The 72,089-nt window shown below is 39.4% G+C and overlaps 1 long non-coding RNA gene across 1 annotated transcript; it reads right to left on the reverse strand.

The window, feature by feature from the left end:
• Positions 1-8,943: 8,943 nt before the first annotated feature.
• Positions 8,944-54,488, reverse strand: LOC120887290 (uncharacterized). The gene is made up of 3 exons (XR_013426542.1): positions 54,337-54,488; positions 15,954-16,023; positions 8,944-9,152 (listed from the first exon to the last, which is right to left on the reverse strand). It is a non-coding gene; the product is annotated as an uncharacterized LOC120887290 (long non-coding RNA).
• Positions 54,489-72,089: the final 17,601 nt, after the last annotated feature.

The following is a 72,089-nucleotide window of genomic DNA, read 5'->3' on the forward strand; positions in this document are numbered from 1 at the left end:
CACCCAGCATGAGTGAGATTCTGCTAGGTCCACTGTGATGAGCATCACCATACTGTATTGCGGCCTGCCAGGAATGATGCCAAGGGTGGTAGTGGTCGAGTCCACTCCACATATGGAACCAGGCAGCAGTGTGAATGGCATTGCATCTGCTTTTGAGGGTTCTTCTAATCCTTCTCTCTTTCTGGGGGTGGCCAGCTCTCAGGTGTGCCCAGTGCTAAACCTGGGTCCCATGGGTGAGTCTCAGGGGACTAAGAACCACCTGGTACTGTTTGGAACACTCCAGGTGTACATATGCATTTTTCTAGTTCATAACTTATATCAGGTTCTCAGAAGGGTTGCTACTCCACAAACTTCTGATTAGACATAACAACTCTAGAGGCTCTCCTGCCCTTCCAGGATGTGAGCTTCTACCATGGTTTGAGTCGAGAAGTAAAGTTATATTAGGATTAGATTCAAGTGGGAGTCAAAAGGATCTGGAGAAAGAGCCTGATGATTTCTCCTGACAGGGAAGGGAATAAGCTTCATGAAGTGATAATCTATGAACTCCATCTTTGCTGCTCAGTGACTTACTTTTGCAAATTGGCTGGCCTTTACTTGTTTGCAAATGTGGTTGTCTAGATAAGTGACAATCACTGAAGTGAGCTATTCTTCACCTTGTCCATGCTATGGGCATTTTAAGTATTTATCTGGCAGTCTACATGCCCTGAACATACTCCATCCTAACCTCTGGGTGTGGGTACATCAAAGACATTCCTCTTGCTGCCCCCAGGATCAGGTGGGAAGGGTTGGGCTTGCTTGGTGAGTCGCAGGGACATCTCTCTATTTCTTGAAGGTGTTTCACATACTGATTCTTCTCATATAGCCACGTTCCTGACCAAAAGCACTATATTTTAAGGCATGGACATGGTGTTGTATGATTTTTAAGAGGAAAAAACAAAACTAAAAAACAATCCCAGCAGAATTGCAACATCCAAGCTAAATCTTGTTCCCCCTGAAGTTTAATTCCTTATCATCTTCCACTATGACTTAAAGGCAAAAGGTAGCTCACCGAAACTCTTTGAAATATTTGCTGGGTGACCCGCCGTGGGGAAGAATAGTACAATTCCATTGGAGATCACTGGAGCCTGACTCAGGCATCCTGGGAATTTGGAGGCAAGCAGGAAGAAAATTCTGGATTACATTGTGCCCCAGTGTGAGGTCTAAGCAAATCCACCACAGGGGCCATTTTCTACCCTACTGGAAATTGCTTCTCTTTAACTTCTTACATCCCTGTTCCTGCCTACTGTTGATTCTAGTCAGCACTGATCCCCCGGTGGGGACATAGGGAGGTAGCCAGATTCAGGACAGCAGGAGGCCAGGATTCCCCAGTTAGCCTGGCTGTGCAGGAGGCCCTTCCCCGTGACCCTCACCACAGGGATTATTTGGTGACTCACTTGAATGAGGCATCATAAATTTCTTTCTAATAGCACACTTGTCATTGAACCATTCCAACAATTTGGCATGGCAAGCAATCTGGCTCAAGGCAGCAGAGGTAATCCTCGGCTTATAAAGTATCTCCTGGTGCGTGCTGGAGAGGGGAGAGGACCACCATGTCCGTGTCGATATATTTGTCTGGAGCTCTTTATAGATGAGTGAATGGAATTCTGGCCTATCATTATGTTAAGTGAAATAAGACAGACTCAGAAAGTCATGAGCCATATATTTTCTCTCGTTTGTAAAAGCTGGGAAAAAAAATTGAGGCATCTCATGAAAATAGAAGGGGGACCAGTAGAGGAAGGGAGCCAAGGAGAGAAAGGAGAGAACGGAAAGGGGAAGAACTAGGAAATGAAATTGACCAAATTATGTTATGTGCAGGTAGGAAAGTAATGGTATGAATCCCATTATTATGTATAGTTATATTCTGCCAATAAAAAAGAAAAAAATTAAAAATAGGGATAAAAAATCCTAGTTCCACTATTTTCAACCTGGGGGATCTTAGGCAGTTTCCTTAATCTTTTTAGGCTCTCTGTTCCCCACCTGTGAAATGGGGATGATGTTTACAATTCCGGAGGTACATGGCTCTCAGCAGTGCCAACACACAGCAAGCACCCACGAGTGTGGTCATGCTATTACCAACTCCAGTCAGTGTTACCTGCTTCCTTTGGTGGCTGACCACCTCTCCTGGGCGCCTGTGTCCTCTGCTATGGCACTCTACCCTCTCCCTTCTTTAAAATAAAGCATGATGGACACTCCATCTATGCTGTATTATTTAATAATTTCCACTAGTATTTGAGGGAGGTTATAATTATCCCTAGTCGACACAGGTAGAAACAGAGGCTGAGCAAGTTTAGATGACTTCCCAAAGTCCACCACTAGGGGCGCGATAGTGCCAGGTCTTGAACCTGAGTCAGACTCTAAATTTATTTTCCAACCCAACAGCTCCCAGGGGAAGCCTATGATCATGGATCAACTGCTATTAGAGAAGTTTCAAGTATTTTTGTCATTGCATTCTTCTCAGGCAGTTCACTTCCTAGCTTCTGGACAGTTGCCAAGGAGGTGTGCATGAGAGGGCAGAAGGACTTCTTTGGAGGATCAGGCAAGGCCATAAGGCAATAGAGCTGACACTGACTGCTCCCTTGTTCCATGGCAGGCTCCTTGCTGATCTGTACGTCTTAGTTAATGCGCACAACACTGAAGTGAAAGAGTCCTCTTCTTCTTCACAGAGGAAACTGAGGCACAGAGATCATGTCACTCACCCCAGCCTGCACCTAGGCTTCTTAACAGTGTCAACACTCTCTTCACCTACTGCTTCCCATCAGTATGGATAAAGTTAGACCAGAGCAGTCATTTGGAAATTATACCCAGGCCAGATGTCCTCAACCCACCACACTGAGCAAATTCCTGGACCTTCTCTTCCTTCCAGAGCCTCCCAGTCCTCCCACTAGGCCCTTGAGCATTTAAGGTTCTGTGTACTGTATTTTACCACATGATCATCACAGATTTTTATGCCAAATGTTTTTACAAAATAGTGGGGTGTGATTATTACATGAAGCTTTTTCTTTTTTTAAATTGTGCCGGTAATTACTTAGTAAATCATTCATTACTAAAATGTCCTTGGTGCAAGATTAAGATGCACAGAATGCTTGTGAATATAGGTTAAAATTGAATAGCCCAAGTGGATACAAATCATTTCTTTATGACAGTTTAACATTTTTCCAGTCTAAAAAAAATTAACATGTTAGTTGTTACCGATTTGTGCATTATGACCAAAATATTACACTTAAGAAAATTTACTACAGTGTCGTGAAGTATGGACTTACAAAATTTAACCTTCAGTGTCCAGAGGTTCTATGCCACTATCATTGGTTTTGTTGTCTGACTTACCGTCCTCGGCACTGGCTGTGTTTGCTGTCATTGGTACTGCAGCGTTCTAAACAAACCATGCAAGCTGGCTCTCGGAAATATAGTGACACTGCGCATGACCTGAGAATTCCAGCCTGCATGCTTGCTGTGTGCAGGAAGACAGATGCACATCCATATGCCACCGATGAATACATTGCCGCTCTGTTTATCTTTTAAGTGGTGTGACCAACAGAACTATACCAGGCAATGATTACATGATGAAAAGTTATGAACCAACGTTTAGCCTGAAAAAACAGGGTGTGATAATTTTTCAGTGGCAATTACGCAGTGACATATGGTATGTGTGTGGTGGTGGGGGGTGGTCAGTGAGGGGTATCTCTGCTACTTCCAAGTCTCCTAGGGACACAGAGAAAGTATCAGCCCAGGCAGCATCTTTGGGATTCCCCACCTCCAAGCTACAGGTGTGTGCCCCCACAGAGCTGAGACATTGTTCAAGGATAAAGCAGGTCTGGGTGCTGCAGGGCACTCTCCTGTGCACTAGGTTTGGCACTAACCCTGCCTCCATTTCACCCATGCAGGCTTCCTGAGTTGGGGAGCTCTGCCTCATTGTCCTTTAAGTCTCCATCAGCCGGAGAATATAAGATCAGGTGGCCTCTCAAATAAGACCAGTTGACTGATAAGTGATTGAGAAACATCCACGTGAGAAGATAAACAGCCCTAGGGAGCAACATGGCCCCAAATGTGCTGGGCAGTAGAAGCATGAGGGAGATCAGAACTCTCCTAGACAGTCTCCCTGTGGAGAGCAGAGGTGGGCTGCAGATGCCAGGAGGGAAGGGAGGTGTGCAGAACTCCAAAAAGCACAGGTTCATCTCAGTGAAGGGCTACTGCCAACCAGAATAGCCAAAAAGGCCTGGCAGGGTGCCATGGTCAGGGCAGTCCAAGGCTTCCCTCTGGCATCCTGAGTCTATGTCATATGCTTTCAGAGTGGCTTAAGGGCTTTTCTGCTCTCCAAACTACACCCTCTGCCATCTCTGCTGCTCCAGACTGCACCATGAGCAGGAGCTGGAGGGGGATGAAACTACCTGGCCTGTGGGGGCTGTAAGATCTAAGTTGGAAAGGCCCTTCCCGTCTGCCACACACACTTGTGGTGCTCTCCCTCTGAGTGGGTGACCTTGGGAATGCCCCTCCATCTGTGGTTGTTCCTTCACAGCTTCATAGTCTATAAAATGAAGATGATGTCTCCCCCACAGGATGGTTACGTGTGAAACAGCCTAAAACTTGCATAGGTCCTCCACAGGCACACATTTAAAAGCAGCAACTCTGCCAGGATGCAGCACCTTAGATCTCAACAATGTGGACACTCTGAGTGCAGAGTCTCTCCCTGAGTGGTCTCCCTCCAAATCCAGCACCTCGTCCCTGCCCACCCTCCCAGCCTGAAGCCCCTGTGGAGTAGTCTCTGACACAGAAAAGGAAAGCATTAACATAATCACCAATTACAGTCTCCTCACTCATTTCCTTGTGAAAGTAATTTGCCCCCAATGCCCAGAGGCAGGGCTCCTCTCTCTCAACAGCCACCAGGCAGGGAACTATGGAATCCTCAAGCTAATTAAGTGGGAATGATGCTCTTGGGGACAGGCTCTGCGTTCCTGTTGCTCTGAGCACATCACACTAAACATGAAGGCAGCCTAGGGAAAATGTGGATGAGTCAGCCACGAGGAAGATGATTAAAGGGTTGGAAAGTGAGATGGATGGATGTAGGGTTAAAGGTTAAGGCAACTGAAGTATTTAGCCCAGGGAAAGGAATGAGGACAGGCAACTTAATCATCTTTTCCTGAGTTGTAAAAGAAGTCCCCCTCTCTGCTCTTCCCCTCCTCTAAGCCTGCATGCTCATCCTCACTCACTTTTGTTCGACTTACTTTTCTTTTCTTGGTGGGGGGTGGGGGGGAGGTACTAGGGATTGAACTCAGGGGCAATCGACCACTGAGCCACGTCCCCAGGGTTTTATTTAGAGACAGGGTCTCACTGAGTTACTTAGCACCTTGCCTTTGCTGAGGCTGGCTTTGAACTCGCAATCCTCCTGTTTCAGCCTCCCCAGCTACTGGGATTCCAGGAGCCCGGCTTTTTATTTCATTTTCATTTTCACTGAGTACCTTCTCTGAGCCAGACATTTTGCCAGGTATAATAATGATGAAAAGACAGGGTTTCTGCCTTGAAGGTCAAGTAGGAGAAGTGATATACCTTATCAAAGGCAGGAGGGGCTGAGGTGTCAATTTTTGCTATGGGCACTCAGGAGCAGACTGGGCCGCTCAGCCCTGTCTGGGCTTCAGTGGAGTTTCCCCATGAAGTGATGCCCAAGTGGAATCTTAAAGAATAAATCAGTGAGCCGGGTGAGGACTGGTGGTGGGAAGGGCATTCCAGGCAGCACCAGCTGCCCAAGCAAAGGCCCAAGATGAAGCGTGCAGAGTGCATTAGGCAATGACAAATAGCCGGACTTTACAGGAGCAAACAGCAGAGCCTTGTGCAATGCAGTGTTGGCAGAGGGCCAGGCAGGGCCCAGATCTGAAGGTAGGAAATGTGGGCTTTATCTGGAAGCCAGCAGTTCCCAGTGTGCAGAATAACACAGGTGACATGCAGTGCTGGTCAAGGATTAAAAAATACAATAATCAGTTGAGTGATGGTGAGTTAAACTAGTAGTTCTCAGTTGAAAGGCAATTGTGTTCCATGGACCTTTGGCTTTGTCTGGACATATTTTTGATTGTCCTAATTTGGGGAAGGGAGAGCTGTTGGCATCTTGTGTGTAGAGGTCAGGGATGCTGTTCCACAGTGCACAGGCTGAAACCCCATAAAAAATCGCTTCCCCCCCCCCCCATTGACAGCCCCTGTACAGCCTCTGTTGGATAATTTACCTCTTTGTTATTCTGTTTGCTAGTTGGCCTTCCCACTGGAATGATGCAGATCTTGAGTGTCTGGGTTCAGGTAGCCAGTATTTAGGTGAGGAAGGAGGTTAAAATGTGAAAGAGAGATCATTCTGGGCAGGATTGAATGGAAGGGATTGCATGGGGTGGAATCTAGCTCATTAGGATACTCCTGCCATTACTGTTGATGGGTGATGAGTCTTTTCATCCTAGCAGCCCCTACCAGCAATGGCTAGGGGTGTGGGAATTGAACCTGGCCCTGGAGAATTGGAAAGATAAGTTAGTCAGGGATCTATTTTGTTCTGGTCAATGTTTGAGGGCAGGGAAGAGTATTTCTATGGCCAGGCTCTTCTTCCCTGTTTTATTTTTCTTCATAGCATCTTTAAACATTTTTTAAAGTTTTTTTTGCCTATTTTAGTTTATTTGTTCATAATTATAGCCCAGTATCTAGAATAGTGCCTGGAACATAGTATGTGCTCAATTAAAATGCATTGAATGAATATCTAAATCCCTGATATCTAATCCAGAGCTACCTAGTGGTTCTTCCTCCTCTGCACCATCAGGAACAGGGAAGTCATAGGAAGTTTCCCTTCCTGCTAAAACATGTAGCATTTTTTTTTTTTGCATTATTTAGAGTGATCATTCTGAAAGCACAGTGGGGGGATGATTTGTCGGGGCATTATTCTTACACCCTGCTTTTCCCTTAAAAATCTGGGATGATGAACTAACCATTAGCTGAGGAAGGTGGGTATCAGGGGGACAGAGCAGGTGATCCAAAAGGCCAAACAATTGGCAGCCAAATGAAATCATAGCGACTTGATAGGACAATGGCACAAACAAAGGCCTAGCTGCCTCCCGGAACTGCTGCCAAGCGCTGTGACCCGCGGGTCTAATCACATCTGTGTGTGGTGCTGCTGCAGAGGAGCAGCCCACACAGCTGGCAGGGCTTCAGTCACTGCCTGCTCGCCTCAGAAAGGCCATTCATCACAGCGTGAGGCCACCAGGGTGCTCCCCAATTACACACCGGGAGCGAGGACCAAAGCAGGAGAGCAAGTGCCTACCAGTCCCCTTGGAAACAAACACAAGAAAATAAACATTTGTGGTCAGAAGCAGGTGTCTAGGCCTAGCCAGGGTTGCCAGGGAATTCAGTGTTAATGTTGGGGGGAGGGTCTGTTTACCAAGGCAGCAGTCTACCGGGCTTTTGTCAAGCTTGGTCCAGTTTCAAATATCAATGGACCCTTCAAGCTGGGGGTTCCAGTTTGCAGAGGTGAAAGGCCCCACACTGTCCCTTTGAGCTATATGGCCTCAGGCAAGTCATCTATAAAAACTACATGGGTGAGGGAGGGTGTGTTATCTGGTTTTGCTAACCTGCAGGTTTATTGGGAAGATCAAAGACATAGGGCAAGTGGAGGGGCCTTGAGAAGAGTAGTGTAGAGTGCAGGTAGGTGTGAGGGGTGCAGCTGTGCCTCACCTCAGGGGGACGTACACTTGAAACAAAGGCAAACTACAGAGGGCGGTTACCTGCCTTCTGAGTTACCTGAGAACCAAGGGCCCCCTTCTCTTCTTTTTTAGGGTCTTTGTCCACTTTTGTTGCCTGTGTTGTTTTTTTTGCTGGAAAAAAACTAAGCAGAACTGTCTTTCTGCAGAGGACAGCCTGGAATGCAGAATTCCCTGAAGGAAAAGCTGATGTTCCCAGAACTGAGCCTGGGAAACTTGCCACAGCTGGGGCTGTTCTCTGCCATACCTGGAATGGCAGTCGTTGCCTGGAGGATCTGCAATCCCCGGAAAGGCAAACGGGAGCATTCTGACCTTTAAAAGCTGCCTGAGAAGGTGACTGTAATAAATCTCCTAGATATTCCATGATGGATACTCTGACTCCCTAAAAATAAGTACAGTTCACTTGCCGGCCTGTGGAGACATGCATGTAGGTTTTGAACTCTGGGAATAAGACCAGAGTTCAAAATCTATAATATTGATTAAAATACTGTGCTTTTAAATGACATTATATGTATTACCAGTTAATTTCACATTCATGACTCTATTTAATCTTTATTATAACCCATGAGTTGTTATTGTCCCAATTTTAAAGGGTGGAGAAATTTGGTTTACAAGTACATAAATGACTGGCCCAAGGTCACAGGCTGGCATACAGTAGAGTAGAACAAAGACTTGGTTCTTCTATCTATGAGTCTAAGGCTTCATAAATGGCAAGTCTGTTTCTTTATTGTTGTGTTTTTTTTTTTTAATTTTCCATGGGTAGGAAGCTGATTAACAGTAAATTCAAAGGTTGATTAGAGTTAGGGACTTCTAATGGGAATCCCTCTAAATTCCTGTAATATTATTACTCATCTTTTCTTCAAGAAAACAGAAAATCAGGCTAATGGCATCTGAATGACACCACAAACCTAGGATTTGGTACCATAGCAGGTGTATGAAGATTTGTGAAGAGACTCACCAGCCACTGCTTGCTGTCAGGTCCATGGGCACTGTCCAGGACTTCAAGAGATTCCAGGCTAGCGTTGCCTCAATGAGTATTTATAGAGCAACATTTGCCAAGATGCCCAGAGGAATTTGAAAGTATAAATCATAGTCTCAGTCTTCAAGGAGTTTATAATTTGGTAGGAAAGGAAGATTTGTTTTAAAATCTTTGGTAACATACAACACAGAATGGAACCAAATGCCCAAATGTTTTTGTGTCTTAATTTTTTCATTTGCAGATGGACACAATGCCTTTATTTTATTTATTTTTATGTGGTGCTGAGGATTGACCCAGTGCCTTGCACATGCTAGGCGAGCACTCTACCACTGAGCCAGAGCCCCAGCCCCTGCACACTTGTTTGGTACATAGTCTTCAAAGGCTTCAGGAAGGAAGCAAGTCTTGAGAATGGGTGGCACCTGGAAGGGGAGAAAGGATACAGGGTTTCTAATCTGGTGGAGGATGAATTACCAAGCAGCAGGTAGGGTGATGGGACGTATGGTTTCCAATACTGCCCCACCCATCCTCCCAGGACTCTGGTCATTCTGCATATATTACCTGGTCCTTGTATAAGCCAGGTTTTTAACACATGTCTGACCTTTATACCTGCTATTTCTTCTTTTGGAAAGAACCACCCTCCCTTCTTACCTGGTTCTTACACGTCTCATGCCCAGTGTACCTATTAAGCATTGACTCCTCTCTCAGTTTTACTTCATTTCTACTGTAAAACTATCTCTGATCCCCTCTCAAAGCTTTGTCTTCCTCTTCGTGGAACTAACCAAGTATCAGAATGATTGATTAGACCAGATCCTGACCTTTGAGAACAGGGACTCTCTCATGTTAACTTTTTTATGGTCCTTTGTTGTGTAAATATAAATGAAAGATGGAAATAATGAATGCACAAATCTGCAAAAAAAAACATAGTCCAACTATAGGTTCACCATTAGATAAATAAATCTGCCCAATAAACTGAGCAGAATTAATAGTTCTTCAATAACTATTTTAGGTTGACAGAGTTCTATATAATTCATAACGAAGGCACAAATACCCAGCCTTTTTTATATTTTTTTAGAGATACAGTATTGCTGAGTTGCTTAGGGCCTCACTAAGTTACTGAGGCTGGCTTTGAGCCTTCTGAGCCACTGGGACTTCAGATCTACATCACCATGCTGGCATGAACATTATCTTTAATGCAGGATAGTCTGTAAATAGATACACAAATTGCCAGAGAAAATGAAAGTCAAATATGTTATCGAAAAGGGTTTCCCGAGCTATATACATCTAAGATCAGGTGAAGGAAATCCATATTTAACAAAATGAAATTGGACCCCTATCTCTCACCCTGCACAAAACTCAATTCAAAGTAGATCAAGGACCTAGGCATTAGACCAGAGACCCTGTGCCTACTAGAAAAAAGAAACATCCCAAATCTCCATCATGCTGACTTAGGAACCAAATTTCTCAACAAGACTCCTAAAGCACAGAAGTAAAATCAAGAATCAATAAATAGAATGGTATCAAACTAAAAAGCTTCTTCACAGCAAAGAAAACAATCAAGAATGTGAAGAGAGAGAGAGAGTCAGGCATGGTGGCACACACCTGTAATTCCAGTGGCTCCAGAGCCTGAAACAGAAAGATTGAGAGTTCAAAGCAGCCTCAGCAATGGCAAGGTGCTAAGCAACTCAGTGAGACCCTGTCTCTAGGTAAAATATAAAAATAGGACTGGGGATGTGGCTCAGTGGTTAAGTGCCTCTGAGTTCAATCCCCATTACCCAAAAAAGAAAAAGAAAAAAAAAAGAAAAGAAAAAAGTGAAGAGAGGGTCTATAGATTGAGAGAAAATCTTTGCCACCAGCACTTCAGATAGAGCATTAATCTCCAGGATATATAAAGGACTCAAAAAACTTAACATTAAAAAAAAATAGCTCAATAAATAAATGGGCAAAGGAACTGAACAGACACTTCACAGAAGAAGAAATACAATCAGTCAACAAATATATTAAAATTGTTTAATATCTTTAGCAATTAAATAAATGTAAATAAAGCTACATTGAGATTTTATCTCACTCCAGTCAGAATAGCAATTAACTGTTGGTGAGGATGTGGGGAAAAAGCTACACTCAACACATTGCTGGTGGGACAGCAAATTGGTGCAACCACTATGGAAAGCAGTATGGAGATTCCTCAAAAATTTGGAATGCATCTACCATTTGACCCAGTTATCTCACCCCTTGGCATATACCCAGAGAACTTAAAATCAACATACTAACGTGACACAGGCACATTAATGTTTATAGAAGCTCAATTCATAATAGCTAAGCTATGGAACCAACCTAGGTGCCTTTCAACAGACGAATGGATAAAGAAAATGTGGTAGATGTACAAAATGGAAAATTACTCAGCCTTAAAGAATGAGATTATGGCATTTGCAGGTAAATGGATGGAACTGGAGACTATCATGCTAAGTGAAATAAGCCAATCCTAAAAGACCAAAGGCCTAATGTTCTCTCTAATATGTGGATGGCAACTACAATAGGCAGGGTGGAGGGGGAGACGAGGAGAGGTTCACCAGATTGGACAGGGCAGAGTGGCGGGGAGTGAAGAGGGATGGAAATGGGGAAGACAGTAGAATGAATGAGACATAACTTTCCTATGTTCACTTATGATACACAATCAGTGTAAATCCACATCATGTACATCCACAGGAATGAGAAGTTATATTCCATGTATGTACGATGTGTCAGAATACATTCTACTGTCATGTATAGCTAAAAAAAATTAGCAGGTTAGGCAATCGTCTGGAGCACTCATAACATCTTCTGGGAAAGGGCTGTGTTCTGTGTGGTGACTAATACAAAGACCACATAATATATAGAAGAAGGCTAGGGACATGGCTCAGAGGTTAAGTGCCCCTGGGTTCAATTTCAACAAAACAAAACCTTGATTGTACCCAGGAAGCCCAGGAGACCCACAGCCCCAGCTAGGGTGTGCTCAGAGAGAGACAGTCTACCAAAGGAGCAAGGGACCCAGAGGGACATCCTGACCTTGGGATTGAGAGGAGTGGGTTTGGGGGAAGACCTGTGATGATTAAGGGGTATAAAGAAAACTTTCCCAACTGGCTGGAAAGAGAAAATGAGACTGTCTTTGAAAGTCTTTTGTAATTTCAAAAACTGAATGCAAAGTTAAAGGACTCTCATTATTGTCCACATAATGTCAAATTTAAAACTGTCAACTTAAGACTGATGGCAGTTTTCCTAATCTTCATCTATAAGCAACAGGTTGAAAGAAGACTTCATTACTTTATCTTGCGCTTTTTGAACCATTCAACAATTTTTAAAAATTTCATGAAACTGCAAAACTATTCTCTCATTCCTCTGTGAACAGCAGTGATAGGGAAAAAAGTCAGGTCTCTAGGAACTTGTGGAAGCCTAAAAAGAAATCACAGAAATAAAGGCAGTGACCGTACCTCACTTTATCCAATGGAAAGGCATAGTGCCCTCCTGAGTAAATCACCACAGGTTGAATTAACAGAAAATGAGTCAGAGTAGCTTTGGGGAGAAAAGGACGTGGCATAGAATGTGGGACTTAGGTTACAGTTGGGAATCCTGGTTCCTTCATTTTTTTTCACATGTAAAATGGGTATAATGAACTAGGCTATGGTTTGGACATGGTTTAAGTGTGTCCTATAAAGGTCCTTATGCTGGAAGCTTGGTCCTGGGTGTAATGATATGAGAAATGGTGGATATTTAAGAGGTGGAGCACAGTGGAAGATGATTGGGTCTTTGGGGTAACAATCCTGAAAATGATAAACGTAGTCCTTTCAAGGCTAGTTTAGTTTTTATGAGAATGGGTTGTTACAAAAAAAAAGGCCACCCCAAAGCTTGGTCTCTTCTGTGCAAGACCATTTTCCTCCCCATTTCACCATGTTAAGGCAGCTAGAAGGGCCCTCACCAGACTCAGGCACCGTGCTGTTTGTATTTTCTAGTAAACAGATCTTGATCCAAATTAACCTCTTTTCTTCATAAATCCCAGCCTCGGGTGTTTTGATATAACAATACAAAACTATGACATTTACCACAAAGAATCATTATGAGACTCAATTAAGATAACCTGTATGCCAGCAGCTAGCACCAAAAGACCTGTAACTCTGTACATGTCTGTTTGTTAAATTTCAGAAATATAAATAATGCTTTTGACTATAAACAATGAAAAATGTAACTGTCATGACTGTGAAAAATAGGGATTTATTTTTCTCATTGTAAAATAAATCTCTGTAAATAATCAGTCCAGGATGGAGTAGGATGACTAACATTCAGTCTTTCCCAGGACCATACCTATTTTAGCCTGAAATGTCCTACATTTTGGGAAGCTCTCAGATGGCGAGTCAGTCTTGCAATATGGTCATCAGTGTCATCATCAAGAATCAAGATGCTTTCTTCTTTTTTTCACTTGACTATTCTTACTGGTACTTGTTCCTTTATGGTTTCAAGATGGCTATTGCACCTTTGGGCATCATGTCAGAATTCCAGGTTAGAAAAGTGAAGTATAAAAGAATTGATGGTTTTCTCCTAGAGAAGTCTGCTTCTATTTCTGGAAAGAATGCTTTTCTGGAAGACTTACACTTTTATCTTTTTAACCAAAATGGTTTCATTAAATGAAAGAATATCTGGGAAATAAAATCAATTGTTTGTATGTTTGTTTCCAACCCCATAGTAGAAGGCAAGGGGATAAGATCCTAAGATGTTCTTGAGTGGCCAATCCACAGAACTTGAAATCCTCCTGCCTTAGCCTCTTATGTAGCTGGGATTAAAGGCATATGCCATCACACAGCTGGCTTTTATTCTTTTTCATACCCAGCCAATGTGTGTTGAGTCCCACGTATGTGACAGGTTCCATGCTAGGATCTGCAATGAGCAGAAAGATGAATATGATACAACCTCCAGCCCAAGTTAAGTGGCTGTCATTATCCACATGAGAAATCATCAATTTAAAATCAATGGAAGTTTTCTTAGTATTCATCTATAAAATAGCAAGGATAGAAAGGGGATTCTTTCTTTAATATTTTTTTTATTTATAGTTGGACACAATACCTTTATTTATTTATACATGGTGCTGAGGATTAAGCCCAAGGTCTCGCATGGCTAGGCAAGTACTCTTACCACTAAGCCACAACCCCAGCCCCAGCAAGGGGATTCTTTTTACCTTTTGCACAAATGGGTTTTAATATCTTTTAAAAAATTGTTTAAAACTATTTAAATCAACTTTCTCATGCATTTATTCATCAATAGCAGTGGAGAAACAAGTCAGATCACCAGTATATTTTTTTGCAATCCAGAAAGAAACCATAGAAAGAAAGGCATGATTGCATCTTGCCATGACTTTATTCCTAAGCACAGAGATGACTGCCAGAAGGCAGCCATGAGAGGTGGGGAGGCAATGTGCTGCCAAAGCCTGCCTGAAATGCAGTTGGAATAAGACTGGTGGATGAGCCAGATAACAATGAACACAATGCACTTTCCAAATAGGATAAACTCAAAGATTTGAAGGTAGGATTTAGCAAAACAAAACAGAAAAAAGCTCCAGCGACAAAAGCCAGGTGGGTGAGAGAAAAAAGAATGTGTATAGAGCATAAGTACCTCTCATCTCTGAAAGTGGCCTGGCTTTGGGAATCCCAAGCTCCTGGCATTAGGAACCATGTTGTTTAATACAACAGCATATGAACAGAGGTCTCAATTATCTTAGTACACACTACCAAAGAGCTGTAAGAATTGCTTATGGAGAATGTCACCTAAAGTGAATGAAGAGTCCAAACATCCTTGAGAAAGAGAAGGCCAACATAGGTGCCCCGTCTGAGGACTCTACTGGGTTCTCAAGCTTGTTTGGAAAAAGTCTTACCCTTGTTTCCTATCCTTTTGATCTCTGATGCCAGACCCTTCTTGTTTCTCAGTGTCCCTCTGCCTCTGCAGTTCAGTTGTTAGATCTGCCTCCAGGTCTGGGCCTGGCCAGCCTCTGAGCCAGGCAGGCCAGAGGTGGCAGCTCAGTTGCCAGCCAGGTTTAGTGTCTGATGTCAGTAACCTCCCTGGGTTCCTGGGCTAGAGACAACATGCCCTGTCTTACCTCTGCGGGCATGGATCTGGGTCACAACTCCTGCATTAATCCCCTCTCAGGCAGCCTCAGAGCCACCGGAGTAGAACTCTAGTTGTCTTTCAACATTAACTCATGTAGGCATCATAGAACAACATCATAGAACATGTAGGCAGAGTTATCCCCACATTGCCCATGGGGAAAGGATGCCCAGGGAGGTTAGGGAAAGTGCCCAATATATCCCAGCCACTTGGTGGTGGAGGTGGCATTGAAACCTTTAGGTTTGATTCTGAAGGTCTGCTTGCTTCACTGTTTTGCACCATTTCTTTATACAAGAAGATCTCTCCCCTTGTCTTGCAGGTTGGTATGTGTCCAGAACCCTAGTCCTGCCTGCCATTCTCTGGTAGAGAATCTTAATCACCAAAGACTTGGGTGAAGCTTCATTTATTCTCTCTCTGAACAAATACAGTATTTACTGAGCAAGTAGACATTCAGTGAGTGCCAGGCTATATGCTGGGCCATTGTGTTATTTTCTGGTTGCTTGAATGTACCTAGCTGTTGACCTCCAAGGACCATCCTTTAGACATAATAGCAGAGTTTCCTGTGGCCAGCTCAGGCCAAACTTGGTGGCATGGCCAGGCCCCTCTCCCTCTCTTCTGTGCATCAGTGGCCTTCTCTGTCCCTGCTTCTTACCCTTTCCTGTCATGCCCATTTGCAGTCTGGGCCAAGCATGGTCACACCTGAGCCTGTTCCATTTATGACAACTCAGTCACTGCCATCATCAGAATAAGGTGGTTGGAGGAGGTGAAAGAATTGAAATAGCCACCCGATCCATTGATAAAAACATAGTGAAAGTGGAGGTTAAAGAAGAAAAATTTTGCGGGGTGGTGGTGGTAAGGAACTTCCAATAGTCACACTCTCCCCACAAAGTGGAGTGTCCCAGAAAGATGTTACACAGGAGCAAGAAACTGAGATGGAGGGGTAAAATGGCTAACCCAAGTTCACACAATGTTATTGCATTTTTTTTTTCTATTTTTAAAAGTAATACATGATCATTATAGAAAACTTGAAAGTACCAAAAAGTTAAAAATGAAAAATTAAAGGGCTGGGGATGTGGCTCAAGTGGTAGCGTGCTCACCTGACATGCGTGCAGCCTGGGTTCAATCCTCAGCACCACATACAAACAAAGATGTTGTGTCCGCCGAAAACTAAAAAATAAATATTAAAATTTAAAAAAATGAAAAATTAGAAAATACTAAAGTATAAAGGAAAAAATACTACTACCCAGAGAAACTAACCAATCATAAATTGTGTTTACCTCTAGACTTTCTTAATATACACACATAGGCTTATTCTATACTACTTTATATTCATCTTTTTCACTTTATTGTTTTATTGTTATTACCTACCCCAACACAAAGTGTTTTATTAAAATGTCATTTTAAAGAGTTGCATAGTATATATGCTCTTCAGTATTCATGAGGGATCGATTTTAGGGCCCTCTGTGGATACAAAATCCTTGGATACTCAAGTCCCTTATAAAAAAGGGCACAGGGGGCTGGGGATGTGGCTCAAGCGGTAGCGCGCTCGCCTGGCATGCGTGCGGCCTGGGTTCGATCCTCAGCACCACATACCAACAAAGATGTTGTGTCCGCCGAGAACTAAAAAATAAATATTAAAAATTCTCTCTCTCTCTCTCTCCTCTCTCTCTCTCCTCTCTCACTCTCTCTAAAAAAAATAAAAATAAAAAAAATTAAAAAGGGCACAGTATTTACATACTCAACCGACAAGAATTCTCCCATGTACTTTAAATTATCTCTAGATTAGTTACAATACCTATTAACAGGGCAAATGCCTTGTAAAGGATTGTGACATTGTATTGTTTAGGGACTAATGAAAGAAAATCTGCACATATTCAGTACAGATGCAATCCCCTCCCCCAATATTTGCTATCCACAGTTGATTGAATCTGTGGATGTTGAACCTATGGATCTGGAAGGCTGATATATTCCTTTATAAGAGCTTGCCATAAGTTATTTGACTTACATTCTTGGTTATTTGAGTCATTCCCCAATGCACCTCCAATTTTGTCCTACATAAACAATACTGAGATGGACATTTTTGTACATAAATATTCATGCTCATATCCAATTCAGACATAAACAATACTGAGATGAACATTTTTGTATATAAATATGCATGCTCATATCCAATTCATTTTCCTTTAGTTGACTTCTGAACAATAGTTTCACAAACCACTGCACTGTGGCATGGTCTTGGCCCAGAAAGGAGGCACTGGGGAACTCTTTTTCTAACAGGGAGGTGGTAATGTCTGAAGCTCTGGGTGGGACCCAGCAAATGATGTTGCAGTGAACCCTGAAGGTGACTCCAATACACTCACAAACTTTAGAACGGACAGCTTAGAAACCAAGAAAGAGAAGGGAAAGGAGAAGACATTCAACTATGACTCTTTCTCAGGCCCTTTCTGACAATTGCTTATGTTCCTGCCTCAACTTTTTACATCAATTCCTGTTTGATGACCAGATCTCTTGAACAGAGACTTTTGAGATCTCCAAAGGAGGAAACGCCAAAGCAAGGGGTCTGGGAACCCCAAAGCTTCATTTATTTTAAAATTTTCCTTTGAATGACCCATACTTTATTACTCAAAACTCTGGTTCAAAAGTCCTCTGAAACCAACTTAAATAAACAAATAGGAATTGATCATTTTCTGGGTCCCACCCAGAGCTTTGGACTGAGAAGTTTTGGGGTCACTGAGAATCTGCCATCTAGAGTGTTCCCAGTGGCTGAGATACTGTCAGTTTAGGGACCATACTGTGAGAACACTACTAGACTAGAGCACAGCAGGGTAGGTACCCTCTAAGATTGCTACCACATCCTAGTTTCTAAGAGAGAACCATTCTCTCGCTGTGAAACTGCTGGTACACCCAGGACAGGACATTACCACCTCCCTGTTAGAAAAAGAACCCCCTCCCCACACCCACACACATAAACAATAGGATGAAATCCCAAAGGAGGATAAGGTTGCCAGAGCCATTCCCTACAGTGATCTACCTCGGGCTGCCATCTGAGGACTGAATCAGTTCAGGCAGTTCTCTCACAATTGAACTTTCTCTCTTGTTGGTCTGATACTTGGATGCTAAGCCATGGTTAAGGAGGGTTTCCTCTTCAGGCCACTGTTTTGAAGGACTCCTCCATTCCACAGAATCTATCCTTGGGGATTATTAGGAAGTCTGGGTGATCAAAGCCCTCTGCAGTGTATGGCAAACAGAAAAGAAGGGCCCAACCCAGGCATGGCTTGCCTAGAAACACATCAGATTCCAAGGGGCAAACAATAGGGGAGAACTTACTAACCACTGTGAAGCCATAGAGGTGTTCTTTCTCTGGTGACAATAATAAAATGACACCTGTGAGAGGTCCCCTAAACTATAAACGAAAAATAGTTAATGTTTATTGCATTCTTGTTTGTGCCTCGTATTCAGTGCCTTATGTCAATCATGTCATTTAATCTTCCCTAAAAACCTATGAATGCAGATAGGTATTGTTATTCCCAGATGGCAGATGAAAAATATGAGGGAGGCATAGAGAGACTAGGCTGATTTTTCTCAAGTTCATTCAAGCTCTTAATCACTATTCTGTACCTTCTTTGGAGAGAAACTAGAAAACCAAAAAAGGGTGGAAGACAGAAAACTTTATAACACATATATTCTACTCAATTCTTATATTAACACTCCAAGGTAGGAATCACTATCTCCATTTTAAGAGTGAAGAGACTGAAGATTCCTTAAGAAACTTCCCAAGGTCACAGAGCTGGGAAGCACACTGCTCAAGGTATGAAGCCCAGGCTTGGGCCTCCAAAGCCCCTACTCCCCTGTTTCCTGAGAGTGATCCATTCTAACAGGGGAAATGGGACAGACTTCAGCTTAGGTGGCAAGGGCTTAAGGACAGAGATGGGTAGGCAGGCAGACCAGCATAGAAGGCTACATTTGGGGCTTCAAAATGTATAGCCTGTTTGTCAATAGAAGAATGATACATAATGTCACTTTCCTTAAATAGAGTATGAGCTGGACAACAAAATATCATATCTCTTCTGCAGGGGGTACTAAGGATCTAACCAGTACCGCAAGGCTCTACCACTGACCTACAATCCCAGCTCTTTTTATTTTTTTGAGACAGTCTAAGTTGCCAGAACTTTTGAGTTGCTGGGATTATGGATGCATGAAAGCACACCTGACCATATCTGACCTTTTTTTTAAAAAAAAATTTCTTTTAGTTATACATGAACCCAACATCTTTTTTTTAAAATATATATATTTATTTATTATATGGCGCTGAGAGTCGAACCCAGTGCCTCACATGTGGGAGGCAAGTGCTTTACTACTGATTTATGGTCTCAGCCCATATATCTGACCATTTTGAGACATGAAAACAATTATAAAATAAATATACTTTGAAAACTTGGGATATCAAACTGTATACACTAACTCCAACTTAGTAGAGACATATATGTGTGTGGGCATGTATTATTTGTTAGGGAGAAAATAGATCATCTTGTTGAATGGATTTTTTTCAGGACACTAGACTCATGAACAGTTTTTTTGTAGGGGAACATTCTGGGGATTTATCCAAGGGGCACTTTACCACTGGGTTGTGTTCCCATTCCTTTTTATTTTGAGATAGGGTCTTGCAGAGTTGATGAGGCTGATGTCGAACTTGAGACCCTTTTGCCTTAGCTTCCTGAGTTGCTGGGATTACTGTGTGTGCCACTAGGCCTGACTGTGAAAGATTTGTATTTCTTATTTTTTACTTTTCTATAGATTTCAAGTGCAATGAACTTGTTTTACTTTTTCAGACTTGAAAAAAATTCTTATTTGCCTATTACGAAGATGAAAGATTCTTTCCTGACACCATTACCAGGGAAAGGGTAAAACACTTCTTATTACATTATAAACTCTTCCTCTCCTGTCTTCCTACCTCATAAGTGGGTTCTCCAAGACTTTCCAAAACTTTTTACATTTACTTCATAATTCAAAACAATTTCGGGGAGGGGATATCCAACAGGATCTGCTTTGATAACATAAGAGATGGCCCTACTTTAGCCATGCCTAGAATATACACATGAAAGCCCAAGTGTTTTCAAAGCTTTTCCCATCTAACCAGGATGAGGTATGGTTTCCCCATGAAATCTTCAGCAAACTTCTGAGCACAGAACCCTCAAGCTCATCCTGCGCTCTCTACTCCTCTCTGCTTTTAAAATCACTGCCTAGGTAGAAAACAAACTGTTAGACTCAAGTTGAAGCTTCTATGATAGTAAAGCTTTTGTTTTCTATTTGTTTTGTTTTTGAGTATTTTACCACTGAGCTACTTCTCCAGTCCTTTTTATTTTTTTGAGACAAGGTCTCACTAAGTTGTTCAGCATCTCACCACACTGCTGAGGCTGGTCTCAAACTTGCAATCTTTCCATCTCAGTCTCTGGAGTCACTGGGACTCCAGCAATGTGCCAATGTGCCCAGAGTAAAAGCTTTTTAAAATTAACCATTTTGGAACTTAATGATATATAATGATAAAGTTGACTCTATTTACCAGTTTTATTTTTATGATTTCATTTTCATACATTTTCATTTGTATTTGAAGGAGTTTAACACAGATGCTAAAGTGTTAAAAGAAATTCTGGAGCTACATAAAAAGAAATAGTATAAAAAATGACCACAGAAGATTGAAACAAAAAAGTTGCTTAAAAAAATTGTCCTTGGGTTAACTTCAGAAAGAATTAATTCTTCTCCCCTCTTTATAATTTTTAAAAGCTGTTTGGGTTCCATTTTCAAAATATATTTTTAAGGTGACACATATCAAGTAACCAGAAACTGGCCTTGGCTTGGAAAACCTCCCAGTTCTCATAAACATGCAATCACTAGTTCCTTTTAGGATGATGAATACTATTGATTGGCTCAGATCGGCTTGTGACCCAGCAGTGGTATTAGACATTGGCTATAAAACATCTCCTTATAAATTTTTCATTGGCTTGAGTGTCTGGAGAGCTAGGCAGTTGCCTCCCCAAATGCTCACTCTCCCTCCTCCTCTGGTGTCTCAGAATTGATGACGCCATCCTGCAGGGCCATGTTATTGGATCAGAACGATTAGCTTTACAGCCTGATTTTCTGAGTAGAATCCAATTTCTTTTTCATGTGTTGTGGGTTTACGAGTAGTCATGTGCTTTTTGTTTTGGGATGGCATCACAAGATTACTAGAAGATACAATAAGCTGAAATCATTTCCCATTAACCGCACTCTTCATGAGGCTTAAGACAATGTGTCACTCTGTACTAGCAGCATCTTGGGTCTTTTCCAGGAGATACAGTGCTTCCAGCAGCTCGGGTAAAAGGTGACAAAGAGACAAATTCTTGAGAAGTACCATGCCAGGCACTTTCAAACACTTCAGCTCACAGTCCTTATAACAGCCCCAAGAGAGAAGGAACATTAGCTCTGATTTTATACACTGGTGAAAACTGAGTATCTTAGTGATGCTGAGAGATATCTGAGTCTCTCTGACATCCATAGATCTATAAAGCTCACACTGAAGTAGGTGGTAAGATGAATTCCCAGGATTCTAGACTTGATTCGGTGGTTAAAGCAAACCCAGGCATCATACTCTTAAAAGAATAGGGAAATTTTCCCTCAGAGCAAACTTGTGCCTTGCTACAATATCTACTGGTTCTTATATTCCAGATCAGGATAGCATGAAAAACTCAAGTTCTTAGGTCTAGAAATAGGGCTTTCTTCTCAACAGGTGAAATTAGGTTAAGATAAACTTTAAGCACCAATTTTGGGGAGAAAACAAATAAGGTCAGAAGGAATTATAGAATGGGAAGGGGTAGAGTTAGTTGTGATTGTGTTAGGGTGGAGAGGGAAAGGATTAATTGTGTGTTTGTGTGTGTGTGTGTGTGTGTGTATATATATATATGACCTCCTTTCTCATGTGTGGCCTTCTTCCTGGTCCTGCTTCCTCTGAAAAACATGGAGAAGTTACACATACAAAAAAATCCATTAACAGAGCAAGTGAAAGTTCTGAATCTCTATACTACAGTTAGCTCTTGCAAGATATTTTGTTGTACAATCAAAGGAGGAAAAAAGGAATCAGGAAGTGTCACATGATAAATGAAAGCATCTGGACTCTATCTGGGATCAATTGTAACAAAATACATTAATCAATTCATTCACAGCAACCTGCATACCTGAGCCATAAGCCCAAACCTGCTCAAAACAATAATGCCAGAAGAAATCATTCTTTGTATCCATTTCTAGAGTGCTTATCGCTATAGCACAACACATTATTTGTTCCTGAATCCTTGAATTTAAATTGTTTGGTAAGTTGAAAAACAGAAATAAACAACATCTAACTTGTCCCTTCCCCAGAAGCCAGTTCAGATGAATATGTTGAGGTACCTAAGAAAACTATGTTGTTTTTGCTCCTGGACATTAGGCCTTGTCATATATCTGTTTCTTAATTTTATGGATTAAAACTTCCAAATGATCGTAGAAAACTCCCAAAAGTTAGTCACCAAACCAGAGTGAATAGAAATGTCATGTATAGGTTATTTGTTGCAGGGATTATGATTTTCCAAACAATAGCTGCTAGCACTTGCTTTCAAGGATTTAACAGACTCCTTGGATGACAGTATCCTTTGGTACTATTTAGTGAACATCATATTATTCCACTGCTTTTAAGCCTTCAGGACTTTCCTGCAAATTTGTATTTATAAGTAAATATTTAATCAGGGAAGATGTACAAAATATTGTATTAAGCTCAAGGACACTCATTTTGGAATATCATAAAGGACAGGAACTCCCCTCTGTCCTCTAAATTACTGCTCAAACTTATGATATTGGATTAGGTGGATATTTTCTCTTTGCTACCTTTTGTTTTATCCTGAGGAAATAACATCCCTTTGTAGAACATTGTAAAGTCACTTTCTTGTAACCATGCTCTCCTTAAGCTTGGAAGGCCCATAATCCCTGTATCTTTTAGACTTTTTGTAGTGGAATGAACAAGCTACAATATCTGCTGAGAGAGTGTTCTCTAATCAGGTCCTCAGACTGGATGGAGTCCTTTAAACTTGAAAAGGATCTTAGAAGCTCAATTAATCTGAGCTCAATATTAAAAGTGAAGTGGTTCACAAAAGAAAGGTCTGATATCAAGTGATATTAAGAAATATAAGGCTCAACTAGCTTCTTTAAAACTGCAATTGGAACAGATCTCAAGTCACATGAGTCTTTGAGAGGCACAATCCCTGGTCTTATGACAAAGATGACACAAGATGACAAAGCATCTGAGAAGGCTGTTTGTATCTGCCTTGCAATCTGTGGGTGAAAGAGTGGGTTCATTCTGATGACCATGTGGAGCTCTTCCTTCCTCTTTAGTGTAAAAAGGTGAGTGGCCAAACAGTGCCTGGTCTCAAGATGGCCCTTCACATGTGAAATTTATTTGTTTCTTATTTGGGTGGGAAATGTTTTCCCAATCAATGAAATAATCATGACACCAAGCAAATTTTCCACTTGAAGCTCAGATAAATAGTGTGGAAGAAACAACAAAATAATCAGATTTTTTTTCCTCTCAGGCTTTACGGAGGGAGTAGCATCTTCCATGGATCAGCAAATGAGGATCACCTCTGTAACTTTATTTGCCTATAAGACCTTCACATTCACTAGTCAGATGGACATTTCACTGACTCACAGGAAGGCGGTCCTTATGCTGTCATTTCCTCAAGTGTGTCCCACAGGCTGAAGGTTCCCTTCTTTACCCACTCTGACTCATTCAAGCCCAATTTCAAACTCAATTTAAAGATGCCTCCCCTACTATTCCAGACCCTCACTATTCCAGCCAAGAACACCTCAGCAGACTGATTCCAACAAGGATGAGATCTTATTCACTTCCTTCTCCACCCCAGAATCCTCTCTTACCCAGATACCAGTGCCTGGTATAGAACTATAGTCAATGATGCCCATAAACCAGGTGGATTCTGTTCTTTGTGTGGTTCTATGCTATCTGATATGTAATCTCATATGCTGTTTCTACCAAAATTGCTGTCTCTTGCCTTCTCTTCTACTTATATTGCTGCATCTTCTTGTACAGTCTATATTGCTGCTGCTCTTGGAAGAACCAGCAACTATTTGTTAACTATACATTGGAACTAGAATGTGTCAAAGGAATTTAGTGACACAAAGACTCTGAACTAGACTAGTGTACAGCATGATACTCTGGGAAAGTTATTCCCTGTATCTTTTTTTCTGTCCTACCCAACAATTTGTGAGAAAGTAATTTGTATTTACTATCTTTATATTTTATCTTGTCCATTTAAATCTGATTTCACTTACTACGCTCTTTCCACACATATGCAAACTCTTACACTCTTGATTCTAACTGCTAGATGTAGTAAGTAGCTTCTTGTGGATTTTATCTTCACTGATCTTCCTAATGAGAATGATACAGCTGTTAACTACCTTCTTAAAAATCTTCCCTTGAATTGGGTATGTGCTATCACAATTTGGGAAGCCAAGGAAGGAGGACCACAAATTGATGGATCTGGGCATTGTAGCCAGATGCTACCTCAAAATAAAAAAAAATAAAAAGGGCTTGAGATGTGGCTTAGTGGTAGAGCACCCTTGGGTCTAGTACTCAGTACCTCGCTCTCTCACACACACAATCTTCTTTTGACATTAGAGTGACTTGAACATAGTTTGCATCCAACTCTAACTTGCTTTATTCTCCTTTGTTGGATCATCTTGTCCCTTGCTTAAAACAGGTGTGTCCCAAGATTTGTCTTCAACCCAGTTCCTCTTCGTTTTCTACATCTCTTTTCTGACAATCTCAAGTGTTCATACTGTTTCAATTAACAACTCTATACAGATGTCTGCCAGATCTTTATCCTTTGTCCAATTTATCTGAGAGTTCTAGTTTTATGTTTTCAACCAGCTACTAAATGCTGTTACCTGGATAATCCTCTTAGATTTCAAGTGCAGCAGTGTAAAAGTGAACCAATAATATTGTCCCCTGGCCTCAACAACTGCTCCTCCTAACTTTCCTGTTAGTATTTGTAAAAGAAAACATGCTACTTACATTGAAATAAGATTCACATCTGAATCACTCTTCCATCTCTCTCAGTCCCATATTTATTGAGCTGACAAGCTATGGAGTCAATAAGCAGTCACAGAGTGCCTCCTATACAGCAGACTCCAGGGATACAGTGTGGGGAAAAAAATCAAGGAGCTGAGGCAAGAAACAAGCTTTTTTTTGGGGGGGGGCAGTGTTACTAGGGATTGAACTCAAGGGCATTAACTACTGAGCCACATCCCACCCTGTTCGGTTTTTTATTTGGAGACAGGGTCTCTTAGAGTTGCTTAAAGCCTAGTTATTGCTGAGGCTGGTTTTGAGCTTGTGATTTTCCAGTTTCAGCCTCCCCGGCCAATAGGATTATAGGCGTGTGCCACCATACCTAGCAGGAACAAGCTTTTTATTTTTTATTTATTTTTATTTTTTTTGTAGTTTTAGATGGACAACATGCCTTTATTTTTTATTTTATTTTTATGTGGTGCTGAGGATTGAACCCAGTGCCTCACACATGTGAGGCAAGCACTTTGCCACTGAGCTATAGCCCCAGCCCAGGAACAAGCTTTTTAATCCCCGATGAGTTTACCATTTAAGGGAGACAGAGACATTCAACAATATAATTCTTGCATATTAGTCTAAAATCATGACTGTGAACAATGCTTCAAAGAAAACTATATATGCTCCTCTTGAGAACTTATTTTTAAAGAGAGAACAGAAAAACTATCCATTCATTTGATGACTATTTATTGATTCTCTATTAAACTCTAAGCACAGTTCCGGGAGCCAACATCTTTTAATCCCACCTCTACAGAGTCTCTCAAGTCTACTACAGCATGATTCAGGTTCCTACTACCTGTCATATCAGTTTTCTAACAGACACACCATCCTTTATGTCTCTCCAGTTCAACTCAGTGTTGAAGTGCCACTGACACACATCATAGAACTGTAAGGAAGTGTTCTTGTTTTGCAATGTCTTAGGTCAATCTCCTGACAATTAATGTCATCAAAACTCTTCAGGTAGAAATTCATCCTGAGACTTGACCTTCAATTATTTCCTCGTCTTCCAATCCTCTTTCATGTATACCCGTCTTCAGCCAAACTTGAATACTCTGTGTTCAAAAACTGTCCCACACTTTCTTACCTAGTCTGCCCTCCACTTGGAATGCCTTGTGGTTGGTCTATCTCTGCTTACTGAAAAGCCATCCTTCCTCTTTCAAAGTTCAGCTTGCTTGCATTATAGCTATAAAGATTTGTGCTTTTTTTTTTTCCCTGACAGCTTGCATCTATGACAAGGACTGAGGTCTAATCATATTTATGGTAAGTCTAACCACCACACTCCACATACAACTCACATCATCACATTATGAGCATCATTACAGATGCTCATAAAGTATTTACTAAATATTGCCAGAAATGATTTTCTAGTAGTTTCTCATGCCTTCATTATTTCTAACAGGTTTATAAGTCTTTAAAACTAGGGACAATGTTTTCTTCTTTTCCCTTTGTTTTCTCTATAGTTTCTAATACAAGACTATAAATAGAGGAAGAGTATAAACATTAGCAGAATAGACTGGTAATAAATTGTGGATTTTTTCATAGTAAAATATAGTATTAAATTAAAATTCATCATCTTATTTTTACAGTTTAATATTAATGCCAGGGCTGGGCTTGTAGCTCAGTGGTAGAATGCTTATCTAGCACATATGAGACACTGGGTTCAATTCTCAGCACCACATAAAAATAAATAAATAAAGGCCATGGTGTTCACACCTACAATTAAAAGTATTTTTTAAATATTAGTGCCTTTTTTTTTTTTTTTGTACCAGGGAATCAATTCAGGGATGCTTAACCACTGAGCCACATCCCCAGCTCTTCTGTGTTTTATTTTGAGACAGGATCTTGTTAAATTATTGAGATTGGCTTTGAACTTGCAAACCACCTGCCTCAGCCTCCCAAGCCACTGGGATTCCAAGCATGTTGTCACTCACTAATGTCATCTTTTGACATTTGGAAAAGAAAAATTTTATCTGGAATATTAACCCTAATAAAGTTCTTCAGTTATTTCTTCCTTTTGTTTCCTAAGTAACTCCTGATGTTCTCTAAAAATCTACTACATTTTATGTACTTATTTTATAATTCTACCTTACTGAACACCATTATCAATCTTTAAAAAAATTTACTGACTTTTTTTGGTATGTAATTATCTATAAATATAATTTTGTCTCTATTTTAAAATAGTTATATTATTTCTTTAGTTTTCTTATCTTATTGCATTGGTTACAACTTCTGGGTTCTATGTTTTAAAAGTGGGAAGAATGAGTGTGTTTATTTTTAGAATTTTTCCATACTACTAATTATCATGTTAGCTTTAGGTTTAAAATGGATACTTTTAAGAAATGTTTGTCTATTCTAAGCCACTACATTTTATCTTTCCCTTTTTATTAAAATTTTATTTGGACCCTTATTGGATTATTCTTTCAGACTGAGTTATATAAGTTAAGTGAAAAGTTGGCAACTCTTCAATTATAGAGTGCTAAGCCAGATAAGATAAATCATGAGTCATTAATATCTATATTAAAATAATTATCAAAAGAAATGATAAACATACACTTAATCTTTATGCTATTTAGGCATGAACTCTCTAAAAAAGAGATAAAGGGGACAAGATGACACAGGGCCCATGATATGTGCCGTGAACTGCACTATTTACCTGCAGCCACTGCATGATCCATCACCCAGAGAATGGGAAGAGGGCCATGGTGTTCACAGGGGAGAGAGAAAAAGGAACTCCTTGGGGAGCTGCCTCCACTTCTTGTAACTATCACCTGGCTTTTAATGACCCAACCACACTGTTGAACCACACACATTAAGGCCTTGTCTTTGGGTAGGGGAGTGATCAGAGATTTCAGTCCACTATGAAAATGCACATGACCATCAAAGGATATTGTTTTCTTTTTTAAAAAAAGTGACAAGTCATGAAAATGCTTATGAATTTTTCTATCCTTTCATTTATTCAACATTCATTCATTCATAAAATATTTATTGAGTGCTGCTATGTGCCAGATACTATTCCAATGCTAGGCTATAGGAATGAATAAGACAGAGATGCTATTTTCAGGGAACTTTCCTTCTACTGAGGGCAAACAAATAAGTTAATAAATAATAAGCAAGAGCAAGATATTTTCAGATATTCCTAAGTGCTACAAAGATGATAAAATAAGGTGATAAATTAGAGAGTAACAAATGGAAATGGGCTGTTTCAGTCAAAATGGTCAGAATGCTTTTCCAAGGAACAATATTTGAACATTGACCTAAGTGACAAGAAGAAGCTAGCTATATAAAGATGATAGGGAGAGCACTGCAGGCAGAGAAAAATAACAAATGCAAAGACACTAAGATGAGAATGACCTTGGCAATTTGCAAGAACAAAGAGAATGTTCAGCAGTGAGTGGAAGGCTAACTAAGCAGCATATGGTAAGGAGATCAGATATAGATGAGAAACTGGACAATGAACTCATGAAAACCATTTTTAAGAATGAAGAACGTAATACTTTCGCTAAGATGAAACACTTTTAGATTTACAGTGAAAATTAAAAACATTTATGAAATTAACTCAACATCTTACATATAGGACATCAACATTCTCATTTACTGAAAGAGTCTGGAATGATAACATGCTTTCCTGGGAGCAAAATTTTCTTATGCAACAGAGTGTAAATTCTTTTTGGCTGTTTGGTCAGTTTAGGGAGATGTTATCATCCCAACCAGTAAGCCACAGGCTTTCCAAAGCTGAGGAATCACATCATCTACACTAGTTCCAAAGTAAACTAAACCACAAGACTTAGTTCCTTTCTTTGTACTCTTATTTGAAGAGAAGAACCAGCAAATAAAACACTTTTGGTCCCCACTAAAATTATTCAAAAATAAAGTATCAAATGATCTCGGGTGACTCAGGGTGGTCACTCTCCATGTACCATATGTCTTGATTTTGTCAATAGGGTTATTTGGGGTTTTCATAACTGGTTGATTATTGTGGTTTCAAAGGCCCAGCATACTGGTCAAAGCAGTGCTTTGTCATTGCACAGAAGCTGTGGCAAAAGAAACTGACAACTTTCTGTCCCTTTGTAAAAGAGTAACATTGAATCCCAGTGTGGTTAGTACACTGCAATGGCCTGTAAAGGTCTGGTCAGGCCTTGTTATGTTAGAATTTAATTTCATATAGTGATAGTGTTTTTGGAAAAATCAACTCACCAATGAAGTCTTTTTTTTTTTTTTTTTTGGTATCAGGAATTGAACTCAGGGACACTTGACCACTGAGACATATCCCCAGCCCTATTTTGTATTTTATTTAGAGAGACAGTCTCACTGAGTTGCTTAGCGCTTTTGCTGAGACTGGCTTTGAACTTGGGATCCTCCTGTCTCAGCCTCCCAAGCCACTGGGATTACAGGCATGTGCCCAACCAGCTACCAATGAGATCTTTTGAATCATGATAGTTCTCATGGTTATTAGAATCAGAAAAAAAGCAAAGGGAGGCTCCTTCCCACAAACATTGTAGGAACTCATCTCTCCTTAAGCAACCAAAGTACTTAGCACAGGGCATGGGATTAACAGTACCTTCTCAGTAAGAGTCACTTGCTTATTTTCATATTCTACATTTATCTAATTCCCAAAAGGATTATTTAGGAGTCTCTAGAACAGCTCCCAAAAAGTAATCCCTAGAATTAGGCCAGTCCAATAAGTGTTGGCAAGGATGTGGGGAAAGAGGTACACTCATACACTGCTGGTGGGACTACAAATTGGTGCACCCAATATGGAAAGCAGCATGGAGATTTCTTGGAAAATTGGGAATGGAACCACCATTTGATCCAGCTGTCCCTCTCCTCAGTTTATACCTAAAGGACTTAAAAATAGCATATTACAGGGACACAGCCACATCTATGTTTATAGCAGCACAATTCACAAAAACTAGATGTGGAACCAACCTAGATGCCCTTCAATAGATGAATGGATAAAAAAATGTGGCATATATGCACAATAGAATATTACTCAGCAATAAAAGAGAATAAAATTATGGCATTTGCAGGTAAATGGATTGAGTTAGAGAAGATAATACTAAGTGAAGTTAGCCAATCCCAAAAAAACAAATGCTGAATGTTTTCTTTGATATAAGGAGGCTGATTCATAGTGGGAAAGCATGGGAGGAATAGCCAAACTCTAGATAGGGCAGAGGGGTTAGAGGGGAAGAGAGGAAGCATGGGGTAATTAATGATGACAGAATGTGATGATTATTATTATTCAAAGTACATGTATGAAGACAAAATTGGTGTGAATATACTATGTATACAACTAGAGATATGAAAAATTGTGCTCTATATATGAAATAAGAATTGCAATGCATTCTGATGTCATATACAAATTAAAAAAAAAGAATTAGGACAGTCCATTTTCATTGTCTCTAACAACAGGAGTTATACACACATTCATGCATGTGTGACAGTTAGAAGGTGTCATTTATCAGTTCTTATAGATTATCTTTACTCTGATATTTTTGTGCTACTACAAGTTTTTCTCAAACTTGACATATTCTTTCTTGTAGTAAGGTATGTTATTAATATATGGTCACAGTTGTTCTAAATGTTCTTAGTTGGCAAAGTTAAAGTGTGGTATCTCAATGTCATTCTTCAATTTATTTATTTATTTTTTTAACCTAGACATGGACCCTACCTGGAAACGCCTGGTCTGGATGTTTCCTGCCTCTAATTGTCTGGCCTTTCCGGTCCCTACTAGAGTATACGGGATGGATAAATGCTCACTCTATAGTCTCATCAATTACATTCTTCTGCTGTATATCTTATCACTGAAAACTAGAAACCTGAAAAAGAGAGAAGGGTTATAGTAAGAGAGGAGGAATAAATATTGGTGACTAATATCAATATCACTAGTATTTACATTAGTATCATAGAGGGTAATAACTAAGGCCAAATAAAACATACAAGCTTCTAGTGTAATATAGGTTTTCTAATGGGTGTATGAACTTGTAAATGTTTTATTTTATAATATGAACATATTTTAAATATTTAATTCTTTGCAAGCATAAATGGTGCTTTAAACATTCCTTCTAAGAAATATTTAATATCACAGGGCACATATAGTTCTATAGTTAAATCAGCCTAAATCACTGTTTAGATTATGCTTCATGATTCGGATTATAAAGAAAAACATAACTCTGATTTTTGTCATAACAGTACTTCCTGGCTAGCCTACAGAACTCTGAGATGCAGGATTTATATGCAGTTAAACTACTTACTTGTTATATCTTGTTGGAAAATTGCTTAGGCCTCTGTTCCCTGTTTATAAATTAGGAATAATAAAATTTGCCAATAATGGCCCGTCATCAAGGGTGTTGATGAAAACAAGACTATTAGAAATAATAAAGGACATTATATACCTGTAGGGTAGTTACTTGTATTTGGAAGGTCATATAACTATCATACTATGTCTATAAAAAATAATAGCATAAGGAAGGAATAATAATTTGGATGTTATATTAACAACTTCCATTATCCAAAATTCATTAGATATGAGGCATTATGACAAGTATTTTTAAGAATGTCTGATTAAAAGGGGGGAGGGAAAAGGAGGGGGCATGAGGGTAGGAAAGACAGTGGAATTAAATGAACATCATTACCCTAAGTACATGTATTAAGACACGACTCTATACTTTGTGTATAACCAGACATGAAAATTGTGCTCTATATGTGTAGTATGAATTGTAATGCATTCTGCTGTCATATATAACAAATTAAAATTTAAAAAAATTTTAAAAAGAACGTCTGATTACTCTTTATAATAATCTTTCAGGAAAGCAATATTACTTTCAACTCCCAATTCAGGAAAGTAGGGCTGTGCCAGATAATTCCTCAGAGTAAAAAATTCCAAGCTGGAAGTCCTCTTGAAACAGGCAGTCCACTGTTCCCATGGAGAAGCCTGACTCCCTCTGAATCTCTGCATGCTGACAAGGATGTATGTATTTCTCCCTCCAGCACCTAATATGGCAATATTTTCCCTTTTATTACTATAGTTCCTTATATAAAGAATTTTTAATTTCCCTTTGTCTTTTGTCACTTGACTTTCATTTCCTGTTTTGGGTTTTTTGCTTTTATCACTCAGCCTTCAGTTCTGTCCTGCTTCTTTCCTCTTCTTGGATCTGACCTAAGTTCCAGTTTTGGTATTTTTTCCTTTGTGTTTCAGTTCCTTACCTTTGTATTTAGCAAGTGAAATTTTTATTTTTTAGTTGTCCTCAGTCGTGTGATACACATATACATATCTGAAAGTTATTTCCTTTGAGCTGTCCAGATCAGACTTCAAGAATTCTCTAATTTAAATGCTGTAATCAGGCACTGTGGCACATGCCTGTAATCCCAGCCACTCAGGAGGCTGAGGCAGGAACATTGCGTTCAAAATCAGACACAGCAGGGAGGCCCTAAGCAACTCGGTGAGACATCTCTAAATAAAACATAAAGAGGGCTGGGGATGTGGCTTGGTGGTTAAGTACCTCTGGGTTCAATCCCCAGTACCAAAAATAAATAAATAAATGTTGTAATATACTACACATTTTATTGAAAAGGATTATAAAATGCCTACAGGTTTTGTTTCATGAATAAACAGTAACAAAAAGATGAGGGATGGAGAAGATTGAACATTTGATCTCTTGATGAGATATGGAAGGGGAGAAATTGGCCTCCATTGAAGGTCTTCTAGTTAGATAACTCTGGGCAATTTGTATGACTTAAGAATATACAATAATGTGGGCTGGGGTTGTGGCTCAATGGTAGAGCGCTTGCCTAGCATGTGTGAGGTCCTCGGTTTGATCCTCGGTACCACATAAACAAAGATATTGTGTCCATTTACAACTAAATTTTTTAAAAAAGAACATACAATAATGGGATTTATAAATAGGTATTATCACGTTATGCTGGCACGAAGGTGCATGCCTGTAATCCCAGCAGCTGGGGAGGCTGAGGCAGGAGGGTTGTGAGTTCAAAGCCAGCCTCAGCAGCGGTGAAGCCCTAAGCAATTCAGTGAGACCCTGCTCTAAATAAAATACAAAATAGGGCTGGGGATGTGGCTCAGTGGTCAAGTGCCCCCTGAATTCAATCCCTGGTACAAAAAAAAAAAAGTTTGATATTTTTATCTCTTTAAAATAAGGCCATTATTCTACCTAATGTGCCTTTGATTCTTGTTAGAAATCCAACTTCTAAATAATTCTATGAACTGGCCATGGCAACACAGTGTATGGAAATAAATACTAAAGTCAGAGTCAGGTGTGGTGATACAAGCTGTAATCCCAGGGCTCAGGAGGCTGAGGCAGGAGGATCGTGAATTCAAAGCCAGCCTCAGCAATTTAGCAAGGCCCCAGGCAACTCAGTGAGACCTTGTCTCTAAATACAAAATAGTACCAGGGATGTGGCTCATAAGTTGAAAGGATCAGGTGAACACCTCTAAACTTTTATACTCTACAGTTCTTGGTTCAACACATACTCCTCTCCTGTAAAAAACTGGAATAGTCCGAGAAGGGCAATAGCAGGGTCAAATGGTGGTTCCATTCCCAGCTTTCCCAGGAATCTCCAAACTGCTTTCCAAATTGGCCGCACCAATTTGCAGTCCCACCAGCAATGTACAAGAGTACCCTTTCTCCACATCCTTAAAAGAGCATGCTACAGGGATGCTGCCACATCGATGTTCATAGCAGCACAATTCACAATAGCTAGACTGTGGAACCAACCCAGATGCCCTTCAGTAGATGAATGGATAAAAAAAAAATGTGGCATCTATACACAATGGAGTACTATGCAGCAATAAAAAATGACAAAAATCATAGAATTTGCAGGGAAATGGATGGCACTAGAGCAGATTATGCTTAGTGAAGCTAGTCAATCCCTAAAAAACAAATACCAAATGTCTTCTTTGATATAATGAGAGCAACTATGAACAGAGGAAGAGCAGGAAGAAAAGATTAACATTAAACAGAGACATGAGATGGGAGGGAAAGGGAGAGAAAAGGGAAATTGCATGGAAATGAAGGGAGACCCTCATTGCTATACAAAATTACATATAAGAGGTTGTGAGGGGAATGGGAAAATAAACAAGGAGAGAAATGAATTACAGTAGATGGGGTAGAGAGAGAAGATGGGAGGGGAGGGGAGGGGGGATAGTAGGGGATAGGAAAGGTAGCAGAATACAACAATTACTAATTGGGCATCATGTAAAATTGTGGATGTGTAACCGACGTGATTCTGCAATCTGCATTTGGGGTAAAATTGGGAGTTCATAACCCAATTCAATCTAATGTATGAAATATGATATGTCAAGAGCTTTGTAATGTTGTGAACAACCAACAACAACAAAAAAAAAGAAATCTCCACGAGGAGCAAGGATTTGCTGTCTCCTCTGACAGATTCCAAATGTCTGGAACGTGATTGTGTATGGGCTGGATATTCAGCCAGCATTCGCCAAACGGAATGCTAGATGAATCCCGCGGAGAGGCACTAACTGCAGCTCTACAGTTGGAATAGAGCAGAGTGCGGTTCCCTCTGGCTCTGCTCTGGGAAATCAGTGCGCATGCGTCGACTTCTTAGGGCGCACATAGTGGGTTTCCCCAGTTCTAGTTCAGATCGCCAATCTCATCATTTTAAGTCTGTTTTGTTACAAGCAAAATTGAATCCAGGGGGTGACTCAGAGTTAGTCATTTCCCCCCTTCCACTGAAGACCTGATTGGTATCGGTTGTACAGGATGTGTGCAATTCCCACAACTAGAGTTGCTTGATATCTTTTATGTTAGTTTTGGGGGCATGAAATAAATTAACTATGCAATTGATGATTTTATATTTGCTTAGTTCCCTTGAACAGGCCAATTTATCCTTGTAGGTTGTCAGATTTTGGCTATTATTGTTATTATTATTTGTTCTTTTCAGTAGAGTGTACTCTGTCATATTATACATACATGGAGTATAACTTATCCTAACTAGGATCCCATTCTTGTGGTTTTACATGATGTACAGTTTCACTGGTGGAGTTTTCACATAGGAACATAGGAAAATTATGTCCTATTGATTAAAAAAAAACTGGAAAATTCTTATTACTAAAAGAAAGCTTTCTGAAGTTACAAAGTAACTCCAACCTTGCTCTAGTTTAGATCTTGCTAAGTAATCTTTCCCAATTCTCCCACTATGTGCTTATTTGCTATTGTCACTACAATAGCATATTTACTATTGGCACTGCAACTGTAATTATTATAACAATAAACTGCGTTGTAATGTCCCCTCATAATACTAATAATCATACCTGAACCAAATACCTGTTTAGAGGTAATTTGAATATTTACAGAATTTTTTTGTTATGTAGATGTTTTACTCTGTAACCTTCATTAGATGTCAAAATCATCTTGTATTTGAAAGCACTTAACTCCAAAACTGTGCTTTGTCACTGAAAACATTATGTAAATGTTAACCAAATGTTCAGCAGAAACTGGTGACATTAGGAGAAAATCTGATGCCAGTACCTAGAAAGATAGTATCAGTTTCTAAAACGTATTTTTAAGGAAGGCCTTATAGCCCCTATGGTTAGGTAACAATACCAGTTAGAGGATTTTAAAATTGGAATGGATCTTGATGGCAATCTAGTTTAACTTCATACTCAGCATTAACTTTACCCCTCCAACATTCTTGCTATTTAACTTCCTGCCACTTAAAGCACAGGATGATGCTTTAACATGCTCTGAGACAGGGAGCTTACTACCTCAGAATACCATATCATTAAAAGACAACTTTAATCATTGGCAAATTCTGTAAATACCCCATGAGCTAGGTTTGATGGAAGCCACCACTAGCTGTTAAGTGTAGCTCTTATTCTTTGTTGTAGGCCCACCTCTTCATTTGTGGAGGCCAGGGCAAGAGTAGAAATGGAGGACCACATACCATTCCTAAACACACAGAAGTTATAAAACTAACAAGCTGTTAAATAAAGCATGCTTCATATTTCTATCTTCACAAATACACTTTTCGAATGTCCAAATTTAAAAACAGGTTTAAGGCACATTTTTATGTAAGCAAAATATGAAAGTCAATAGAATTTCTTTTTTTAAAAAATATATTTTTAAGTCATAGAAAGACACATATTTTATTTATTTTTATGTGGTGCTGAGGATTGAACCTGGTACCTCACACATGCTAGGCAAGCTCTCTACCACTGAGCCACAACCCCAGCCCCACAATAGAATTTCTTTATTGGATATGTCTGAGTGTCTGTTGATGAACTGACCATGTTGGAATGGCAACTATATAATTGACTTCATTTCAGTGAAATCACATTATTAAGATTTTCACAATTTATGATCTACTGGTAGTAATGATACCAAGCATAAAAAATAGAATTATACTAAATGAGTATACATTCTCAATAGTAACTTTCTCATACTTGAAATCACTAAATAAAAAAATAACATGTATAATTGACAAAAATTTTTAAAAACTTAAACTTGAGGTTTTATCAAAAATTTAAATATTACATTTGAACTAAAACAATACTATTCACTATTACAGTCAAATTGCTCATCTTTTTGCCGATGTTAAGACTCAGTATCTATCATTCCTGGCATTTTGGGCTTTTGTCTGCATATGAATCAATTAAATAAGAATTACTTGATATCCTCATCTGCCACATACAACCATTGAGAATTACCCTGCTAATACATGGGACCAAGAATAGCAAGAAAATTCCTGGCATTTTCAGGATAGGGTACTTCTTTAACCAAGAATCTTCCATTCACAGTAACTGAGAACTTGACAATGTCTTTTATTTTACCCAAGTGTTTCTTCCACTCAACCCCTCCCAATTCTCCCACATCATGTTTAATTCTGTAATACCAGTGCAACTCACAAAACTTCCAGAATGTGGTGAAACACTTTTCTGCTATCTGAACTGTTATCTGGGTGCACCAAGTCATTTTTGTTTTGTTTTGTAGTGCAGAGGACTGAACCCAGGGCCTTGTGCATTGGAGGCAAGCACTCTAACCAACAGAGCTACCTCCCCAGCCCTGGGAGCATGAGATCTTGAGATACAGGTGTCATGTGCTAATAATTTTGTATGTATGTGTGTGTGGGGGGGGGGGGTTGTGCATGCATGTTTGCAAGTCCCTTTGAAGCCCAGGGCCAAGCCCTCTCTTCCTTGGTCTATGTAGTACTGTCATTTCATCTGAACCAAATCCCATAAAAATCATATATTAGGTCATACAACCTTCTCTATATTTGGGTTACCTTTGTGCTTTTGAGTTGTCTTTAAGATATAGTACCATGTAGAAATCCAGATCTCTTATATTTCAGGGCATTTTATTCAGATGCAAAACACATTTTTTTATATTTCAAACAGTAATAAATGAAAAAATCTTACATTGCACAACAAACCTGAATCATTGAAATTGCATTATCTGTGCAATGTCAAAAAAATGGTACAGTAGGGGCTGCAGTTGTAGCTCAGTGGTACAGTGCTTGCCTAGAATATGAGGCACTGAGTTCAATCCTTAGCATCACATAAAAATAAAAGTATTGTGTCCATCTGCAACTAAAATAAAAACAGAAAAAAAAGGTATACTAGATACAAAAAGCAAATACAACTTAAAAGATGTTCTTTCTCATTAAGAGAAAACCTTATGGGGCTATCTATACTGAGAAAACTGCCCTCTTGCACACTACTGTTTTCTTCTCAGATAAAGCAAATTATAAGAAAAATACTGGTTCTTTTAGATCTTCAAAGCCTCCTTTCCTTCTCCTGAAAGTCATATACACATTAGGCTAATACCTGTTCTTTTTTATTTTTTTTTTAATATTTAGCTTTTAGTTGGACACTATATTTATTTTTATGTGGTGCTGAGGATCGAATCCAAGGTCTCACACGTGCTAGGTGAGCGCTCTGCTGCTGAGATACAACCCCAGCCCCTGTTCTATTTTTTTAAATATGAAAAAAATATAAAACATTTTTTTCCCGAATCTTCAACATTTATTAGAGTTACTACTGTAAATACTTTTATGTAGCTTCCCAGAATTTTTCTAGACATAAGGGTTTTCTTTTTTGTAAATATAAGTAGGATCATGACATACGTATTCATCTGAATGTCACCTTTTATTTGTTTTGGTACTGGGGATTGATCCCAAGGGCACTTCACATCCACTGCTTCCTTTTTAAATTTATAGGCAAGATCTTGCTAAGTTGTTAATGCTGGCCTTGCACTTTTCTGATACTCCTGACCTATCCTCTGGAATGCTAGGAACACAAGTGTGCAACACCACATCTAGCCAAGGTATGTAAACTTTTAGAGAAAAGAAAAAGTCATTTATCTTGAAGATCTTTGTCAAACAGAATAGATAATCTCCTAAAAGTTCTTTAATATCTATGTGAGATAACCATGTAAAATAATTAGTACCAGATCCAGGTTGTTCTTTTAATGTTTCCTTCCTCTCTTTAATAGAAGTCTTTTGGATTTATGCTGATTCTTTAAACAATTGATTTTTATAGGAACTCAGGATGCAAGTTTGCCCTGAGTCTCAGAGGAGACTTTGGACTTGAACTTTGAGCAATCTTGGAACTGTTGAGACTGTGGGGACTCTTTTCTAAAAGAAGGCAAAGCTATACTCTATTGTTTTAGTCAGCTTTTTTTACTGCTGTGACTAAAAGACCCAAACAGAATAATTGTGGAGGAGGAAAGGTTTATTTGAGGGCTCACAGTTTGAGTTTTCAGTCCATATGCAGACAGCTCCATTCCTCAGGACACCAGGTGAAGCTGAACATCATAGAAGAAGAGTGTGGAGGAGGGAGGCAGCTCACATGATCAGGAGGAAGCAGAGAGAGACCTCCACTACTTCATCTAGCCACACCCATCTGCCTTCAATTACGACTCAATCCCATCAGGTGATTAATTCACTGATTGGGTTAAGATTCTCACAACCTAATCATTTCCTCTCTAAACCTTTTAGAATTGTCTCGCATGAGCTTTCGGGGTATACCTCACATACAAACTATAACATTCCATCCCTGCCCCCAAAAGCTCACAATCTTCTGACAAAGCAAAATACATTTAGTCCATCCCCAAGAGTCCCCATAGTCTCAGCAGTTCCAAGACTGCTCAGAGTTCAAGTCCAAAGTTTCCTCTGAGACTCAAGGCAAACTTGCATCCTGAATTCCTGCAAAAATCAAGCTATTTACAAGTTTCCAATATATAAAGGTACAAAATAAACACTTAGAAAAACAGAGGCATAGAGAGAAAGGAAGGGACCAAAGCAAGGCTGAAATCCAGCTGGGCAAACAAGTCCTATAGTTCTATCTGGCATCTGGAGCATATGGCATGATGTCCTCTTCAAATAACTTGTATAGATTACCCCTCTGGCCTTGTTGGTTGCAGCCCAAATGGCCTGATTATCTTCTTGATCCTACAGCTTTCCTAGGATGATACTCGACGTTACTGGCATTTCTTAATCTTCAGGGGTCTCCATCAGAGCTTTGGCTTCCTCCACATATCTCCATGCCTAACCCTCTTGGGGGCTGCCCACAGAAACTCCAACCTTGCTGCACTTTGCCGGGCTTTCCAGGCCATCCTTTGAAATCTTGGTGGAAGCTTCTATAACCCACTAACTCCAGCATCCAGCTTTCCTGCAGAACTAGCACCACATGTTTGACACCATGGTCTGCTGCCATCTGGAGTGGTAGCCATGGCCCCAGGGACCCTGGCTGCAGCAGCCTGAACACTTCTGAATAAACTTCCTAGTGTATGAAGGGTGCCCCATTGGTGATTAATTCACTGATTGGATCAAGGCTCTCATAATCCAATCATTTCTTCTCTGAACCTTCTTGCATTGTCCACACATGAGCTCTTGGGGTACACCTCACATCCAAACCATAACATCCATAAATGTATGTCAAAAGAATACATTCTATTGTCATGCATAAGGAAAAAATGTCGATGGCTTATAGTAATACAGAAAACTTTAAAAAAGATTTGCCTCAGCTGGATGCAGCAGGGCACACCTGTAATCCTAGTAGCTAAGGAAGCAGAGTCAAGAGGCTCATGAGTTCTAAGCCAGCCTCAGCAACAGCCAGACACTAAGCAACTCAATGAGACCCTGTCTCTAAATAAAATACAAAATAGGGCTGGGATGTGGCTTAGGAGTTGACTGCCCAAGTTCAATCTCCAGCACCACCCCTCCCCCACCAAAAAATTTGCCTCATACAGTGACCACATGATGCCATTGACATAAGATACAATTAACATAACTTTAATTTGGTCATGTTTATGGATTATCATAGAGATTCTTTTTCTTTAAATTTTTCTACAACCAATAGGTGAAAGGCAAAATAATAAATTAAGGAAAACTGGAAGGGCAGGGGAGTTATCAATAAGCTCATAGAGTCCCATTATGGGTATCTTTTCATTTTCACTTTTTTAAAAAAATAAAGTTGAGAGACCATCTTTTAAATACAATGTGTACATGTGTGTTGTTTTTGTTACTTAACATTTTATCATAAATGTTTCCTTGCATTAAAAAACAAGGCTTAAGGCTTAAATTTTGTCAATTTTAATACTGTTATTAAACACTACTAAAAAGCATAGAACTACAAATTGGAAGTAATCTTCAATTTTATCATGGAGCCTTGTTTTACATGAGCAAAATGGGAGCCCAGCCCTTAGTCTAGGTCTCATAGCTGGAGACTGTAGCCCATCTCTGCTCTGTCATATGTTCCCCACCATGATGTGTTTGTGGAGCAAACCAACCAGAAGCATTACAACTGTAAGCCAAAAATAGTTTATTATCTCAGACATTTTGTTATAGTAACAGAAGAAGACTGTAAGAAATCTTCAATTGAAACATGTATCTATTGCAAAAGATCCTTTTCATAACATTTTCAAAAGGTCTTTCAGGAAACCATTGCTTTGATACTGTATAATTTACAACTAAATCTATTAATTCCTTTACTGATGATGTTAAGAAACAGGATATTATCCAATTCTCCAACCTATCTAAACTCAGAGTATGCATTTCTTTTCCTCTTTACTTATAGTTTCCATTCTCTTGCCTTTTTCTTTCATTTAAACAATTCATTTCAATCTTCAAAGTTACAAGTTATCTTGACTTATTCTCATTTTGAATGAGTACTCACCTTCAGTAGTTTCCTGAGACAGGGCAAAGGCTATATATATGACAAAACAAATATATATGAAAACATTGAATTGGAAAATACTGAAATAATTCCCTCTAAATCCGAGAATGAGACATAGTTGCTTACTCAGCACTCTTATAAAAAAGCAGTACTTAACATTTTAGCCAGAGCAATTAGGCAAGAAATAAAAACATACAAATAGGACTGGGGTTGTAGCTCAGTGGTAGAGTGCTTACCTAGCACATGTGAAGCACTGGGTTTGATCCTCAGCACCACATAAAAAAATAAAGATATTGTGTCTATCTAAAAATACTTAAAAAAATACAAATAGTAAAGGAAGGGCTAGGATTGTGGCTCTGTGGTAGAGTGCTTACAAGCATGTGTAAAGCACTGGGTTCAATTCTCAGCATCGCATATAAATAAATAAAGGTCAATTGACAACTAAAGGAAAAAAATTGTTAAAAAATTAAGGAAGTCAAATTATCCCTGTTTGTTGATGATTCTACACATAGAAAACCATAACGCAGCCAGGCACAGTAGTTCATGCCTGTAATACCAGTTGCTTGGGAGGCTAAAACAGTAGGACTGAGAGTTTAATGCCAGCCCCAGCAAAAGTGAAGCACTAAGTAATTTATGAGACCCTGTGGATGTGGCTCAGTGGTTGAGTGCCCCTAAGTTCAATACCCAGCCCCCCCCCCGCCCCAGAAAAAAAAAAAAAAGGGCCACACCAAAGGTTGACTAGTGTGGCCATTTAAAACTAATTCTCCCAGTACACAAACATGGAGGAGGGTCTGTCTTTCCATATTGTAATGGCTTCTTCAGTTTCTTTCCAGGTTTGTTTTGTCTGTAGTAAGATTATTTTTCTAATTTCTCAATGAACTCCTTAATGTTCAGAAAATCTGATTTTCCTAAGTTGATTTTGTATTCAGATACATCACTAATTCAATTGTTTTGAGTTGGTTAAGACTAGTTTTGTGACTTAATATATGGTCTATTTGAGAAAGACTCATACATTGATGAAAATAACTATGTATCCTGCAGCTCTTGGGTAGAATATTCTATAGATGTCTACAATGTCCATTTGATCAGAAATATTATCTAACTAATATTTCTTTGATTTTTTTTTTCCTGGATGACCCATCCATTGATGAGTAGGGTACTGAAGTCAGAATCTATCTCTAATAGTGTTTGTTTATCTTCTGGTTGTTTTGAATATTCTGTTCATTTTTTCATCTCATTCATCTTACACACTTAATGGTTATAACAATGATGTTTGATGCTTCCTTATTTCTCATTTGCATATCTATTCTCTTCTAGTTAGACTTGTTCTTTTACATGTTCCTATAATTTTTCTTCCTTTTTTTGTGGGCTTACCTTAATTATGTTTTGTAATTTGGTCCAGTAGTCAAGAATTCCCTTTCTTCATGGTTATCTTGGAAGGTCTTTACTTCTCTGTCAATTCTAAAGGATAGCCTTGGTGAACACTGTACTCTTGGCTGGCATTTTTTTTTCTTTTGTCTTTCGTGACTTCAAATACATGGATACACGCCCTCCTGTCCTTTAATAGAGTTCCTTCTGAGAAATATTCAGTTAGTCTAAATGTATCTTTAAATGTATCTTGACACTTCTCTCTTGCCACATTTAATATTGTTTTCTTGATGCAATATGTTTGACAATTTAACTACAACGTATCATGGAAAAGTTCCTTTCACAACATCTCTTTGGGGTTCTATATACATCATGTATATAGATGCCCATGTCTTTTGCAGGATCTGGGAAATAAATTTCATTAAACAGGGGCATTCGGCCACTGAGTCACATCCCCAGCCCTATTTTGTATTTTACTTAGGGACAGGGTCTCAGTGAGTTGCTTACTGCCTTGCTTTTGCTGAGGTTGGCTTTGAACTCATGATCCTCCTGTCTCAGCTGCTGCGATTACAGGCATGCGCCAAGGCGCCCGGCTCATTAAATTGGTTTTTTTATGCCCCCAACCTGTAGCTCTTCTCCCTCGGGTATGCCAAAGAGCCAGATATTTTGTCTTGTGGTGATGTCCTAAGTCTCTTGTATGGCAACGTCATACCTACTCAATTTTCTTTCTCTACTAACATTTCAAAAGTTTCATCTTTATATGTTATTCTTTCTTCTATTTTATCCATTCTAATAGTGAGAATTCCAACTGAATTTTCTGACATTGAACTTTTCAGATCTTTCTTGAATTGTTTTGTTAATTCATCCAGCTGTTTATCCTTTTATGTCACATACTGCTTTTAACATTGTTCTCCTGAAAGATTCTTTGTGTGGCATTTCATCCACTTTGATATCTTTGGAATCAGTTACTAAAGAGTTATGAACTTTTGGAGGTATTCTATTACATTTCATCATATTTCATGTTTCTAGGTTGAGATTTACCAATCTATTGAATTGGACTCTCTTCCACTTTTATGGAAGAGAGTGATATGCCCTGTGGTGTCAAATTATTGTATAATATTGAGTTTACCTCCAATTCAATAATGCATTCTCTCTGTGGCTTCTTGGGCTATGATTAGTGGGTCTAGACACAGTGCATGCCATACTGAAGTCTGAGGTAGCTACTCACAAAAGTGGGAACCCTCTCATAGTGTAGGCAGCAGAGTAAGTGGAGACATGGAGGTACACCCTCTGGAAACCCCTACTAGGTGGTGGAAGTTTCTATAGGCACTGTTGATATTGGCTCTATTACACAAAAGCAATTCTGAGGTTGATTACTCCAGTTATGGTGAAGGGCCTGAAGTTCCTCCATTTCATGGGGAGAGTCAGGGACGAAGATCACAGCTTCCCCTCCCTGGCACTCACATTCAGTCTTGCCAGGAATGCACAATCTGACATATGGGTGTGACCGATACAGAGGTCTGTAGGTGTGGTGTCCACATCGGGTGTACTATTCCTCTCTGCTGTTACTATGGGAATGTCCATCCAGGAAGGGGACTTCAGACCTCCACTTGAAGGCAGGTCATTGGCCAGGAGCTTTTGGCCCTTATATTCTTTTTAAGTTGTAGTATCCACCAAGATTGTGGCTAGAGTTGGGTTCAACTATGGCTAGAGTTGGGTTCAATTCCTCAGCTGGACTGGGAGTATAGTTCCAGTGATAGAGCACCTACCCAATGTGCACAAGGTCCCAGGCTCGATTCCCTGTACTGCAAAAAATAAAAATAAAAATAGCCAAAAATATAAAATAAATATGAATAATAGCACCAATAAGAACAAGAGAAAAAATAGGGGGAAAAAAGGAAAAAGAAAACAAAAGTTAAAAAATAAAAAGGGAAAACAAAAAATATTTAAAACAAAAAGAACAAAATACACAAAAATGAAAATTCCCTCCTTATCAAGATGCTTAAATAGGGAGCAAGTCAGATTATACTATGTCAATTGTAAATAGCCCCTATTTACAATTAAGTGACTACTTAAAGCTTCTTCCCAAGTATCCCATGGACAGAGTGACCAGAAGATTTTCACCCACTCCCCAATCCTTTCAGTTATAGTGTCTGCCAGGTAAGTGATTTGTGCTAAAAATAGGTGAAAATCTCTCTCACCAGCTTTACATGCTGAAATAAGCTAGCACACCATGAGCACTTGGTAGTGTTTCAGGCTGCACACTCAGGGTATAGCAAATTCTCAGTGCTGCAGCACAGTTCTGAACACCTCTGAAGGTGGGGACGAAGGAGACCCAGAAATCTGTGCTGGAAGATGATACAAGTTCACTGGGAGATGACACAAGTTCCTCTACAGAGGATTCACTGGGGTGCCAGGTCTCTTGTCTGTTTAGACTGCGTTTGTCTGCACAATGTCAGAAATTCAATGGGACACTCTTTCACTTACAACCCTTCCCCTCCTCTGACCTGCTGCCACTCAATAGGCACTGTTTCACTTGCAATTCTATTATTCAAAATCTCTGGGTTCTACTGTCTGCTTTTTCCACTGTTGAATTCCAGTGCTCTCCCACAGCCATCTACCTTGACATTTAGCCACATACCTGTTGTTCTAGTTCTATCTTGTAGAAAAGAAGGCAAGTCTAGGTGTCTTTTATCTGCCTTCTTTCCATTTTTCTAATCTGGCAAATTTAACCATTTATCAGTTTTAAAACCAAAACCCAAGCAACATAATATGAAAGTGATTTTTATTGCTACATGGTCTCTACTATACTTCTGTGGAAAAGCAGATACAGAAAGAAAAAGAGTGCTTACATTCTGCTTAAACCATCAGACTTCTGGAGTATATATATCTAAATGATTCAACTAAGGGACCATTACAAAGGTAGGGTTGAGTTAAGGAAAACCAATTAAAAATACGGAAGCAGCTAGGGAATAGTCAGAGCAAGAAGCCTTTACACCCCCAAATCTGAGGAAGTCAGGGGAGAGACAGATTATCACAAACCAGAGAGATCTATGCATGTGTGAGTTGGCATACTGAAAAGAGCCTGTCCTTATAGAGGAAGATAGCCACTGCCAAATATAGATAAGCCAAGAGGAGAGATATATAAAAACAAAAAACAAATATAAACAAAAATAAACAAAAAACACAACAATCTCTCACTTTCCTAAAGGAAGTATGCTGAGGTGTTATGATTCCTTTTCTCCAGGATTACAGCTGGGGAGAAGATGGTAGGCAGGAAGAGATACAGAGAAGAACCAACACAGGATTTAGGAAAAAGGCAGTGTTACATGGGAACACTACTCTCAAAACCTGCAGGACAACACCATCTCCAAATATATGATGGTACAAGATAACCTCATTATCTGCCAAGAAGGAGAAGCAAATTTGGTAACAGGAACATCAGGAAAGCATGGTATCCTATAATAATCCTTGTCTTTGGTGTCTGCCACAATGCAATCTATTCTGAATTTTACAACCAAACTCACCTAAAACATGGCTTTCATCATTCCACTTCATTATTATAAAAACCCTAAGTGACTTCCAATTACCCAAAATTCAACTTAGTGAGACATTAAAGATTTTCCAGATACATAGTGATCCCATTATCTTTCTTTATCCCTATTCTCTCTTAAACACTGACACATTAATTAACCCCCAAACATTTATGAAGTACATCATTTTACACACTGGCGATAAAGCAAGAAACAAAGGCTCTGCTCTCATGGTACTTATGTTCTAGTGAACACCAAAAACAAATGAATACAAAATATCACACGTGCTATAAAGGCAAGTAAAGCAGCTAAAAGGAAAATACTATAAATGTGGACAGGATGCTATGGTTTAGATGTACTTTGTTACCCGAGTCCAGACAACTAAACGTAACTTTTTTAAAAAAAAAGCCTGAAATCTTAACTACCCAGCTAAAATTAAAATACAATTTAAGTATAAAACAAGTTCTGTATTTATGTGTGATGAAGATTTGTAATTGTATTCATTTATGATGTACTTTTCAAAAATAAGGATTTGAATTATTAAACATTTATTATAACCACAATGTTGCTGGGGCAAGGCATATTTTAAAATATCTCAAAAATAATGCTTTAAGACTGTTAATAATTGCAATGATTTAAACTTCTAGAATATTACCATAACACAACTTACATTACATGCCAAAAACTCTAATAGTTGAGGGCAAAAATTTCCAGATAGCTATATTGCTTGACAGGTTCACTTGCTTCTTAAAACATTTTAGATCAGCATTTAAAGGAAGGCAAAAGAAAATAATTTCCAATAGAACTGAATTTAAAAAATAAAGACTAATAAGAATACAGAAAGGGCTTGGGATGTGGCTCAAGCGGTAACGCTCTCGCCTGGCATGAGCAGGGCGTTGGGTTCAATCCTCAGCACCACATAAAAATAAAATAAAGATGTCGTGTCCACCGAAAACTGAAGAATAAATATTAAAAAAAAAAGAATACAGAAAGAGGTAATAAAGTGATTTTGTTTTTTACCGAGGTTTCAATAGAAGCAAATACACCCAATAAATCCTTTATAAAGGACTCAGCTTTGTAATTATTTTGGAGATCTACATCATTGTCTGCAACAGGAAACTAACTTGTAAAGTTATCCAATTATTCATGAAACTTCTCAACTTAGATTCTTATGCATTCCTACTTTACTACCTTGTTTTTATTTCACTAGAATACCAAAGCAAACCAAAATCAATTTAAATGAATGGGTAATTCGAGGTCCTATAAGCCCTAGAACAAATGTATTGTATAACAGGAAGAGCTTCCTTGCCTTGACTGAAGCAATATACTCATGGCCAATGAAATTTTGCCAATCCAAAAAAAAAAAAAAAAAGCCTGATTTTTTACCCCCCCTAAAGTGTAAGGAGAGTGCTTTATTTTATTTTTGATACTGGGAATTCAACTCAGGGGCATTCAACCACTGAGCAACATCCACAGCCCTATTTTGTATTTTATTTAGAGACAGGGTCTCACTGAGTTGCTTAGCGCCTCATCATTGCTGAGGCTGGCTTTGAACTCACAATCCTCCTGTCTCAGCCTCCTGAGCTGCTGGGATTACAGGAGTGGCCACCACACCCGGCTTTATTTTTAACAAATACAAATATACTTCAAGTATTATGGTTGGTAAGTTAACTTTTAGGAGATGAAAATGATGAATTGATATGGGACAACTATCATAACTACCCTCTCCCAATGAAGCTCATCTTCCAAAATTCATCTTAAATTTTTCACTTGTAAAACCTAGACAGGCTCAACCATATCTTTTGTGACTATCAATAAAATTCGATTTTGTTCATCCACATTTTTTAAATGCTCCTTGATATTTTTATATTTGATAATAAAAGAAAAGGTCACAAAGTAATTTTTAAAAATACGAATTGATGGGGCTGGGAGTATAGCTCAGTTGGTAGAGTGCTTTTCTCATAAGCACAAGGCCCTGGGTTCAATTCCCCTGCCCCACCCCTCAGCAAAAAAAAAAAAAAAAATAAGAATTACTGCCGAGCACAGTGGTGTACATTTGTAATCCCAGTGACTTGGGAGGCTGAGGCAAGAGGACAAGTTCAAAGCCAGCCTCAGCAATTTAGTAAGGCTCTAAGCAACTCAATGAGACCCAGGTTCTAAATAAAATACAAAAAAGGGCTGGGGTGTGGCTCAATGGTTGACGGCCCTGGGTTCAATCCCTCATACCAAATAAATAAATAAGAATTACCCATTTTGTGTGGTAATTGTCAAACTTGGCTGGACATTATTGATCAAACATTATTCTAGGTATTTCTGGGAGGGTTATTGAAGATAAAATTAACATTTAAATTGACAGACTGAGGAAATCCCTCAATAATGCACATAGACTTTGTCCAATCAGTTGAAAGCTTGAATAAAACAAAAAGATGGACCATCTCCATGGTAAAAGAGATTTCTTCTTTCTTCCTATCTGCCTTTCAACTAGGACATACTTTTTTTATACCTTTGGACTCACACTACATCATCAGCTTCCCCAGGTCTCCAACTTGCTGACTCACCCTGAAAATCTTGAGACTAGCCAGTTTCCAATAATTGCATGAGTCAATTTCTTATAATCAATCACATATATTTTTCCTACTGGTTGTATTTTTCTGGAGAACTCTAATACAACTTGAATCCAAATCATGGCTGTTTCTTTCTTTCTTTTTTTTTTTTTTTTTTTTGTAGGGGGTGAGTACCAGGATTGAACTCAAGGGCACTCATCCACTGAGCCACATCCCTAGCCCTATTTTTTTATATATATATTTTTAGAGACAAGGTCTCATTTGAGTTGCTTGGCACCTTGCTTTTGCTGAGGCTGGCTTAGAATTTGTGATCCTCCTGTCTCAGCCTCGAAAGCTGATGCACACTGCACACAGCTCATAGCTGTTTCTTTCTTTAATAGTTTTTAGTTGTCAATGGATTTTTCACTTTATCTGCTTATTCATATGTGGTGCTGAGGATCGAACCCAAGGCCTCACACATGCTAGGCAAGTGCTCTACCACTGAGCCACAACCCCAGTCTACTCATGGCTATTTCTTTTTTTTTTTTAATATATTTTTTTATTGGTTGTTCAAAACATTACAAAGCTCATGATATATCATCTTTCATACGTTTGACTCAATTGGGTTATGAACTCCCATTTTTACCCCAAATACAAATTGCAGAATCACATCGGTTACACACTCACATTTTTACATAATGGCATATTAGTGACTGTTGTATTCTGCTACCTTTCCTATCCCCTACTATCCCCCCTCCCCTCCCCACCCATCATCCCTCTCTACCTCATCTGCTGTTGTTCAATTCTCTCCCTTGTTTGCCCCCCCTTTCCCCTCACATCCTCTTCTATGTAATTTTGTGTAACATTGAGGGTCTCCCACCATTTCCATATGCTTTCCCTTCTCTCTCCCTTTCTCTCCCCCCACTCGTCTTTTTTAATGTTAATCTTTTCCTTATGTTCTTCCTCCCTGTTCTGTTCTTAGTTGCTCTCTTCTCAGTTGTGTTTCTTAATAACTGTGTGACCTTAGCCAACTCGGTTAACCTCCCTGAACCTATAAAATTACATAACATAGAGAAAAAAAAATTAATTATGTAAAGCATTGAGCACAGGGTCCGATACATGGTGCTCAACAACTGAAAGCTGTTGTTATCATTATAAGACTCTATTTTGAGGGGGGGAAAATCCAGGTAAAATTGGGCCTAAAGATGAATACTTGGAGGCTAGGTATAGCGGTTCTGGTGATAATCCCAACAACTCAGGATCCTGAGGCAGGAGGACTGTAGGTTCAAAAAGTCTCAGTAACTTAGCAAGACCTTGTTCTCAAAATTTAAAAAGGGCTGGGGATGTTGACCCAGTGGTCAAGCAGCCCTGGGTTCAATCCTTAGTATCATTTAAAAAAAAAAAAAGATGTATACTTGATGAGGAAAATATTAATGTGAACAGGAATTGGCAGAATACCCTGGTCAATGGGAAAATGTCCTTTATTTTTTCTTTTCCTCTACTTTCATATTTCCAAGAAATCTATTTCTGATTTTTATCACCCCACACAATTTTCTATATGGGAAAATTTAGATGGAATGCTTAATAAAACACTAATTAAAATCTTGTTTAAAAAAACTTTCCAAATATACACTTCTACTTTCTTGATTCAATTAATTAAACTTGGTGGATAAAAAAATAGAAACCTTCTGATAAAAGATTTTGTAGAAGTACTAAGTTCAATGAAAATATTAACCACTTTAACATACTATATATTTTCAAAACTAAATCTCAAGGTATGTGTCAAAAAATGACAACATACTTTGCTGTCATTAGCCTTTTATAAAATTGAGAGTAGTTTCAATTTCATTTTGCTGAGAGCTCTGGCTACTAAAGCTTTATGATAAAGATCTCCCTCCCTTTACATCAATAACTTCTAAGAAAGGGTAAGTACAATCTCTTCATTGTGCACCCTTCAATTTCAGGATAGGCAGGGAGGTATCATTGTGCAGAAATTGATTCTGTTTCAAATGCAAACAACCCATTTACCAACCAGTTTTATCCACAGAATTACCAACCAGTCTTATTCATAGAAGTGTCAGAGATACTGGAATTTTTACCTCCGTGAAGAGAAGAGAAGAGACAAGATGGTGGATAAAATGTTTCCTTTTCACAACTCTCCAAGTGAGAAAAGTCAGAACAACAAAGCAAATACTGTATTCTGAAAAAGAAAGGAAAACTCTGAGAAGTAATAAAGAAGTAAGGGGAAACCTAAACAGCATGGAGAATTGGAAAGGGAACGTAGAGAAAAGCACAACACAGGTCACAATGGTTTGGCTCCCCAGTGAGGGAATGACACTACAAACATAAGGTAAGCCAGAGGGTACAATCAATCCTGATTGAAACTTTAGACTGGAAGTTCTAACTGAAAGAGAAATCCACAGTTCATACAAATTCTAGATCCAGTTCAGGACCCAGTTATCCCACTCCTTGGTATATACCCAAGGATTTAAAATCAGCATACTATAGTGATGCAGTCACATCAATGTTTATAGCAGCTCAATTCACAATAGCTATGGAACCAACCTAAGTGCCCTTCAAAAAATGAATGTATAAAGAAAATGTAGTATGTATATACAATGGAATATTATTACTCAGCCATAAAGGAGAATGAAATTATGGCATCAGCCGGTAGATGGACAGAACTGGAGACTGTCATGCTAAGTGCAATAAGCCAATCCTAAAAAAACCAAAGGCCGCATGTTCTCTCTGATATGCCGGTGGTAACACAAATTTATACGGGGGTGAAGGAGGATAGAAGTTCATTGGATTAGACAAAAGGGAATGAAGGAAAGGAAGGAAGGATGGGAACAGGAAAGACAGCAGAATGAGTCAGACATAACTTTCCAATGTTCATATATGAATACATGACCAGTGTTAAGTCCATATCATGTAAAACCTCAAGAATGGGAAGTTATACTCCATGTATATATAGTCAAAATACACCCTATCGTCCTGTATATCTAAAAAGAACAAATAAAAAAAATAATCTGGGATAAAATACAAATAAATAAATCCAATTTGGGTATCTGAACTGAGTTTCCCCTCCTGCATAGCAAGATAGTTTTAGAGAAGTCAATTCATATTCAGCAATTCTCAAGAGTGCTTTAACCAAAAGCCATCATAAGTAGGATCCAATTGTTAGGGACCAAACTGCTCTGAGGCGCAGAAAACTTGAAGCAATCACAGTTCAGGGTCCCTGTGGACACCCTGCCACACTGACTGAGTGTGAGACCAGCCATAGCTGGCACAAGCCTGCTGAGTGGTTTGAGTAGCGGGAAGCAGACTGAGGCAGACAGCAGAACACAGTGACTGGTGTCCTCTATAAAAAGCAAGACTACTTTCAAGTATTGTTAGGAAGGACGGACCCAGGCCTGAATGCATCCAGACTGAGGGTGGTAAAATGCACAGTTCCTGGAGTGCCTCCCACTCCCATGCAGATTTTGCTGGGTTTATTCTCTCCCCTCACACCCAGAGGCATCCTGGCTTGAATACTTGCCACACCCTCAGGTAAACAGACTGCAGTCAGCTGGGCTAAATTTATGCCCACCTGGGCAAAACCCACAAAATATGAAATCTTTGCTGGAGAAAGGATGGCTATGGCCCAGACACTGACCATGTACTGGGCACAAAGACTAAGGGGCTCTGGGGAGAGAGTATACCTGCTCAGAAAGTGTTTCCAATTAGATCATTTGAACTAGAAGGAATTCTTGGCTTTTTCCCCCCATCTATTATTATTTTTAATGGTACCTTTTCCTTATTTTTAACCTTTTTTATTATAGCATAATAGGATCCTCTCCCCTCTTCTACTGTCTCATTTATTTTTTTTTTAATTTTCATTAACATTTCCCTTTTCAGTTTATTCTATAATATTTCCCCTTTCTTTTCTATTATTATTAGTAGTGTGATTTAATTGGTTTTTATTATATTTCCATATCTAGTTTGTTTTTATGTTTTTCTTCCTTTTGAGTGGAGTCTGGATCAAGCCTGGTAGCTTCCATGTATTAAATGGGTACTTTTCCATTAGCAAGGCAAGAAAAAGTGTACTTTACTTCAGCCACAATCTGGTACCACTCAAACCTTGCTGAATACTTCAACTCTAAGAATAGGGGAGAAAAAATCCTACTGCCATGGACCTACTTTCAAAAAAACATGGCTGACCGGGTCCTGAAGTTCTGCTCCTGACATCTGATCCCATAGTAACATGAGAAAGAAGTACAACTGGGGCAGAAACCACACTACAAAGAACTTCAGCATAGGCTGTTCCTATACCTTGCAGACAGAACTAAGTTGATAAGACTGAAGTCGTAACCACAGATTTACCAATTACAACACATCTGCCTCAACTAAGACCTCCAGAGGATACAGGTTTCTTAGGCTCCAACACACTACACACTTGTGTCAAAACTCATCAATCACATCCAGAAACAAGAGGCAAACTACACTAAGTCCATCCGGAATTAAATTTAACATTACACAATAAACTAACAGCCCTGGGCACATCATTAAGAGAAGGCTATTTCTCAAGAAGGCCCTCCCACAAAAGTAGAAAATACACATACATCCCCCAACATGGGCAAATCTCAAAAAACAAATAAAAGAAATATAAAAAAAACAAAGTAATATGGCTCTCCAAAAGTTCGTAAACTCTCTAGTAACTGATTGCAAAGATATTAAGGTAGATGAAATGTCAAAGAACATTCAAAAGAATGTTAAAAATGACCAATGAATTCAAAGAGGATACAAATAAAGAGCTGAATGAGTTAAGGAAGACAATGCAGGATATAAAAGACCAAGGCTATCTTTACTCCACTTCTAACTTATCACAGTTTCCTTAAAAAGAGAGAGAGAAAGAAAACTTAACAACCCAACCATTAGAAATTGTCCCACATTAACATTTAATATTCGGGGTTTATCATTATCTTGGACTTTCCACCTAATGAAGTCGAAACCTGAGGATACCACCCTAACAACAGAAGTGAGGTCACTGTGACAAGTCAGATCACTCTTCAAAGTCAAAACTGCAGCTCATTTTACGCTAACAGGGCTTATTTCCAGAACTTCTGTCCCGCCACCCAAAGAAGTGGAGAATGTGGATTTCAAAAGTTGTTTGGCACCAATTTCTTGGGGGGGGGGGACACGAAGCTTTCCTTTGGCTCCTGGAAGGTCACCCTGGTATGCGTTAGGCTCTGCCCTGGGTTTTGTGGCACCTGCGCTGGCCCCTCACCCAGTGACCTTCAGGTCCCTCCCGGTGCTTGGCCCGAGGCTGGAAGGCCCTCGTCTTTCACAGCGCGGAAGCGATATCGCTCCCAAAGCCACGCCGCCTCGGCCTCGGGAGCGTGTTCTCTGAGGTCCAGTGTCGCGACCTCCCCCTCCACGTCGGCCATCGACAGCCCGCCGGGCTCCCTCCGACCCAAGTCCCGCTCCCCTAGTGATTTCGGCCCACGCCGCCCCCCAAATGGCCCTCCAAGAAGAAACCTCGGTTCAATGGCGCCCGTCCAGGGCGAGGCCGCGCGAGGGGCTGGGCTGACACGCGGAGGGGACCCCCTCGGTTCGCGCCTCGGGAAACGCCCCCTTCTAGCACCAAGAGTTCCCGCGGGCCTCCTACCCCGGGCCGGACCCCCATCCTGAAGGAGGACCCACGGAGGGACAAGAAGGGACAACGAGAACTGCTTCTCTCGCCCGCCGCAACCCCTTGCCCGCGTTTACCTCAGGCGACCCCAGGGAAGCCGCCGGGACTAAATTTAGAAACCAGCGTAGTGCTCGCTCACGTGCGCGCAGCCGGGAGGGGCGGGGGCAAGGGGCGCAGCCCGGTGAGTCATCGACCCCGCCCCCAAGCGCTGGAGAACGCGCTGACGTCAGCCTCTTCCCCGAAAGGTGACGTAAGCGCGTCTCGGGGAGGCCGCAGAACTGAAGGTAGAATGTTCAAGGAGTTTCGATGTCTTAAAGGAACCACGACTGGGATCGCCCCTCACCCACCTTAGATTCAGACCCTCTCTTATTTTCCTTTGTACTAAGGACTTCTGACAATTGAGATGGTGATGGAGTAACTGGATCTCATTGAAGGCTCCTTGGACGTTCCCGAACCTCCTCCCAGAAGCCCTCCTTGATTAACCTCAATTACTCTGTGCTCCTGACCCAAGAGTCAGGAAGAATTTTCTGTGGCTCTTGACTCCTTTCCTCTTTTCTACAGGCTCTGAGCTTATGCTTATGCTTCCGCTTGTAGAGACATGCTGTGGTTTAAATTTATTTAACCCATTAACTTGGTCTGACTAGACGCATTTATTACTATAACAGTGGTCCACTTTAGTCTTTGAATAGGGCCCTTACTGTTCTGCCATTGCAAATTATTTTTGTTTTTGCATCTTATTTTTAAAATGAACCTGCCTCTTTCTCTTCCTCTCTCCCTGCTCCTTCCTTATCTCTCCCCTTCTCTAATCTCAGGGAAACAGTATCACCTTTCTTCCCCATTTTAGGAAGAGTTATTTGTCCTCAGCACACCCACCACGAGTGAAGTAATCCAGACTTTGGGGATGGTACCAAAAGATCTCAGAAATGACTATCTTCTAAATTAACAAGTGAATTATAACTCCTACAGGTGGAATGAGGCCTTTGAGTCACCTCTTTAAAACCCTATGTTTTTGCTGATGGGCACTGTCACTCCTTTGGGACAGGAGTCCCCTATGAGTCTTCTTTGCTAGCTAAGCAATAAACCTTCTTTTATCTGAATTGGCATCGAGGACAAAGATTGAGCTTTCAGCAACATTACTGTATTAATTTTGTTCAAACTGTGATATCGTGTGATCTGAAAACAGTCATTTAACTTCACAGGGTGTTAAATTCCTGGACTGGTCTTCAAACATTCCTTCACTAATGTTGCTTTTGGAAGCTCCCAGAGGGCAAGATCCCTGTATTACTTGGTAGTTTCGTACTATCAAAATATCCTCACAGTTACCTAACAATTTACTGAAGCTACTGTTTGTCAGATATTTTCATTATCTTTCTTCCCCTTCTCATTTAATCCTTATATATCTCCCCTCAGAGGTAGGAACTATGGTTCCCATTTTACAGATGAGGAAAGAAATTGCCACACAGTAAGATTAAGTTTCTCTAGATCACACAGCTAATGAATGGCAAGCTGAAAGTCATTCCTAGGTCAACCAGAATCTGAAGCCCACATTTTGGGGGTTAAGGTTGGCTCATTGTCCCAGTCCCAGCCCTGTCACATCTACCCTTGACCAATTCCTTTCTGGAAACCAGTGGCCAGAAGAATTACCTTGTTTCTCTTCTATCACAATCCCCTTTCTACTCTAAAACAATGGTCAATTTCTTATTGGAACAGCATGTTCATGCCAAAAACAAATTAGAGACAATAACAGCTTCTTAGAGTTTTGAGCAAAATGGTGAATCTGTGTACTCCAAACAGAGCCAAGTGGGCAAGCAGCTGACACTTGTATCTCTGACAATCATTATTGGTCTTTGGCTAAATATCACTGCCCCATCTTCAGGCCTCACATGCCAGGTGCACCAAGAACAGCTTCTGCCCTCCAAGTTACCCCCTGGGGACATTTAGAATTGATACCTGTCCCCTCCCAGTTTCCAATCACCACCAGACTCCCTGTGTCTGCCTGCTCCTGCACCTGGTGTAATGGAAGCATGTGGTCTTTCATTTTTTGGTGGGGAGGAGGGGTACTGGGGATTGAAATCAGGGGCACTTGACCACTGAGCCACATCCCCAGCCCTATTTTGTATTTTATTTAGAGACACCGTCTCACTGAGTTGCTTAGCACCTTGGTTTACTGAAGCAGGCTTTGAACTTGCGACCCTCCTGCCTTAGCCTTTCAAGCTGCTGGTATTACAGGCATGCATCACAGTACCCAGCTGCCCATTGTTCTTTCTTGTTCTGCCAGGTTTTCAGGTGTCTGTGGCCACTGTGTGTGTGTTCCTTAGGAATTAGAGACAACTACAGGTGACCTCAGGTGTTTGGTGGGGAGATATCTGTGGTTGCAGCACCTTCTCTGACTGGGTTGTGGATGGATACACAGATGGAAGCTACCCTCAGGCTAACCAGAGCAGCTCCTGTTTCTGTTTTGTATCTAAAGAACTAAGGTCCAGGTGAGGTGTCCTGCCTGAAGTCTCATGGGCTGGTAGTGGTAGAAGGTCCTAGTCAATTGACTTCCACCTTTTTTCTTTTCTTTTCTTTTCTTTTCTGCCATGGGGATTGAACTCAGGGGCACTCGACCACTGAGCCGCATCCCCAGCCCTATTCTGTATTTTATTTAGAGACACAGTCTCACTGAGTTGCTTAGCGCCTCACTGTTGCTGAAGCTGGCTTTGAACTTATGATCCTCCTGCCTCAGCCTCCCCAGCCACTGGGATTACAGGTGTATGCCACCGTGCCTGGCTCAGCCCACTTCTTTTTAACATGGATCATACACAGCCCTGTCATACGACTCAGGACAGTTAGCATAAATGTGCATGGTAAACTATCATGTATATGGTAAACTATCATGTATATGACAAATGTGCATGGTAAACTATCATGTATATGAATGGCAGGAGGGTTCTGAAACCATAGGGAAGACTTGGAGAATGTGACTTTTGAGGACTGCTGTCTGTCTGATCTTCCCCTTTCCTTCTCTCTTCTATCCAGTTTCCAGACAGGCAAGGGGACTGTTCCTTCTCAGACCTAAGAATCATTTTCCCAGTGGAATGACACTCCGAAGTCCATTGCCATTTTTAAATCATCAGTAATAAAGGCCTTGTGTGTCACTGCAGGTTTTGATTTTTTATCTCCCAGTCTTCACTCCCCAGCATTTCCCCAACCCAGAAGTCCCATTAAATGTCATTAAGAGCCATAAATGTAACTGGCTACTAATGTGGAAGGATTGTGATCTCTAGCAAACAGCCCCGGCAATCAAAAGAGCAGCAATCCTGGGTCTGTTCCCAACAATGCCTGGTGACTCACTGTGTGACACAAAGCAAAGAACTGCTTTTGTGGAGGGAGAGATACTGGGTGGTGGGACACAAGCTCTTCCCTGACAGAGGGGGAGGATGGGCAGTGGGTGGGAGAAGACAACATTCAGCCAGCTCACTGAGGATTGGAAGCTCAGAGGTTCCTGCTTGAATCTAGTAACTCCTTAGTGGTGCACAGGTCAGCTGTGACTTCTGTCTACTTGAGTTTCTGCCTCAGACAGGGCCACTAAGATGGTTTGGGCTGGATTATGGCACTTGCTCTTCATGACATCACTCTCATTGGTTAGGAATGCACCCTGATTATCCCTAACTCCACTTTAATAACTTCTTGTAGATCTACCCTCCAGGAATTTATTTGAAACTTTCTTTAATCTATTTATATTTCAGCCTGTAAAAGCCTTTCAAGCAACAAGTTGCTTCACCATTTATGTAAAAACACTTAGGTCCTAAAACACAGAAAGCACAATGCAAGGATCTGTTGTAATACTAACAAAAATAATTTGATGTTATAAACAATAAACATAGTAACTATAACTTGATGATAATTATTAAAAATTCAGATGGCCTCACAGGCATATTTTCAGTCACAATCTCCCTCCTCCCCTCCTCCACCAAAAAGTATTTACTAGTGGAGCGCAATGCTGTGACAGATGTGACTGCACAAAAACTTGAGTCAACAGATTCCATGTCCTCGAAGGACTTATCGTCTAAGATCAAGATATGGTAGATGCTAGCCTTAGCTGGGGCTGCTATAACAAAATACCATAGACTGGGTAGCAGAAACAATAGACATGTATTCCTCACAGTCCTGGAGTCTGGGGAATCCTAGATCAAGATATAGGCAGATTCAGCATTTGAGGAAGCCCAGCTCCCTGGATTGCAGATGGCTGCCTTTTTTCCTTTTGTTTTTTGGCGGGTGGGGGGTGTCGGGTTGGGGGTGGGGTACTAGGGATTGAACCCAGAGGCACTTAACAATAGAGCCACATCCCAGCCCTTTTCATTTTTCATTCTGAGACAGAGTCTTGCTAAGTTGCATAGGACCTTGCTAAATTGCTGAGGCTGGCTTTAAACTTTTGATCTCCTGCCTCAGTCTCCCAAGCCTGAGGATTATAGGTATGCACCACCATGCCTGGCTACATGTCCTCCTTCTTGCTGTGTCCTCACCTGGCCTTTCTTCAGTGTGTGCCAATGGTGCTTTTCCTTTTTTATAAATCCTCTAATCCTATCATGAGGGTCCCACCCTCCCGATGTAGTCTAAACCTAATCCCCTCCTCAAGGGCCCACCTCACTGGGGGTTGGAGTTTCCAAATGTGATTTTTGTTGAGCCTAAACTCTTCTCAATGAATGCTGGATGGATGGGAGGATGGACAGAATTTAAACAGAGACTCTCATGTGCTAACTGGATAGAAATCATTCATATATATACATATATATATATATACATATATATATATACATATATATATATACATATATATATATATACATATATATATATATATATACACACACACACACATATATATACTTTTAAAAATAACATCTTAATCAGAGATATGAAAAATTGTGCTGTATATGTGTAATAAGAATTGTAATACATTCTGCTGTCATTTATTTTTTTAAAAATCAATAAAAAATAAAATAAAATAACATCTTAAAGCAAAGTTTCTGCAAAAGTAAAATATTAAAATTAAAATAGGTCTTTGTACATGAAAATACTAAGTTCTCTAATTGTATTCCAAGATGGTCATAAATATATTTTAATGGCTGCCTTGGACCTGGAGGACAAACATGGAGGGAGAGGAAATACCCTAACTTTATTGTAGTTCTCTGTGTGTGTGTGTGTGTGTGTGTGTGTGTGAGAGAGAGAGAGAGAGAGAGAGAGAGAGAGAGACAGAGAGACAGAGAGAGAAAGAGAGAACAAGTGCTCTCCTCAGATTGCCCCTGGAGCTCAGTGACTGGTGACCTAGCTGTTTCCTGGGCTGCTGAAATGATACATAGAGAAGGGTGTGGAAAGGTTGCACCCCCTCCCAGGTATCATGGGTTGACAGGAGTGAGGAGACAGACATGGGTTCCTGAAAGAGGAAGACTAGGGCCTGTGACCATTTCCACTTTCAGTAATGACCACACCAGAATGAAGCTTTAAAAGCCAGCTGATTTGGTAGGTGAGTGGATAAATTGTGGTACATCCAGACAATGGAATATTTTTCTGTACTATAAAGAAACAAGCTATTAGGGGTTGGGGATGTGGCTCAAGCAGTAGCATGCTCGCTTGGCATGCCTGGGGCCTGGGTTCGATCCTCAGCACCACATACATACAAAGATGTTGTGTCCGCCAATAACTAAAAAAAAATATATATATATATATATATATATATATATATATATATTAAAATTCTCTCTCTCAAAAAAAAAAAAAAACAAAAAACAAGCTATCCAACCTGGAGGGAACTTAAATGCACGTTATGCAGTGAAAGAAGTCAAATCTGAAAAGATTACACACTGTGTAATTCCAATGACATGACATTCTGGGAAACGGCAAAATTTGAAGACAGTGTAATGATTTGTGGTTGCCAGGGGTTAAGAGGAGGGAATGTTGAATAGGGAAGGGACAGAGGATTTTTAGGGCAGTAAAATCACTCTGTATGATAGTTATATTATGTCATTAAAATTTTGCCCAGACAAATGGAATGGACAATGCCAAGAGTGAACCCCAATGTAAACTTTGGACTTTGGGTGATAATAATGTGTCAAGTAGGTTCTTCCACCATAAGAAATGAATCACTCTAGTTGGAGATGTTGAAAATGGGGAGGCTATACTAGTGGGGGGACTGGATATTGGGGAAATCTCCATACTTTCTGCTTTATTTTACTGTGAATCTGAAACTGGTCTACAAAATAAAATCTATTAAAAAAAAAAAAAAGCTGGGCGGAGTGGTGCATACCTATAATCCCACAGGCTTGGGAAGCTGAGACAGGAGGAACACCAGTTCAAAGCCAGCCTCAGTAAAAGCAAGGCGCTAAGCAACTCAGTGAGATCCTGTCTCTAAAGAAAATACAAAATAGGGCTGGGGATGTAGCTCAGTGGTTGAGTGTCCCTGAGTTCAATCTCTGGTTACCACTACTACCTCCGCCAAAAAAAAAAAAAAAAAAAAAAAAAAAATGCCATATGAGCTGGTAACAATTTTCTGTAGAGTTCACTTTACTGTGGAGTCACATAGACTTGGGCTGATATCTGAACCCTACCACCAGCCAGCTTTGTAACCTTGGGAAAGTGACCTAACCCCTCTGATTTTAGTTTACTTAACTCCACAGGGCAGTTTGAGAAATAAATTCAAAACTGTATGTAAAGAGTCTGGCACAGAATCTGAAATATATAAATAGTAAATATATACAACCCCCGCCGCCCCCCCACCAGTTCCTCCCACAAGCCTATCATTATTGTATACTCTGGTGGCTGTTAATTTCAGTCAGGCCACTGGAGGGACGCTATCTTGGGTTTAAGAATTTCTTCTAATAAGAAGGGAATCTGCACGAGGGGGTGACTGTGTGACCCCAGGTGGTCAGAGGTGTTGGCCTCAGCAGGCCAGACATGCACTTGAGCCTCAGAGTCAGTGTCAAGCCCCTCACTCAACTTTCTCCCGCCGAAAGGTCAGGATGATGGAAGGCTGTCATATTTAGATGATGGCTCGCAGGGAAGCCTCGGTGGGTTAGTCACCTATGATATGACATCATATTGCCACTCAATATAGTAACAGCTGTTGGTTGCTTTAGGGGGCAGGGGTGGGGTCAGCTCTAGTAGACCAATCATGCCTTGAGGATAAATTGGATGGGACCAGATGGGAAGACATGACTAGAGGAGAAATCCTCCAGTTAAACAGATTGTTCCACAGTTTCCTAAGGATTTTCAACACTTCACCTCCGAACGTGAGTCTTGACTTTTCTTTGTTTCAGGGGCCAATGCGGGGTGCTGGGGGGGGGCATTACCGTAGAAAAGCATTTGCTCAGGAAATCTTTAGCTCGGGGAATGTACCCCATAGCCAGGCTGGGTGGGTACCACCCTGAAGAGAGCTGGGAAAGTGAGAAGATTGATGCACCAGATACGTGAAGTCTATGTGGCACTCAAAGAGGTAGTCTGCAGGGTGGGGTTGGAAAGGCCTGGAACTGGGGTGTTACAGAATTTCTAGGGTGGTTTAGGCTTTTTACCTGCCCCTTCATGGGTTACATAACAAGGGTGGGGCCAAATCAGCACCCGACAGAGGCAGTGATGTTGTCTGAGCTCATCCTGGAAGAAGCTGTGGTTTAAGGATACCACTGATCAGGGCTGTGGTCCATCTTGGGTACTGATAACTCATCTCACTGTGGGTAGCCACTAGGAATGGTTAACCCATTTCTTCCTGTGTGTTCTCCTCCTTGACTTTCCTCCCTCTTCTGGGGCCCCTGAGTTTGGGAATGGAATGCTCTATGTCAGCAGCACAAGATGGGTAGGTTAACTGAAGTGAGTTGTTTATAGGGAGATCTGCCTTTTCCAGTGTCCAAACTGGAATAAGTCCAGAGTGAAGAGGCTAAGAGGTTAGAGAGGACAAACCTTAGGCAAGGGTCAGGAGACTTTGTCCAGAAGCTGGTTCTGCCCCTGACAAGTTATGTGACCTTGGGCAAGTCATCGTCTCGCTCTAGATTTTGGTTATTCATCTCATCTGTAAAAATATGTGTACTTGGCGTACTTCCAAACCAGCTGGTATTCTCCAGTGCTTGAACTGTAGGTCTGCTGTTCTCTTGCTGGCAGACTAGAAAGGGCACAGGGCTTGAGTGTTTTTGCCACTCCATGTGCAGCGTTGTTGGACCAAGACACTCCTTTTCTGAACCTGTTTTTCTGTTTATGAGATATGGGGTTATTATGAGACATTGGTGAGATAATGTGCCTGAGAGCCTTTTCTGAGGCAATGTGAATGTATTTAAGAGACATCCTGAGCTAGGACAGAACTGCTGGGTAAATCTGGCTGGATGGGGAGAATTGGGGTTACTGAACAGGTTGAACTCTGACCAGGGCTATAGGGCAGGAGTCATGATCAGCCAGGCTATGGAAACCTCCAGTCCTGTCCTACTTCGTTATAAACGATGCTACAAACTGCTATAAACGTGGGGGAAGCTGGCCAGGGTGAGAAGTTCCACTGCTAATGAGCAACCACCCAATTCCCAGGGATGAAAGAGAAGAAAGGTCCTGGAGCATGCACATCTGGAGTGCTCAGCATCATTTATTTTGATGCGAAACCATCTCCAAGGGGAGACATGAAAATAATAGATCAAGACTAAATAGTCAGGCTGGGGTTGTGGCTCAGCAGTAGAGCCCTCGCCTCGCCCATGCAAGACCTTGGGTTTGAGCCTCAGCCCCACATAAAAATAAAGGCATTGTGTTGTGCCCATCTACACCTAAAAAAAAATAAATATTTTTAAAAAAATAAATAAAAATAATAAATGAATAAAATAAAGGCATATATATATATATATATATATATATATATATAGAGAGAGAGAGAGAGAGAGAGAGAGAGAGAGAGACTAAATAGTGTTGATGGGCTGGGGTTGCGGCTCAGTGGTAGAGTGCTTGCTTAACATGTGCAAGGCACTGGGTTCCATCCTCAGTACCACATAAAAAGAAATAAGTAAAATAAAGGTATTTTAAAAAAAAAAGTCTAAATAGTGTTGAATTGAAATGCATTCTGCTATTATATATAACTAATTAGAACAATTTTTTTTTAAAAAAATGAAAAAATAGCAGAAGCTGAGCATTACTATAGGTATTTACTGACTCTTACATACTTTGTCCATCTGGCTCTTTTAATGTAAACTTTTTGTTTTTTTGTTAATGACTTTCTGAACTTTGGTTAACAGCATCAACATCTTCCTTGTTATTTTTTATCTTAATTTGTGGTGGTATTCTGGCATTACATTTAGATATTATTTTAATTGATTTTGAATACAGATAAATCTTTTGAATACAAATAAAACTGTTAAAAAAAAAAACACCAAATAAAGTCTAAATAGTGGCAAGGCAAGGTGGCTCATGTCTTTAATCCCAGCAGCTTGGGAGGCTGTGGCAGGAAGATTGCAAATTTAAGGCCAGCCTCAGCAACTTAGGGAGACCTTAAGCAACTCAGCAAGACTCTGTCTCTAAATAAAATATAAAAAAGGGCTGGGGATGTGGCTCAGTTGTAAAGTGCCCCTGGGTTCAATCCCTGGAACCAAAAAAAAAAAAAAAAAGACTAGTGACCAAAGTAACCAGTCTCCACTCCACTCATCCCTGGGGGAAAACCACAAAGTCTTTGTAGAAACTGTGCAAATTCCTGTTTATTCTTCATATAAATAGATTAGCCTAGGGTTATTGATTTTACTTCAACTATCTCTTTCATGTCCTAGCGAAAGCGAAACTGGCCAATCCTTTGAAGCTGTTCTTTGAGCCATAAGCATAATTTAACTTTCTCTTTCCACACCTCAAAAGGAGATTTCTGTTTCTTTCTCTCCCCTCCCCTCTCCCCCAGGTGTTGAGGCTCTGAGGTTGGAGGACGTGCGTTCGGGGCCACTGGGGCAGCCGCATGGTCCTCCCGCTGACTCATCTGACATTAACATAATTACATTTCAGGAGTCAAAGTGATTTTCAAACTATGAGTAATACACGGCATTAGAATGTTTACAGGGCACTTCAGCGCCCTGGAGTAACCAGCTGCCGCTAACAGCTGAAATGAGCCAAGGAGTAAGAAAATGTCCCCAGGAAAAACAGCCCTCCTTTCTTGGTTGTGCTTCTTTGTAAATGATTCAGATGGTATTAAGGCAGGCAAGCCCAGAGTCCCCCAAGGGTTGGTCCAGAGACCAATACCTCAAAATCTGATCGTTCTACAGGGGGGAAAAAAAAAAGGTTTTATAGTTTTCATTTACCCAACTCTAGTGAAAGATGGAGTTAAAATCCTTAGCAAATTATTTCATTTTTATCATATTAATAATATTAATAGTTATAATGATACTCAAAGCTTGTGCAAAGAAATTTGCTGCTGTCTAGGCATGGTGGCACCCCGTATCATCCCAGCTACTCAGAAGACTGAGGCGGAAGAATCCCAAGTTCAAGTCCATCTTGAGCCATGTAGGGAAACTCTGTGTCAAAAAAAAAAAAAAAAAAAAAAAAAAAGCAAAAGGACTGGTGATGTAGCTTAGTGGTAAAATGCCCCTAGGTTCAGTCCCCAGCACACAACAAATGAACAAAAAGGTTAAGAAAAATGCTGCTGCTTCTAAGGTGGGAAGGAGGACAAAAGTCTTTCTTCCAATTTTTTAAAGATGGGGTGGAAGCCTGTGGGGAGGGAGATGAATGCCTTCTTAAAGCTTCTTCATCTAATTATTAAAAGTTTTGGCTGGACATTAGCTCAATTGGTAGAGTGCTTGCCTAGCATGCACAAGGTCCTGAGTTCAATCCCCAGTACCACCAAAATAATAATAATAATTATTATTATTATTATTTTGATAGCTGATGAGTGCAAAGACTGAGTGATTAGATCTTACAAGAGAAAACCTGGATGCTCTATAGTGTTCCAGAGCTGAGTGGATCCCTTGCCTTAATTTCCTGGTCTCCTATTGGATACTGAAGTATCCTGCATTGGTCCCATGTTGGATAATGGAAGTATTGTGTTCTGCCAATCTCAGAGGATGAACCCTGAACTCTGGGAGGGTAGGGACAAGGTTTGCCCACCACTATAGCCTTAGTGTCTACTAACTAGAGGCTCACACATACTAGATGCTTAGTAAATATGTGCAGGGTTGACGAATGTGATAAGGGCTATGAACACCAGAGCAGTTCTGTTCCTTTGGTCTTCCTGCCTCTAGTTCTGCCTGCCAGGGACTTGGGGACTCAGCAAGTGGGGACATGCTTGGAGATGTGGTTACTGAAGGTACTAACATTAATAAGAAAAGATTGCTTACATCCTTGGGGACAAAATGCTAAAATCAAATGAAAGTAGAGCACTCAACTGAAAAAGGTCCCTTTAGAAAATTCATTTTAAAAAGTGGCAGTAGTTTTAACACATTTATATGTTGAAGGTAAATCAGGAGGACTGTCAGAATAAATTTCACCTGCTGATTCTTGACCTAAAATCATCAATTCAAGAATAGTAACAATAAAGTCAATTTGGTACCTGGGCATTGTGATGGCATGTGAAGAACCAATGGTCACTGGGAAAATAAACACTTAGAACACAAAAAGACTTGACTTTCACATACACAATAAAAAGTGTAAAAGAAAGGATAGGGAGAAGATCTGCCCACCACTGTAGCCCCAGTGTCTAACTAGGGACCTGCGCATATTAGGTGTTCAGTAAATATGGGCAGAGTTAATGAACAATTCATTCTGCCATTTTTTTTAAATGGAGAAAAACAGATACTTTATTTTATATGTGAGAACTTGCTTCTAAATTTTGATAAGGGCCAACTAGTATAGCTATGGCATATTACAAAGTTGTTCTCTCTACAATCAGTGATACTGCTCTCTTGTTTCTTCCTGCTTTGTTTTCTCTGCCTATCTCCCTCTCTCTTTTCCTGTGCCTTCCATCCCTAAATTGACACTTCCCATCAGTCTTGCTTCCGTGGTGCTCTTTTGCCCAGGCATGTCTTCCTCTCTTGTAAGCTTTGTTTGGTATAGAGCAAGGTGTCATTCACAGGATAAGCAAAGAATGCTTTCTCAAAATATAAGGCAAAAAAGTCAGGAACTAATTATAAGTTCACTTCTACATAAAGTGTTCACAAAGAAACCGATAATTATTTTTAAGTCTCCAAGCTGAATCACACACGCATTCCTGTTCACTTTTGCAGGTCTTTGATGAAGCAGGAAAAATCAATTTTATCAAATCTCATCCCTTGACTACTCGCTCTTTGCATGTTCTATGTGTGCACCATGGAAAATTGAAAAAGCCAACCACCCTCAACGGAGAGGCTCAGATGAACGCTTGTGGTCTACCTGGAGTGACTGATGCCCACTCACCCATACATAACAGTCCTAATATTCATAATATTTATAAGAATTCAAGGCTTATTTTAAGTATAAATATAAGCCAGTATATTCAGGGCCAATCCAAAATGGTTGGTAAGAGAGTGAGGCTCTGTGATCCCATCGCAAACATCTGAGAAAGATGCAAGAAAAGAAAATTTAATGTGCTGGGGGCTGGGGATGACAGAGTGTTTGCCTCACATGCACAAGGTCCTGGATTCAATCCCCAGCACTGCAAATCATCATCATCATCATCATCATCATCATCATCATCATCATCATCAGGCTGTGGGTATTTCTAAGGTCTGAACCTCCCCTACAATTTTATTTCAAAGCTGCAGTCTGAGACAGCATAATATCACATCCTCTACTTCATTATTCCTATAGGTAGATAAATACTTGTCAGACCAGGCCATGTAATTCAGTTTTATGTGATGTGGTCATTATTCTTTAAGGGCTCCTTACTTTTGATCCTGATTTATTTCTCTTACAAATAGTTTTAAATAATTGAATGTGAATTTGACCATGTTATTAAATTAGTAGCACATTTCTCAAGGATCCAGGTGTTTGACATATATGCTAAAATAAACGTTAGCTTGGGAAACCTCATAGAAGAAATTCCTTCTGATGTCTTCCTGTAGTATGCTTTTCTTCAATTTTCCCCTCTTATTTCCTTTATTGTTTTTTCTTCCTCTCTCCCTCCATCTTTCCTTCCCTTGTATTCTTTCCTCATTATTTTCCGTTTCTTTTTTATATGTGGGTGGGGCTTTTTGTTTTGTTTTGTTTTTGTTTTTGTTTTTTTTCTTTTTCTTTTGGATACTGGGGATTGAATTCAGGGCCATTCGACCACTGAGCCACATCCCCAGCCCTATTTTGTATTATACTTAGAGATAGGGTCTCACTGAGCTGCTTAGCCCCTTGCTTTTGCTGAGGCTGGCTTTGAACTGAGATCCTCCTGTCTCAGCCTCCCAAGTTGCTGGGGTTATGGGCGTGTGCCACCATGCCAGGTACACTTCTTTTTTTTCAATCACCTCATTTGAGGTTTTTTTAATTTAAAGTTGTCAGTGGACCTTCATTTTATTTATTTGTTTACATGCAGTACTGAGGAATGAACCCAGGGCCTCATACATTCAGGCTGTGAGTGTTTCTAAGGCCAGGCAAATGCTTTACAACTTAGCTACAATCCTAGCCCCAAATGGCACTTCTTGACCGTTTTGAGTTTTAGTCATGTGCATATATATATATATATATTTTTCCCAATAAAAAAGGTTAACCGTATTTCATGCCCTTCTTGTTTTCATTTTTAAAAAGCATTTCAGGGGTTGGGGTTGTGGCTCAAGCGGTAGCGCGCTCGCCTGGCATGCGTGTGACCCTGGTTCGATCCTCAGCACCACATACAAACAAAGATGTTGTGTCTGCCGAGAACTAGAAAATAAATATTAAAAAAAAAATTCTCTCTCTCTCTCTCCTCTCTCACTCTATCTTTAAAATATATATATATATTTAAAAAAAAAAAAAAGCATTTTATTGGGGCTGGGGTTGTGGCTCAAGTGGTAGAGTGCTTGTTTAGCACCTGTGAGGCACTGGGTTCGATCCTCAGCACCACATAAAAATAAAAAGTAAAGATATTATATCCATCTAAAACTAAAAAATAAATATTAAAAAAATAAGCATTTTATTTTCTCTCAATTATTATTCTTTTAATTTATAAAGTACTCTAAACATTTTTCCACGTCATTAAGTATTCTTCTACATCATTTGTAATAGTTGTATAAGAGTCTTAAATCCATTTATTATTTTTTACTGTAATTAATTTAACTAATCCTCTATGTTAAACTTTGGTTAATATCTGAACAATAAATATCTCAAGTAGAATTGCACTAGACATTCTTGTGGTCTACCAGGATTGACTGATGCCCACTCACCCATTCATAACAGTCATAATATTCATAATATTTATAAGAATTCAAGGCTTATTTTAAGTATAAATATAAGCCAGTATATTATACATCTTTGTGCATAACCATTCTTACAGATTTCAAATATATTTTCTCAAAGGAGAAGAAACATATTTCTTACAAATAAATAAATCAGAATATATAAACCATAGGGCCTTTGAAAAGTGTTTCTTGTAATGTAATTTTAACTTCAATTTCTGTAAACGTAAAGAAATTTCCCCTACTTTCATCAAGTTTTAATTCCTGTTTATGGATTTTGTTCAGTCTTTGTCCATATATCTGTGGGTATCAATATTTTCAATGATTTAGAATCTATTACATATATAAAATATGTAGTAAAGATCTGTTTAATATGCTTTTTAAAAAAAAAGTTGTAAATGGGATTTTATTAAAAATCCGTGCCTGTTAATGGTATCTGTTTTTAACTCAAACTCCTGTGAGGCTTTAGGCCTAGACGGCCACTCTATCACCGAGTGGGTGTCTCATATGTTTTTAATAACTTCTGACTTGATATTTATATTTTAATTTGACTACATTTATACATCTTTGATACATAGACATGTAAAATATATGAGCATTATATGTTATATGTAACATATAAATATATAATATATATACATAAAAGAATTATGTATTTTTTAAAAATATTTTTAGTTGTAGATGGACACAATATCTTTATATTATTTATTTAGTCTTATTTTTATGTGGTGCTGGAGATTGAACCCAGGGCTTCAAACATGGTAGGCAAGTGCTTTATCACTGTATCATAACCCCCGCCCTGATTATGTATTTTTTATACTTAAGATCTATGTGATCAAAGGGTTGGGGTTGTGGATCAGTGGTAGAGTGCTCGCCTAGCATGCTTGAGGCACTGAGGTTGATCCTCAGCACCACATAAATGTAAAATAAAGATATTGTATCCACTTAAAACTAAAAAATAAATATTTTAAAAAAAGATTCTAAGTGATCAAATCTTTCGGTATTTTCTTTTTTGAATAAAGAGCTATCATATACACAGCTTTGAAAACTGCTTCATATTTTCTTCTAATATAAAAAAGCTCTTTAAAGGTAAAAACTATATATTCTAGGGCTGGGACTATAGCTCAGTGGTAGAGTGCTTGCCTGGCACGTGTGAGGCAAACTTTCAATCCTCAGAACCACATAAAAATAAATAAATAAAAATAATGGTATTGTGTCCATCTACAATTAAAACAAAATTTTAAAAAATTATATATTCTATATATCTACAGTGAAGTAGATAAATTCTCAATTCATCAGTGAGTCTTAAAAAAGAACAGATAAAATACATCTACCAAGATATAGACATTCAAAAGTATGGGTTTCTTTTTAAGGTGATGGTTACATATACCTATTAATAGGCCATAAAATATGAACTGTACACTTTAAATGGGTGACTTATTTGTCATGTGAGTTGTATCTAAAATAAAACTATTTAACAAGAAGGAGGGGGTGAGGGAGAGAATTTAACCCCAGAAATTCCTTAGTGTCTCTTCCCAGTCAATCCTCACTCCCACTTTACCCAGAGGCAAACACATTTTTAAAAACTTTTTTCAGTATAATTTTCCTTTTCTAGAAATTTATATGAAGGAATCATAGTATGAACTCTTGTGTATAAGATTTCATTCGCTCAGTGTAATGTTTTTGAAATTCATCCGTGTTGGTATGCTCAGGACTGTCTTTTTGTTGCCAAAAATAAGATTTTGTCATTTGTCTATATAATTTGTCTGTGATTCCTCTGCTGCTGGACTGTTTATAGTTTGCAGCCATTATAAAAGGAAGGAGCTATGGACATCTTTCTAAATGTTCTTTGGTGTGGAAATATGCTTCCATTTCTCTTGGGTAAATACCTCAGGGTGGAATTGCTGAGTCACAGGATAAATGTGGGTTTGGTTTATAAGAAACTGCCAAAGTGGCTGTGACATTTTACACTCCCACCAACACTGCATGAGAGTTTCCATTGCACCGCCTCCTTGCCAACATTTGGTATTGTCAGTGGTTTTATTTTAGCCATTCTGTTGAGTGTACAGTGGTAGATTAACGTAGTTTTAATTTTCATTTTCTTGATGATTAAAGTTGTTGAACATTTTTTTCATATGCTTGTAGGGTTTTCTTAGTTTTACTGAATAGTTTTATATTTTATATCTAACTATATATCTGAAGTTATCTTGATTAAAATTTGAGGTAAATCTCTAAATTAATTTTTTCTAAATAATCAATTCATCAAGCCAAATTTATTAAATAAAATTTTTATTTAAATCAAAAATTTATCACATAAGTTGTCATATGTAATATGGTCTCAAAATATCTATTCTGCACCTTTGATTTGTGTTCTTGTTCTTTTATCAGTTCCACAGTTTTATTGACAGTGAATTTTAAAATGGTTTAATTGTTCATCATTATTTTTTTCTAAGGTCAATATTCTCTTTTCTATTCATACCTGATTATTCTTTCATTGAACATTAAAGTGATTCTGTCAAATTCTGAAAAGAATCCTATTGGGATTTTTTATTAAAATCATGTTGATCATTCAAATTATTATGAAAAACACTGATATCATTGCCAAGAATTTAGTATTCAAACCTTCATTTTCTAATAATGTTTTGCAGTATTTTTATATGGTTCCTTCACATTCTCATTAATGCAATTTCCAAGCATTTTATAGAGGTTTATTATGTCGTTATTATTGATTTTTGTGACCATAATTTGATCTTTTAAAACTTTTGTATTCTAGCTAGATAACATTTCTATATAGAAAAGTATAGAAAAAAACTTTTTTGTAGAAAAGCTACTGCCTTTTATATCTTTTTATATTTAGCAGTTTTCTTGAGCTGTCATATCAATTCTAATAATTTTTAGTTGAATTGTTCTTTGAGTTTCCAGGATTATAATTAAATACCTCAAATAATTGCAAAATGTTTTCTCCTTTACAATATTTCTGCATCTTATTTTTGTAAGTACTTATTGATCAGAAGCTCCAGGTTGATAAATAAAAATGACAGTAAACTACATAACTTTTTTGTCCTTGATTTTAATAATGTTGCCCTACTATTTCATTTTTAAGGATGGTTTTGATGCTTTCAAGTAAATACTTTTGCTAAGAAGTCTTAAATTTTTAATTATTTTAAGTAAAGAGTAGCAATTAAATGTTAATGTATTTTGCATCTATTGAGAATTTCATTGGGTCTTTCTTTTTTAAGGTATGATATGGATGTGATATACTGTTGAGTTTTACAGATGTTAAAACATAATTTTTCTTTCCAAGTTAAACCCTACTTGGATCATGTTTTTGATACTCTGTTTTCTGTGTTTAGATTTTCTTCTCTCTACTCATAATTTAGATAAGAATTTCTCTTTTGGGTTGTCTTGTTCAGGGTTTGACATCAGGATTATATCTGTAAAGCAAACTAGATAAGTGGCCATATCTTCCAATGTTTTGGAATAATTATTGAAATATGATAATTACCTATTCCTTAAAAGTTCAA

Source organism: Ictidomys tridecemlineatus, chromosome 10 (assembly GCF_052094955.1).
Source record: "Ictidomys tridecemlineatus isolate mIctTri1 chromosome 10, mIctTri1.hap1, whole genome shotgun sequence".
Taxonomy (NCBI): Eukaryota; Metazoa; Chordata; class Mammalia; order Rodentia; family Sciuridae; genus Ictidomys; species Ictidomys tridecemlineatus.